The following is a 71607-nucleotide window of genomic DNA, read 5'->3' as shown; positions in this document are numbered from 1 at the left end:
TATATTATGCATTGTCACTACCGAGCTAAGCTCACGAGTATCCACATAAATTTATCTAATAAAAGAGTGAATGCATGTAAACATTTTAAAAAGTATGGTTAAATATGTTTTTGCTCCCTATAAATATATCAATTTTTCGTTTCAGTCCCTCTAAAATTTTCCTTCAACTTTTAGTCCCTCAAAAATTTTCCATCTTCACTTTTGGTCCCTATTTTAAAGTAAACTCATATGTAGAATTCATATTTTTGAATAAAATTTTCATAAAAATTCATAATATTATAATAATCTCTCCCAAAAAAAATTAAATTTTTTTAACAAAACATGAATTTAATATGAATTTTTATATTTTTTACGGTTAAAAATTCATATTAAATTTAGGTTTTGTTAAAAAATTCTAATTTTTTTAGGAAATATTTTATAATATTCTACACATTTCTGCATAATTTCATTAAATAATGCTAAAGTTAACTTAAAAATAGGCATAATTTCATTAAATAATGCTAAAGTTAACTTAAAAATAGGGACCAAAAGTAGCAATTGAAAATTTTATAGGGACTAAAAGTTGAAGGAAAATTTTAGAGAGACTAAAACGAAAAAGTTAGTAACATATTTAACCCTAGAAAGTATTATTGCACTTGCTTTTATCATCACACCACTACCGTCCGGTGTGTGCGGGAGTGAAATGAAATCAATAAAATTGTGTGTTTTATAAGCTATGTTTGATGTTTGATAGATTTGATGATGAGACAGTGCCGTAGAAGGTAATACACCGACAATTGGTACGGTCACCAATATATATTCGCTACTCCCCCTCGAAAGAAAAATATATTGTTACTAACTTACTAACGTGCATATCGCTATAAAAATCCCAATCCAAAACCTTAATTTTGTGACATAATAATAACTAGTTTTTGCTTTAGTTCCACCTAGCTAGCTAGTTTATCCCCTTGCTCTCTCAACAAACAATTCCCAACTCAAAATCATATGGCTAATTCATTGCCTTTCTTGCTTATTATTTTCATGCTTGCATTTTCAGCCAATACCAAAGCTACTTCATCAGTAGCAAAAGACCAAGTCCCATGCACTATGTGTGCTGAGTGTGAGAATCCATGCCAACCTCTACCACCTCCACCTCCAAAAGTGTTAGAGTGTCCACCACCGCCGTCGCCGTCACCGCCTCCACCAACGCCGCCGCCATCACCTCCTCTGCCACCAGCTATCGTCGAATGCCCTCCACCTCCACCAGCTCCAAAGTCACCATGTCCAAATAATTGTGAATCTCCACCAATGACTCCATACCCACCACAAAATTCATATTTTCCACCAGGAACACCATTTCCATACTACGTACCTCCAGATTATTATAACAAGAATAGCGGTGAAACGTTGCTTCCATTTCAAGCAATATTCTTCTCGAACCCGAATTCTCACTTTGTGTACTCCATAATTCAATGTTTGATTAATTTGCTCTTTCTTTGTCTTCCATATTGTATACTTTAGGTGAATTATTAATTTTGGTAATTCACGTCCTTAATTTGTGCTTCCATATTGTATACTTTTAAGTTAACTTTGGTAATTCATCCATGGTCCTTAGTTTGTGCTTTCGAGACCGAGTAGCTCTCTACTAGACTCAAAGATATATTCGCATGACAAATGTTAGAAATCAAACATCTTTGCAAAGTTTGAGAGTTCCCACCGTTAATCAAACAATCGTTTTTTTTTTTTTTTACAATAATCAATCGCTATTTTTTTTAAAGGATCAAACAATCACCTGGTCTTTTGTTAATTGTTAGATTTATTATTTTTCCGTCAAATGGAAATTGTCACATTCAAATCGTGTGTATCCTCTAAAAAAAACCATGTGAATATGTAGCAAACTTTTTGATAAAGAAATCTTTAGTTCACTAACCCCATGTAGCTTATGCAGGAGGATAGTCAATTGAGCCTAACACCAAACCAAAACATGCAAGTTAATAAGACAAAAACTTGTTTGCGGTTCATTCCAGACCTATATAAACATAAGAGAAATTCACACGAGTGCTTATGAAACATTTTTTAAGGATCTTTAATGGTAAGTTTTTTATAATTAAAAAATCGTATTTTCAGTGCATTTGAATATGTAATATTTAACTTTTTGAAGGAATAAAAATTAGAAATAACAATTATATTTAATTTATTTTTATTTAATTGTATACCAAATTAAAACTGTGGGAATTCATTCCACTAAAAATACTATATTGAAACTGTCATCTTAATCTTCATGGTTTCTAACTCATCTTGATCTTCATGGTTTCTAACTCAATCAACCGACAAAATGTTGAAATTGCTTAAATTGCATGATTGTGTTGCGTCATGAGTTCATAAGATTATTGTCATTTTCTTTTTTCTTTTTTCAATTCCATAATGTCACACATTGAACTTGAAACTACTCAAGACCTAGGGCCGTTCCTATGAAATTTGTGGTCCGGTTTTCAAAATAAAGAGATGCCCCTAAGAGAAAAACTAAATTTTTTAAGGAGAAAAAAATGTTTATAACGTTTGTTTTGTTCTAATTTTTTAGGAAAAAAATTATAATTTTGTTGTTAGAGCTTTGTTATTTTATACTATAAGTTTGGGCAAAAAAATAACATGAATAAATGAAAAGAACAAAAAGAAATAAGAACAAAAATAAAGTTCTAATGTGTTTGTTAATAATACATCCAAAAAAAACAAAAAAATAATTAAAAGAAAAAAACATTAATCCTAGGTTGGAGTTGAACCCAAGAACAATGAATGGGTATAATTAAAAGAAAAAAACATTAATCCTAGGTTGGAGTTGAACCCAAGAACAATGAATGGGTGTATCAACACAAATTGCAACTACAAATTGCAACTGCTAGAGTATATTTGCAAGCTTGAAAATGTTTACGCGTTAATAGTATATATTTATTCCAACATGCATTGTAAAAATAAAAAAAAAATATTTGGGTTCCAAATTTTGGAGGCCCGGTTCGGTAGAGTTGTTTGCATCCCAAGGTCCGGCTCTGTCAAGACCAATACTACATTTTCATCATTCTAAACCCTAACACTCACCTTGGACACATACTAACTTCTTAAGCATCAAACTATTTGCATGTATATCTACCGTTGAGGCCGGAGACCAGGGCCGTCCCTGAGAATTCGGAGGCTCGGCTCCGGGAATGAAAAGAGGCCAGTGAACATGAAGATTATCAACAGTAACACGTCTAACATGTTCTTGGACGCAACTCGTACCAATTAGTCATGCCCTTAATGTGTTCCAAGCTTGCCTCATGCTCTTTAAGTCTAACAAAAACATGTGACCAATCACTAAAACCCTCATTTGCTAATTGACCTCTACCAATCCCTCTTTTAAAAACTTTACAACAAAAACAAAATAATCTATCAAGCTCTTTTGAATAAACAAGCCAATCTCTATCACACTTCTCTCCATTTGATAAAGTTCTAGTATACAAATGAGCCGTAAAGCGTCTAGAAGATTTATCTCTAGGACCCTTCACAATACTTAAATCTCTTATAGGGCCTTTTGTAGCTAACAACTCAATCATTTTAGAGTCGAGAGAATCCCAATTTCTTGGATCAAATATATCTACACTAATGTGAATGTCATTAACATTATCAACATTTTGATTATCATCTTCATTATCATTAAGATTTTCAACATCAACATCCACAACAACATTATCATCGATAGGAATAGCATCAACAGGAATGTCATCAATAGGAATAGGCATAACATCAACATCATCAATGGGAATAGCATCAACAGGAATAGCATCAACATGAATAATATCAATAGGACTATCATTTATAGGAATTTGTGTTTCTTTTACAATAAATTTATCAAGAGCTCCTGTTTGGGATTCAATTAACTCAGCAATTTTTTTCTTTTTCCTACGCTTCTCAGCGCCAAACTCAAACTTTCTAATCTTAGGCGGCAATCTAGGAGGAGCCAATTTAAGAGGCATAGAGGAAGATTAAATAAATAAAGAACCTGAAATTCTTCACTGTTCTTTAGCAATTCCGCAATGTTGAAGTTGAACCACATCATTAGACATACAATGTTGAGATTGAACCATAAAATAAAATTAAAACATAATTAGTAATTAGCAACATATATGATATATAAATTCAATTATACAAGAACACTAACAAGAAGTGCATAAAGCCAGTGTTACAAGAAGTGCACAAGAAGTGCATAAAGCCAGTGTTACAAGAAGTGCATAAATTAGACAAAAGGCCTGCACAAGAAGTGCATAAAGCCAGTGTTACAAGAAGTGCATAAAGCTAGATTTTTGAAACAACATATATTAGACAAAAGGCCTGCACAAGAAGTGCATAAAGCCAGTGTTACAAGGAGGCCAATTAGGCGCACAACAACAAGCACCAACAGGTGCTGAAGCCAACCAAACAAAAAGGGGCAAATAACAGCTATTGAAACAAACTAAAAAAGCCAACAGACAACAGGAAAAGGGGCAAATAACAGTGTTGTTTTGGAAAGGGGAAAACCAATTGAAATTTGAAACAGTGTTGTTTTAAACATTCAACAAATCTCTATCAATCTCTATTTTAGCAATTTCAACATTCAAATTAATGAAAGAGAGTTTATTTACTTCCCAAACAATGTTGTTTTGGAAAGGGGAAAACATATTGAAACCTTGAGAGTCTACAATCAGTGATGATTTAGTGAAGAAGGAAGAAGAAGAAGGAAAACCTGATGATGTGAATCAGTTGATGATGGTTGTGAATCGGTGATGGAATGGAAGAAAATCGGTCATGAGATTGAGAGCGACGAGCGTGAGGAATGATTTGGTTTGGTGCAACGCGTTTCAACTTCAACTTGTGAGGAATGATTTTTTTTATTGGAGTATAGTATACTACTGGGTATAAAAAAAAAAAAAATTTGAGGTCCATCCTTGAGGGAGGCCCAGCTCGATTGAGCTGTTTGCACCCCCTCAGGGCCGGGTCTGCCGGAGACGTAAATTACCACAAAACATCAACATCCCAAAGTCCAAACATCTATTTTCGAGTTCTAAACTAGAACACATAACATTTGGAAACATTTTTCTTTTTTAAGAACATTTGGAAACATTTGTTCGGAAACTTTTTTTAATGCACGTATACGCTCATTTTTTATTATTATTTTTGAATTTTTTTTTTTATGAGTTTACACTTAAAAAATGAGATAAATAGTGTTGTTTGACTTGTTTCCATTATCTTTTTCCACCTCCTCAACAACCAACCAAAAGACGGAGGACGCAAACTCCCTTGCAGACTTCATTAATGACCATAGAGACCACAACTGTTTTGTTTTTATTATCCTTCAAAATCGATTTGAAGCCACCCCTTCCCAAGTTAATGTTATATGTTCCCTTCTTCGTACAGTTACGTAGGGTTTTAAAGTTCAGGCGATCAATTCAATCCGGTGATCTAAATAAATTCAATTTGCATTTTATTTGAATCCCTTCAAGTTTGAGTTTGATCCAAATCAATTAATTCGTTTAAACTCAAAATGGTTTTGTTTGAGGGCAAAGGCTACGGTGGGAAACCTTGATAGGTCTCCTACCGGTGAGAGACCTCCTTTTTTTTTCCTTGCAAAATATGAAAAAAATGAAAAAAATGGAAAATTATATAATTTTTTGAAAAATGAAAAAAATAGAATATATAATTTTGAAAATCATTAAAAAATCTGTTTTTTTTTGAAAATATATTATTTCATTTTTTTCGAAAAATCTGGATATATTATTTCATTTTTTAACGAAAATTTCAATTTTAAAAAATTATTTCATTTTTTTTCGAAAAATCTGGATATATTATTTCATTTTTTTACGAAAATTTCAATTTTAAAAAATTATTTCATTTTTTTCGAAAAATCTGGATATATTATTTCATTTTTTTACGAAAATTTCAATTTTAAAAAATTATTCTGGATATATTATTTCATTTTTTTACAAAAATTTCAATTTTAAAAAATTATTTCATTTTTTTCGAAAAATCTGGATATATTATTTCTTTTTTTTACTAAAATTTCAATTTTAAAAAATTATTTCATTTTTTTTCGAAAAATTTCGGTAAATTATTTTAATATTTTAAATTTATTATCTCTTTTACCAAAATACCCCTAATTTAAGAATGAAATAACAAAAGCATCATTTTTGTCCTTTTTTACTCAACCATTGGATTTAATCCAATGGCTCCATTCATTTTGCAAAAAAAAAAAACGAGGTCTCTCACCGGTAGGAGACCTATCAAGGTCTCCCACCGTAGACGGCGCCTTGTTGGAGTAGTGGTTTATGATTTCAAATCCGTAGACCCACAAATTCAATCCCTTGAAAAAATTGTTACATTTTTTTTAACAATATGTTCAAGTATTTTTAGTAAATTCAAATGTTAATAATTTAGATTAAAAAAAGGGTTACAATTTAAAGGGTAAAATTCAAATGTTATATATTTTTTGTTAATTTCTTTCAAAATATTTTGTTAGGGCTGTTGATTCAACCCAAACCAACTCGTTAAAATATTATGTCACGGTCGATGATAAGAAAAAAAAGTTTCTTGCTTAGAGCAAACCAATTAATGCATTGTTTGGATATGCGGCATGTGCAAGATTCTCGCGTCCCTAGACACTTCTGCCGTGAAAATAACAAAGCTACAAAACGTAGCATCTGTGTAAACGTACGTTTTTTCACTTTCCACCGCTACAACAAACACACACTAAGTTTGATTAGGTCGGATAACGAGTTTGATCAAAACCGTTCAACCCAACTCGTCAACACCTCTACAGTTATGCCCTATATTTTTAAAAATTAAATGAAATTGAGGAATGGAATATACTTTTTTATTAATCAAAATGACATTACTAGACATTTAACGACAACCATTTGTAGTATTTCAACTCTGTCCCTTGAGAATACAATGTTAAACTCTTACCTATAAGCTAACACTATATGTACAAATTAACGATGGCACTAATGGTCGTTTTACAATATCTTTGTGAGATGCAAATTGCATCCCTCGAAACATAGAAAGGTATATGCTCATTGCATTGATGCCTCCATTAACTTAATTATTTTGTTACAATGTATTGAATAATTTTTGTTGTTATTAAAAATTAATATTGTACTAGACCAAAACTATTGAATATTTTTATCTGTGAAGAATCAAATAGACAATAATATACATTATTGAATCATTGTTTGGCGCATACACATGAACTGATGTAAACATTTCATTTACTTTAATCATATACTAACTTGAATATCAGATTATTTAGAGGGATACTCCCACCATCAGGTTTCATCTTCTCTATAAATTCCGGTCAAAAACCTCCTTCAATGGAGCAATATTTTTTCCATCATTCTACAATCACTTTGAGATCTTCATTATTGATACCATGAGTTCGGATCACAACACCTAGCCTAACTAATTATTTTTCCTGGCAATACCTAGCCTAACTAACATGTTCTTGTTAAATGCTGACATTTTCCTAGATGAGGCTTTTCCCACAAACTGATACTATGAATAGATGTATTGTTATCAATTGGGTGATGGATTTATGGTACTTGTAACCCGGAAAGGGAAATATACTAACCCAATGGAATACTGCTTCAATCGATCCTACATCGTTCGTTATGGAAAGTGACATTCGTGGGATCAATTAAAAGTATCACACGACTTTTTATCTACCAATAAAATAATACAGAATTAAGCAATACAGATACCGTCCAACACTTAAATACAACTGGTTTTTAGTAAAATAATATTCTCAACTTTAATATATCTTTTTTTACAGATATTAAATTTAATATAGTTTTTTTTTTGTAACCAAAAAAAAATGATTTTTTTTGGTACAAGGGTTAAATATGATTTTAGTATATCAAATTATGTCCTCGTGAGTTTAACTTAGTTGAGACAATACATAAAATATGCAAGGTCTGGGGTTCAAACGCCGACCATTACCAAAAAACAAAAATATATCAAATTTTTGTTCATCTCAAAAAAAAATTGTTTTGATCCCTCTAAAAAAATTGTTTTTTTTGTCAATATTCTGATTTTACTCAATTTTTTTAATCGCGGTTATTTATAAAAGTTCATGTTTCGTGTTTCAAACGACATTTTTTTTTATACACATTATTTATAAGACCATAAAATATAATTAGTTTAATAATTTATATATACCATCAATATAAATATTCTTTACACTCTTGACCAAAAAAATAAATAAATAAAAATATATATTGACACATATGCACACATACCAAACTGACTTGCCTCCCTCATTACTTTCGTACCAACTCTACTCTACCTCCCCTTCTGTTACATATTGTTACCTTCCCTTTCATTTAATTTCCGTGTTTCAGCAAAGAAAGGACACCATCATGGAATGCATCACAACCAGCATGCAAAGGAGTTTGAAAAAGTACTGGAAGAGAAGAAAGGGATATCAAAGAATAAACAAGTCAGGTCGGAAGACGAACACGGTGAAGCTTGGAGGAGGAGCAACCACCAGAACAAAGAAGAAATGGAGGATCAAAATTTCTCCTAAGATAAAATTTCCAACAATTTCTTCTCCTAAGAAATGGATGGTGTGGATGAGAGACTCCTATGTGAGGATGATGCTTGGTTTGGCTAACTCGAAGGTAATGAATTTGACTAGCTTCAATGACCCCACATGTGGATTTGGGAGGGCTCCACAACCTAAGGAATACGATAATAAAATGCTTGTTCATATGTATAACTCGTTGGTTGTGGCTCAGGGACATTTGGTTCCACTCGATAATTTACCATCAAAATTGGGCTCAGAAACAGCTTGAAAAAAGTTTGTTTATAGCCTTTTCCCTTCCATTTTCTTTATCATTTTAACGAGTTCTTGTTTAATTCTGCTTGTTTATAGACATGCTTTGTTTATAGCATGATCTCTTTGTGATTGATAAATGCAATTTTACTTATTTTCCTCACCGTTAGATCGTATCATCCTGTTTATTTATTTTTTTCTCTTCCGGAAGGCCTCAACATAATAATTTAAAAATACTATATTTGTGATAATTATTCTTCTAATATTTTTATGGGTACAATTTCTTCTAAAAAAAATTTTTGAAAGAATTTTCTTCTAATATTATTATCAAGTTGTAAGCGGAAATGCATTTTTTTCTCAGATGTTATGAGGCAGATACGCAAATAGAGGACCACAATTTTATTATATGTAAAAGGAAAACTTTTTTTTTTACAAAAACGAAAAAGAAATCTTGGGAATTAAGTAAGGAAAAATGCTAGAATATGGATTAAGAAAAGAGAAATTCTTACACTCAACCAATTAAAATCAAACATCACATTAAAATAATAAAAATAATTAATATCATAATTTTTTCTCATAATTTTTAATATTTCTCTCTCATTTTTCCACTTTCTTTAACCAACAAAAACCACCCACCACCATTTATTGTTTCCATTTCCTTAATTAAAATCATATTTTTTTTAAAGTTAATAACATGTGTCATATTTTTATTGGTTGAGTGTAAAAATAATCTCTTAGGTAAGAGTTCATGCAAGAATATCTCGAAAAGAAAATGATAACAAGTCAATTACTCGAAGTTTGGGGTGGATAGAGTCTACGTATTTCCCAACGTTACGTATTGATCCAAATCTCGTGTTAGTTTTGTTCTTTTACTAAAAATCTCATATGTTAGTTTGTACAATTTTCAGTAGTTACTCTATCATCAACCCAAGAATGAAGAACCTCCCATTTTTCTGTCTTTTTCTTTCCAAATTAAAATAGAGAGACACAAGCAATTGTTTATTCAATTTCGCTTGTGTTTAAAGTTTATCAAAATTGTGGTGTCTATCTCTTCCATGTAATATAGATGAGGGAGAAATGAGAGGAAAAAAATAAAGATGATCTCCAAATTGAAAGTTTTGCATATGATAATGAGAATTGCTAAATGTAAATATGCTACGGATGAGTCAACACATGAAATTTCAAGAATGTGTGTCATGTTTTTAATTAGGGTTGATTAAATAAATTATCCTTATAAATATTCAGAAATTTATTAAATCACAAAGATCTTATTATTCTCCGATAGAATTTTTGTATGACAATCCGGGTGAGCTAGCTCAGTTGGTAGGAATATATATGCAGGGGGCTGGGGTTCGAACCCCGAACGCCCCACTTCTCCACAATTAAATTGTGTGAGCTCTAGCAATTAGGCTACTTGACAAAAAAAAAGATTTTTTGTATGACAAAGGGGATCTTTTTTTTTGTATGGCAAATGACATCTAATTTTTTTTACAAGGTTAAATCAAAATTCGTTCAAATAACTAGAAGAAACATTATTTATCCCTAATTTCAAACACATCTCACACAACCTACTAAGATATTATCTTACATTATTTTCAATGCTATACATCATTCATTCATGACATTTTCACTCAAAACATACTAAGATCATCCAAAGTCATGTATTCATATGCCAATAACTAACAATCAAACCATTCCTTACAAACACCAAGAAAATCATATATCAATGTAAAAATCAAAACATTATTCATTTTTTTTTAATGAAAGAATATAAATCCAAACCCTATTCATGACTACTTAAAATCACGTATTGGCAATCAAACGTAGCAAAAATTAAACTTTATCCACACTCCCCATGCATCATGTTTTCTTTTTTAAAAGACCCGAATTACTATCACTATTTTATGGCTAAAATATGGTTTTAGTCCCTGCAAATATGTCTCGTTTTGATTTTAGTCCCTGTAAAAGAAAAGATTTTGTTTTTGGTCCCTGCAAAATTTTGTGTTTTTTAAAATAGTCCCTGACCCTACTTTTGTGATGATTTGCATACGTGGCACATGATGACTGAACTTATTTTGTAGTTTTTGGTCCCTGCAAAATATTTTGTTTTTTAAAAAGGTCCCTGCAAAATATTTTGATTTTAAAAATAGTCCCTCCAAGGACTATTTTAAAAAACAAAAAATTTTGCAGAGACCAAAAACAATTTTTTTTTACAGGAACTAAAACCAAAACGAGGTATATTTGCAGAGACTAAAACCATATTTTAGCCCTATTTTATAACACCATTCTAAGGTCTAGTGTGATTGCATGGGAAAAAACCTAAACCCTGGGGCCTGGGCCCTTTACTTATTAGAACAAGGTTCTTTGAGCCCCTTGAAAAACTCACTGAAGAGGAAGATTAAAAAAAGGGTTAATTATGTTTCTAGTCCCTATAAAATAGCGACCTTGTAAGTTTAGTCCCTACTTAATTTTAATAGCATTTTTAGTCCCTAATTTTGTTTTTCTGCACTGAGTATTAGTCCCTACTCAATTCAAATTTGTTTAATTTATGCTTAAACTCTTAAATTTTTGAACAATTTTTTGCAGACATGTTTAGAACATTACTAAAAGTTCGTCCGCAAAAAATTATCGCAAAATTTGATTTCTACATCCAGATTTTATTACTTTTTATCTTTAACTTTTGTCGTTTTAAAAAATTCATATTTAATTCATTTCATGTCAGAAAATTCTAAATTTTAGTAAACGAACCTTTCATAGTGTTCTAATCTTGTCTCAAAAAAATCGTTCAAAAATTTAAGAGTTTAAGGATAATTAATCAAACTTTGTTTTAGCAGGGACTAAAATTATAAGTAAATTTTTTTTATAGGGACTAAAAATGCTATTAAAATTAAGTAGGGACTAAACTTACAAGGTCGCTATTTTATAGGGACTAGAAACATAATTAACCCTTAAAAAATTGATTGGAAAAACACTCTAGAATTCGAGACAACTCAGAGACAAAAATAGTAGATGAGAAAATTGGTGGAAAACCTTACCTTTAGGTCTTGTTTGGGAGTTTGGAAGGGAGGGGGAAGAGGGGACTTTGGAGTGGAAAATAGAGAAATCTTTCACATTTTTTTAAAAGAGTAATTTTTTAGAAAATAATAAATTAATGTTTATGATTCATATATTTTCAATTTAAGAATGTTACAACGACATAGATTAAATTTAAAGAATTCATATAAACACTCTAAAACTCTTAAAAACCCTCCTCCAATACAACATTCTAATTCTCCCAAATGATCAAAAAAAAATTATCATGAAGAAAAATGAATCCCTTAAAGCCATTCTCTCCCAATATCCTCTATTTCTTCCACTTACACTTTCATTTTTTCCAAAACCCTCTCATCCCTTCACCTTCAAACTCGCAAACAAAGGCTTAAGGTCACACAATTTTTTTAAGGAAGAATATATTGCTTATGCACACGTGACTATTCATGTTTTTTTTTGTCAGGTGACTATTCATGAATTTATTTACGAAAAGTAGGAAAATATATTGCTTGAAAATTGAGAATTAAGCTAGCGTGTAAAAATACTTGGATGGGATAAAATATAAATGTTTTGGTCTTAAAATTGTGTAAATGGGAGAATAAAAATAAAGATTTATAAAGAAACAAATCAAATCCTATTCCTTCACAATTTTAAGCACAAAGCAATGTGTGTGAGAACCAAGGTACAAGGGGAAATCCCACTGTGATCTTTTAGAAAATCTTAGGTGTGATCAATAGCAAAGAGGGGAACTGTATATCTGAAACTAGAGACAAGCGAAGCCCTAAATAATCACCAACCCACTTAGCCATATTGTTATTTGCACCACCACAAATAAAAGAAATAATACTAATGTATCACATATGATTTAGGCAAAATTACATTTGCGGTCTTTTAACTTAATTTTAATAATGATTCACTCCTTTATCTTTTTATTTTTTTTTTCATTTTAATCCTCCGTGTTAACTCAATTATCCATTTTTACATCTTTAAACAAAACTTTTTTCATGCACAACATGATCTCACACATAGTAGTAGAAATCGTTTTATTTTTTTTATAATCATAAAAATATAACTATTTTATAAAATATAAAAGAAATAGGTGATTTTGGGTTGAAATTATATATTGTTATATAATTTATGTCATTCTAAACCTTTGTAATTTTGGGCTTCAGCGCTCTTTCTTTCAAAAAAAAAACTGTAATTATATATTTTATATATTATTATTTAAAATTTCAATTTAAAAATTAGTTAAATCTCACTATAATATAACCAATTAAACTACAATAAAAACAATATTAATTACGCATTTATTTAACTGTGGTGCATTGCAAAAAATTTATAAATAAATACGATAAAATATAGATACAATGAAGCAAAACACAAGAAAATAAAGACTTGCATTTCTATATTAATGTTTGTATATGTTAAAGAGAAATAATATTTATACAACAATTTTATGTCAATATTCAGATAACTCTCTCTTGTCCACATTATGTTCTTACTCTTTTTTTTTTTTCTATCTATTGTTCTTGACTAATAAAAAAAAAATATCGTCTTATAAAAGTTTATATTCATTTAAATTCTATTGTTTCACGCATGGAGATATCCAATTTAAAAATAAATTAAAATATATACTCCTTGGGACATTAATTGTGAAATAAAGAGGTTCTCCACTCCTTCCTAATTCATCCAAATCGAAAAAAGAGATATACACACACATATAAACATTAATTTGGCCACCACAATTTAGGGTGTTTTGTTTATAAAGAACACCTGTCATCATGTTTGTAAATGGCGATAATTACAATTAATTAATTAGCAAAATAATAATTGATTAAGTGGAAATAAGTACTATTTGATTTTCGATACTTGATCAGTGGTGGAAAAGGCAATTGCAAAGCTGGAAAGGAAAAGCTGTCTTTCTGCACCACTTCGTCCCACACACACACACACACTGCACTCTCTCATCTCATCTCGTTTCCTAATCCTCCTATTCAATTTAATTTCTCCACCACATATTCATCCTCACATTCAATTTGAATGTCCAAAATATGGTAACAAAAGATTCAGAACAGCAAGATTATTATTAATCTTTATCAATAAACAAGGTGCGCGTACTTTAGCACCTATCATGCTCATGGATTCTTCTCCCTTCTCACGGCATCCTTACTCTCACTGACACTCATACCAACCAAGACAACAAGAGAAAAGAACCAATTCCCTTTTTTTATATTCTTCTTCCCCAATTCACAAAAAGGAAACCCTAGAAATTTTCTCATTCCTATTAATTCCCATTCATTTCTTTCCATATATACAAATCTTCACCCATTACATATACTTTTGGAGTAGGAGGGGGTTTTTGTACAAAAATTTCAATCAAACCCTAGAACACAACACAATGCTGTCGATTATCAAATTTTCACGGTTTTTCTCCGCCGTTATGACCGTAATCATCATCTCCCCCTCCCTCCATTCATCTCATTACCCAGCTTTAGCCATAAGATCTTCCATCATTCATCATATCCCTCACCATGATTACCGATTCTACTTTCACACATCTCCGTTTTTTCGTAATGCCGATCAATGCGAACCGATTTCAAGGGAAATCGGTGCATGTCATCCAAGTTTGGTTCATGTAGCGATTACTCTTGATGTTGAGTATCTTCGTGGTTCAATCGCTGCGGTGCATTCCATTCTTTATCACGCTTCTTGTCCAGAGAATGTTTTTTTTCACTTTCTTGTTACAGATACGGATCTGGAAACATTGGTTCGAACAACGTTTCCGCAGTTGAGATTCAAGGTGTATTATTTCGATCGGAATATTGTTAAGAATTTGATTTCAACTTCTGTGAGACAAGCACTTGAACAGCCTTTGAATTACGCGAGAAATTATCTTGCGGATCTGTTAGAAAGTTGTGTGAAAAGAGTGATTTACTTGGATTCAGATCTTGTTTTACAAGACGATATTGCAAAGCTGTGGAATACTGATTTAGGGTTGAATACAATCGGAGCACCGCAATATTGTCATGCTAATTTCACAAAGTATTTCACGGCGGCGTTTTGGTCGGACCCGCTGTTTTCGACGACGTTTGAGAAGAGAAAAGCTTGTTACTTTAACACTGGGGTGATGGTGATGGATCTAGTGAAGTGGAGGAAGAAAGGGTACACGGAGAGGATTGAACGGTGGATGGAAATTCAGAAGGTAGAAAGGATCTACGAGCTTGGTTCTCTACCACCGTTTCTGTTGGTTTTTGCAGGACACGTGGCGGCAATTGAGCATAGGTGGAATCAACATGGTTTAGGTGGTGACAATGTGAAAGGTAGTTGTAGAGATTTGCATCCTGGTCCTGTTAGTTTGTTGCATTGGTCTGGTAGTGGAAAACCATGGAGGAGACTTGATGAATCAAAACCTTGTCCTCTTGATGCACTTTGGGAACCCTTTGATTTGTATGGACATAGACGCAGATATGAATCATTATAGATAGTTAATTGATTCATTTTTCTGTTAAATGTCTCTACTCTGTACTCTTGATTTGATTATTTTGGTTAATTTTTTTGTTCCACTTGTGAGATTATTAACCAGATACTGATATTTAGTCATTGATTTTCAGTTTTTGTTCATATAAATCTTTAGTCTCTCATTTCTGTATTCTATTTAATTTAATTTGATTTATTTCCTGCTTTGAAAAATTAACTGGATGGAAAAAGATTGTTCTTCTGGATTGTGAATGTGAATTCTACTTGTACCCAAGTTAGATGTGATAATTTAATAGAATTCTGTGGCAATTATATTCTAACCCTTCCGGATCCTGCGTATGCAGAAGCTTTTAGTGCACCGGGTTGTCCTATATTTTAAGTTTGAAACCTTGAATTTCGGTTAAGCTTATCCATAACTTGAAGAAAAGATAGCCCTCTTGATTACTAACCCATTAAATTAAATACTCCTAAATCACTTGAAATGTTGATAAATAAGTTTACTTTAATGTGATGTGATGTGATTTCTTAGTTAGTCTTCTGACTTAGCAGAGACTAGTATAAGCACTGCATTAGATGCCCTATCGGTGCGGTAGAGAAGTTCTGAGATTTTTATGTTTTATCTGTTGAATTTGTGTGTGTTGGGAAGTGGCTTGTTATAGCTACTTGCCAAAGAGGACAAGGAAGGAACAGAAACAGATGCTAAAGCTAAACATTTGTGCATTTGATATTTTAATAGTTTTGATAATAAGGTGGAAGTGGAAGACACGTATGTTATTGATGATGCATGGTGGATAGCTTAGCTGTCCACGTCTGCAATAAGTTAATGAGAGAAGGAATCGAAAGAGGGAGGGGCTGCAGTAATTGGAGTTTTTGAAGACATGATTCACATGAAGTATCTAATTTAGTCGGCATATTTATCCATGAAAACAAATAATCTAACGAGTGAAGCTAAGCTATGGATTGTGTTGGCAGAGATGCTAGGTTTGGTGGCAGTGGCGGAACGGTGCGTTTTTCAGCTTATACACTTTGTATTTTTCTTTGTATTATATGCTATGCTATGATATTCAATTCAATTTTCTTTGTCCGTACGTCACTGTCAATTTGTCCTTTGCTCCGCTTGCATATTAGCTGGCAATACTTTGTTCTGTTCTATTTTCTCTTCCACCGTCAGATTATTTATGCTGCTAAATTTTTGACCCCACACTAGTGTGTCCTTTTCATCAATCCTGACACTGTTGGATTCTTTCTTTTTACTTTTCAAGATAAACTAGAATCATTTAACATGTGGCTTAAGACCATTCACATTAGTCCCTCCCTCGTTTACCTATTTAGTTAGAGCATCCACAATGGTAGTTTTCTAATAAGAACTCCTTAAATGGATCCCACGTGACACATCACTTATTTATAATTTTTTAATAAAAGTATCTATTAAGGACTCAATGACTCCAATGGCAATACACTAATAAGGACTCCAATGAAAAGTACTTAAATATGTCCCACTATCTTTACATATGAAACAAAAATAATTTATCTATTACTCATTTTTACAAGTGGGATCAAGTAGTACACATTTTATTACTTCTTTATGCAAGTGGGACCAAGTAGTACACATTTTATTACTTCTTTATGCAAGTGGGACCAAGTAGTACACATTTTATTACTTCTTTATGCAAGTGGGACCAAATAGTACACGTTTTATTACTTTTTTAAACGTGGGACCCGTTAGTTACCCAGGAGAGAGAGTCCTTATATAGTTGCCCGTTCCTTAACGGGGACTCAATTTTTCTTTCTCCAATGGAGGGTCCTTAACGGGGAGTGGTCCTTGTTAAGTAAGGACCCCCCATTGAAGATGCTCTTAGCACAACTTAAATAGGTGCTTAAAATCATCTACAACGAACAGCAAATAAAGAACCTAGAGTTGGTTTCACCACCATGTTAACATTATATACAATCCAAACCTATTTTTGATCGATGGTAAAAATTAAAACCACCATTAAGGAGTCTACATTTTAATAATTTTTATCTAGTCTAGTATACTTATTTTTAATTGTTATGGAACGATACCTTGCACAAATATATGCAACTCACACTATCATGTAGTTCTCGTGCAAAAAAAAAAAATGTTACGCTATGGTTCCATTGTTTAAAGAAACCGATACCTCGGCTAAAGTGTTCTAAATGATGGGATAAAAAAATTGTAGTCTACTTAAAATGTGATTATGAAAGATCTTTTCTCTATTTATTTTTTGGGCTCGCTTTTTTTTCTTAGAAGTGGTAAAACTGAAATTAAATTCACACGCAACTGTGAGGTCTTTTTGGGCTCGCTTTTTTTTCTTAGAAGTGGTAAAACTGAAATTAAATTCACACGCAACTGTGAGGTCTTGGATTCGAACCTGGGTCACAACGTTCGGCCTTGCAATTTTGATATTTACCAATTGAGCTAGGACTTCTAAGCATTTTTTGCACTCGCTTTATTAAAATGAATTGGACGTGTTAGATGGATGAATTCTATGCTTATTAGGTGTTAATGAATAGTTTGCATAAGTGAGATATACACCCAAATGAGTGCTACATTGTATATGCGTTAGAGAAATTATTTTTTAGCACAAAACTTATCATTAAATGGTATATTTAGGCATTTATTTTTATTTTTATGTATACTGGGATAGAGTGTCAAGATACAATGTCAATTTTGTTAGTTTAAATAATACATCTAGAGAACATTTGTTAGAAAGAAAAATTAAAGTTTTATATTATAATATTAATTTTTAAGCTTTTTAAAAATTGAGTACACTTTCATTAGAATTTCATAGTAAAATATGATGTTGATTTCGATCCATCTGCGATATAATTTTTTAATATATACATCTAATCAAAGCACACCATCATATCCCCTTTTCAAAGTTAATTCTTAAAGGTGTCATTTTATTGAATGTACATGTAAAAATGAATTATATCGTCAATCTATACTAAATTAATTTTTAAACTATCACTATTCTATATGAGATTAATTTTCATAAACTGACGTGTAAATATTTTTACTTTTACATACAATCGAATCACACTATATATATTTATAGAGATATTGTTAGGAACTAACTTGAAGAAAGTGGTATCATGACGCGATATGATTAGATGCGTGTATAGCTATTTTTTTTACTTATTGGTGTATACAAAACTAATTCCTTATAATGTGATGGCTGGGAGTTGAAGAGTGGAACAAATCAAGTAAATGAGATGAGAGTCCTCGGTGCAAGGGATTTTAATAGAGTGAATAGGAGGTCAAATGATCTCAATTCTTGATTCATGATGGGAGAATGGGGGTATTTCTAAGTGATCTCGAAAGATTTTGCGTTCCTCTCCTTTTAAAAATAATTTCTCCCCATTGCTTTATTTTTCTCTCTAATAAAAAACCATGTGAAGTGTTTCTCTTTCTCATTTCTAACCAGGGTTTTCGGGTCAATTCTCTTTACTCTTGGTGTCAACACATGGTGGTACTTATTGAATACTCCAGATTATAAATATACTTATTTAATTTCCTCTAAAAAAATATGTATACATATTTAAAATGTATGTTGTATAATTAGAGAAAACAGCAAAGGAGTAGCAATCGTGCAAAATACATGCGATGGTTGGAAATTGACCGTTCAATTTTTTTGTAAGAAAAAGATTAGAGTAGTGATGGTTTATCCTTATGCAAGGTCAAGAACAATCCTCAACCTCATTAATAATTTGCAACGAAATTATGTATAACCAACCTATCAACTTAGATAGTTTTGGATTTAAAATCAAGTTACACCGGATACAAGCAGAAGCTAAGTATGTGTTTAGTTTGTCAAAAAAAAAAAAAGTATGTGTTTAGTTCAAACACAACATCACTCTCAACTCACTTTTAATCAAAATCAATTTTACATAATCAATTCACTCAAAATCAAATACACGTACTAATTATGCAACCCAAGTTGACTGAGCAATAAAATTCTAAGAGAGAAGAATTTCATAGGAGGAACGAATTCTATATCCAAAAGCATGCATTAGAGTGTCATTGGTTTTAAGCATTGCTAGCTGTTGCTACATGATCGATATTTAAATAATGGAATGATGTGCAATGTTGGGTTTAGGATAATATTTACAAACTAATATTAACGGGCTTGGACGTGGAAAGGAAACTATGGCTGAAGCTGCCAAAGTGAATGAACATTTATTTTGTTATAGTCATCTTTTATACCGTTATTGCAATATCATTATTAAATACAAGTTCTTTTCTTCTTATAAAAAGAAAAAGAATACAAAGCTTTTTGATTTAATGTCTCTATACGTTTTGGACGGATCTAAAACATGGATATTTATAAAAACGTTAAAGGGGACATTATGTGAGGTTGAAAGCAATGCAAACCATTTTTCATAAGGATAGCTAACCGCACTGGATTATTTTTTTGTTGTATTTATTAAATTAGATTTTTTTATTTTAAAATATTAGTGGTTAATTTGTTAGTGAGATTAAACCCTTGACCTTTGTCCTCATGAGCTTAGCTCAATTGGTATGAACAAGGCATAATATATGTAAAATCCGGGGTTCAAACCCCGGCCACCACATAAAAAAAAAACCCTTGACCTTTGACAAAAAAAAAACCCTTGACCTTTGACCAAAAAAAAAAAACCTTGACCTTTTTCATTAGATACCTTTTACGAATTCATACCATTAGGCTACCCATTCAAGGAAGATTCAAATAGTTTTTAGAAGAGTAAATGATGAAATCAATTTTAAGTCATTAGAGTTGTTTTTGACTCTTCCAAACTTGAATCTACGCATGCGAAAAATAAATAATTTTATAAAATAAATCTGGTTGAAATTATGTTCGAAGTACGTGACTTCTTCAACGTTTTCATTCTAAATATTAATTTGTTGTTAAACCAGGTATAAATTATCAACCACGTGATCAGAAGGTCTAACATATGTGTGAATTGAATTTTCACTCAAAAGGAGTTGCTTCGCACCAACATTTAAGTAGGCAAAGTTAGTTCATTCATGTGAATAAAATTGGAACCTGTACTCTTTTATTATAAAGTGATTAAAAGTATATTATATTTTCATAGCTTTGTTGTCAAACAGCATGAAGCTAAATAAAAGGATGAATTGAGCCTCGTATCTTTGATCAATTGGCTGCTATCTCTTTTGAGTGTACATGTAACATGATTTTCGTTCTTTATGGTTCAGGGGTCATATGATACGACCATATTTCCATGCCAAAAGAACATAACAAGGTCCATGACAAATAGGTCTATGTCCCTATCTGACTACGTCGCAATCATTTGCATAATATAAGCACAAAATGGAAATTTATTTAATGCAAATCCAAATGCCAATTTGGTAAGCTCAAGCTGTCGGTGGAATCTTGTTCTTGCATATGAGCTGTCTTTCTTGAGAAATAAAATTGGACAAAAATTAAAATGAATTGTTATCACTCATCAGTCATCACTTATGCGTTTTCGGTGGGCCGGTTAATTTTGCTTCGAGATCGGTAGTCGGCGTCTAGCTGCAATATTGTTTGACTTGATATGGTGTTCTCTGGTGTCCCGGGGACGAGGGGTGTCCTGCCGATTTGGTTCTAAAGTCTGGTGGGCCGATCACTTTTGATTCGAGACCGGAAGTCAGCTTTTTGGCTCAAGTTGGTTTTTGGGCTTTTGTTTTGTGCTCTTTCGGTGGATCGGAGGTCGAGAGGTTGTGGAAGCTGCATGTTCATTCGGTTAGGAGCTTTTCGAATGTGGCTCAGTTTGGGTGTTGAAGTCTAAGAGTTTTTTGAGGGGTGTTCTTTGAGGTGAGTAGTGACGATGGATGGTTGTGGATACTGTGTTTACAGTGTTTGTTTCTGTTAAGGTGTCCGTCTTAGGTGGTGATGTGTTTTGGTGGGTTTATCTTCATGGGTTTTGTTTGGGGTTATGGTGTACCGTCTATATGCGGCACCATTTGTATCTTGTTTCGTCCATACCTTTCTTCTTGCGAGGATGACGTTTAATAATATTTGCTGATTAAAAAAAAAAGTCATCACTTATGCGTATAAACAAATTAACCATCGTAACACCACCATCAACAACAACAAGAGTCACCTATATGAATCAAATTAAACCATAGTATTTTTTTTCATTTGATTAAAAATTCATATCATTTTTAATTTAATTTAACCTTAAGGTTTCTAATGAGGATAACTTATTCTGTTGATAAAACATATCATGTTTGGATGTTATGATTATCGTTGATCAAATGGTTGTTTAGACAAAAAAACATGTAGTCCTCGTGAGCTTAGCTCACTTAACATGAACAAATGCATGATATATGCAAGGTTCGGAGTTCAAACCCCTGCCACCACTAAAAGGACAACCAACATGTATGACATAAATAATAAATACTTGATTTCTTATTCATTTGGTTTAAGATTCTCTTAATTGGTTTATACTTAAAAAAACATTTGTTAGAATGGATCTCAGAGTTTCATTTGGTTTACTAAAAAAATATGTTTGTTTAGACAAAACAAATCTTATTGTAACAAAAAAACAACAACAAATCTTATAACGAAAACTTAAAAAAAAAAAAAAAAAAGGTTTAGTTTCAAGGAGAATAAAAATCATACATTTGTTTCATGTTTTTATATTAATGATTTTCCAATTATTTTGATAGGTTTGGTTTCTCACTTTCTCGTGTCTTCAAACTAGTTTAGGATCTTTCCAACCGAAAACTAAATATGCTATGCCTCATAAGACATTAAATAAAAGAAAAGTGATAAAAAAAAAAAAAAAAAAGACTATAATGACAATCCAGAAATAAAAATGATATGAATAATAGGATGCATTAGACAATAGGAGAAGTGATATTATCTCAGTCATTTGAGACATTAACAAAAGAATTTGACTGATAACTAACTACAGTACCAAGTTTGCAAATTCCTATTTTTCTCTCTCTAATAGTATATGGAGAGTGTCACACAATCAAAATAACAGAAAGTAAAATATACCTAAAATATTACAGCATAGACAAATACATGAAGTAGAGTAGCTTCACTTCTTCAAACTAAGGGAACTGAAAATTCATGTAATCTTGTGGTCTTGCACCAGAAGGAGGGTTAATATAAACCCAAAGCATAGAAATAATGATTGAGAGTAATCCAGACCAAACATAGATAATGGTTGGAACCTTCCCTCTCCTTCCCAGAAGTCCTTTTGCAAACGGATAAAGATGACACAAAACCCAGAAGCTGAAAAACAACCCTCCAACAAGTCTACTCCATTGTGGAAATGGACTATATAGAGTCCTAGCCACTCCCACAGCAATAGCAATGGTGTTCACCATCATAATTGTGATTGGAGGAACCATTAGAAAGCTCCATTTCACCAAATAAAGATCAGCAAACTCATCTTCTCCATCTTCTGGAGTGGCTGATTTTGATGTCAGTGTGAATGAGATGTCTACTCCTGCTATCACCTTCAACAATCCTTGTAAAACAGCTGCAGGATGTGCACTCGTTCCGCCGATTAACCAAAACTGTTCATTTCTCCACCAATCATGTAAAGTGATTCCTGACCATTTGATCTCAAGCAGTGCAAGCAAGCATAGTGTGACTGTGATTCCAAGCAAGAATACTAGAAATGTTACGCTCAAGGATTGGACTATGAACTGTCCTGAGAATAAGGATAATGCAGGTAGGAAGCAGTACACAATCAGAAACATTGAAGTGAAAGGGTACATTCCAACATTGAAGTAAGCCACCCTTTGCAAGAATTTCATTCTAGGACTTGCCAATAACGCGTTGTTCCTTGAGAAGAAGATTTCGACGGACCCTGTTGCCCAACGAAGCACTTGGTGTAGCCTATCTGTTAAATTGATTGGAGCTGTTCCTCTAAAAGCATCTCTTTTGGTCACACAGTAAACTGACCTCCACCCTCTATTGTGCATTCTGTAACCGGTAACAACATCTTCTGTAACTGAACCATATATCCATCCAACTCTTTTCCCCCACTCAGTTTTATCCTCATAGTAACAAGATATGACACTAATTGCCTCAGCAACCGTAGCAGCATCTAACGGTTCGCGAGGTCCGGCAAGAGAACCTGCAGGCCTTCCTTGTGTTCCATTTCCTTTGGAATCTTGTAGCAATCTTCCTTGGAATTCTGCAACTGGAATGGATGCAGCTAGATAGGAAGAATTTCCAAATCTTTTGGGAAGAAGCAAGGATTCAATATCTGCATCGTCGTCATTGTGATCATTGATTGGCACAGAAACTTCGTCTTCTTCCTTTTTTGACACCTTTGATTTTCTCAGAAACAACTTAATCTTCCTCCGACCAAACCACCCATGATGTTCAGAAGCTCTAGGAGGACTAAAACCATAAAGAGCTGTTCTTCTGAATATGCAGCCAGTTCCAACATACATTGGACCTTGTAAACCATCAAGAGCTCTCATGCTCACATCAAAGAACACGGTGTTGTGGTTTGCATATCGATCACTGGGGTCAATACCTTCAAACCTTTGAGGGAATTGAACATAACATATCCTGTCACCACCTCTGTCAAGCATAAAGCACATACCTTCCCTCAAGGCCAAGGAGTTGTAGATGTAATGATCACAGTCAAGATTGAGAACGAATGGTCCATTGGACATGACAGCACTAGTTCGAACAAGAGCATTCATGGCGCCAGCTTTCTTGTTGTGATCATATCCCGGCCTCTTCTCACGAGACACATAAACAAGCATTGGCAACCTAACATCAACATCTGTTGTGTCAATCAAGTTCTCTCCATCAGCTTCTGAACCATATTTTGGTTCTACATTTGGTGGAGCCAACATTGCCTGGAAAAACAGATTAATTAAGCATATAGTTAGTGATGGTGATCTAATATTTCATATCTATCATTCAAACACTACATTAGCACACATAAAACACAATGTTAGGATTATTACGCACAAGACACAGCACCAAGTAATTGATAATGCTGAAGAAGTTACCCGAATCTAAGATTCAAAGACTTCATTCAAAAAAAAAAAAAAAAGATTCAAACACTATAGTCAGTGATAGTGATCTATCTAATATCTATGATTCAAACACTACATACATTAGTACACATGAAACACAACATTATTACACACAAGACATAACACCAAGTATTTGATAATGCTGAATTGAAGAAGTTGCCTGAGTCTATGATTCAAACACTATAGTCAGTGATAGTGATCTATCTAATATCTATGATTCAAACACTACATTAGTACACATGAAACACAAAATTATTTAGACACAAGACGCGCAACACCTTGTAATTGATGATGTTGAAGAAGTTAACACAACACTATAGTTATCGATAGTGATCTATCTCTCTAATATCTTATATCCATATTCAAAAACACTACATTATTACATACAAGACACAACACCAAGAAATTGATAATGTTGAAGAAGTTACCTGAATTATACCAGCATGGTCACCTCTGGAGTGGTCAGGTTCTGCTGATGACCATGTTCCAGGCCAAAGAGAACCATCAGACATCCAAGTTGCTTTAGGAACCTTGAGTTCTGATACATCTGAACCAGTTTCCATCTGTTTCTTCTTGGCTCTCAACTCCTCATGAGCATTGTAAGCATCTGATCTTCTCCTTATTGATTCAGGTAAGGAATTGATCCTCACTTTGAATTCATCATATTCCCTCTTCACCCTTCTTCTCTCCCTAACAAAGTCCAACCGAACCTTGTTCTTGAGAAAATCGCGCTTCTGACCAAAATAAGCTTCAGGATTTCTTGGCTCAATTTGGTGTTTTCTACAGAAAGGAACCCAAAATCTTGCAAAACTAGCAGTCTCAGCAAGAGCTTCAAATGTCAAAAGAGCTCCACCATCATCAGACAAATAACAAGCAACTTTTTCCACAGGGTAATCAACTGCAAGGATAGATAAAATGGTGTTTGCAGTTACAAGAGGTGGCTCCTTTTCTGGATCTGCAGTTGAAACAAATACATCGATTCCAGGGAGATCAGACCTCCCTTTCGGGTTTCGCAGATTTGGAGACTCGAACCGTTCTTTCAAAACAGACAAATCAGTAACTCTGTTCACAGGACACAGCTTTGGAAGCTGATCAAGAAGCCATGAAAATGCAAACCAAAGCTCACAAGTCACTGACATTGCCCACAACCACATTGCCTCGTGGTTTGGGTGTCGAATCCTCCATGTAAGAAATAAACCAAGTGCAGCAAGACGCATCAGAATAAGCAACCTTAATCAACAAACAAACCAAACGAATACATTAGAAATTCAACACTTAAATTCACTCAATCAAGTTGTTTTCTTATTTTGGTTCTAAATTGAATATTACATTACATAACCAATTCTAACATGAACATATTTAGCAAGTATTAAAACAAAACATCAAGAACCAAGAACAAAAAATGATATATTTAAAAAGAATAAAAAAAAATTAATCAACTAAAAGCAAAAGGTTGTATATTTCAAAATAATATTCAAATTTCAAACAAAAAGAAAAGCTTGGATTTTGAAAAGACTCACCTATAAGGACTGAGAATAGCAGCAGAAACACCAACTTTTCTTGTCAAGGGTCTTCTAGATTTCTTTCCAAAATCAGGAGGAGGTTCATAACCATTGGAACCAAATCCATCTTTAGGCCAAACAGCATTTCCATAACCATAAGTTCCTTTAGTTTCAAATAACCAACGAGTATGATCAAAATCAGGTGGATGATTCTGATTCTGAGCTTTAAACGATTTCACAACAGAAAGCCTCTTATCCAACTTGAATTCCGCCATAGAAGGTAACGGTTGAGCTTGATCTTCGCACTCAGAAACCTCTTCCTCTTCCTCTTCTTCATCATCACTAACATTGTTGTAAGAATCTTTGCAACCTGGACATTTACTACCACCTCCATTTCCACAAATCTCCTTGTAACAATCCCTACAAATCTTAAATCCGCATTCACAGGTACAACCCTTGATCGCTTCTTCATCACAGCCTTTCATTCCACACATCAGTTTAGATTTCAACGGTAGATCATTGCTTTCATTGGAGCATTCGATGACATGGCCTCGTGTAACGGAATTAAAACCTCCGGTAAAAATCGTACCAGAGATGAAACTGTTGTTTTTGTTGTTTTCTTCAGGGAGGCTTGTTTGTGAAGATGACAGTGGCATGCGATCTGGTGTTGGAGGAATATGAACTGTGTATGAAACATATTCCGATGTTGTTGTGTCTTCTGTAACATCATCTTTGGACATGGATGAATAGTTACCTCCACCACCTGATAACCTTCTTATGGCGGCTCCGCCGCCGGAAAGCCGGTTTGAACGGTTGCTGAGAGGTGAATTGTTGTTGTTAGAGACTGAAGAACGTGGTAGTGGACTTGTTAAACCCATGTTTCTGCTTCCTCCAGTTTTGCCTCCAGAAGACACAGTGATTTTCACAGGAGAGGAAGAAGATGTTGTGTTCACCATGTTTATTAGAATTTTGAAAGAACAAAGAAAGAATCAGAAAGTAAGAATAGGAAAAAAAAAATTAGATTTTTCAGTGACCCATTAGGAAAGTGAAGTTGAAGTGTGAAGAAGTGAGAGAGATGAAGTAGAAGGAGATGAAGTAGGGTTCGTAAATGGACAACGGTCGAATTTGAATAAGAAGGAAAAAGAGGGTTGAGTTGGGATTTAAATGCAACGGTCGATAGATCTGGACCGTTGATCTATGCTTTCGTTTTTTGCTTTTTGCTTTCTAATATAAGAAACGGTTCATTTCGTTTGAGAGTTTAGTCAACTAAAGGAGTTTCAACTTTTTGAACTGAAACGGTCCAATAACATGACATGGAATGTGAACAAGATGTGTGTTTGTGTAATGTGTATCACTTTTCGAATAATAGCTTTAGCTTTTCAAATTACAAATTACTAGTACTACGTAAAAATTAAATTTTGCTGATTAGTAGTACTCCCTCCGTTCCATTTACCTAATTTAAAAAAGTGTATTATTCATATAACATGCATTGACCCACTTTTCTACTAATATATAAATACAAAATATAGCATATAAGATCTTGTTGGATTCGTTATGATAAATATTTTCAAAATATTAAATTTTCATAATTTTTTTTAATAGATTATTAAAGATATTTAAGTTCAAAATTGTGCATTGGCATACGTGACAGAGTCAACTAGGTCATGTAATATGGGACGGAGGGAGTAGTATGTTAACGGCAGCTCTCATAGGGTCATGTTAACTTGTGCCCGTTAAGGAGCTTAAAATGGAAATTAAAAATAAATTTTACATTGAAAGTATAACTTTTGCAACTTTTAAGATATTGAATGCACAAGTTCCAATAAAAACTTTCTACATTTGTCTTCTTAACTTATGCTTCAAGGACACAAGTTAACATTTCCCATCAAGTATTACTTCAGTTCTTGCCAATCACTGACACTTTCATCCTAAGAAATCTTGTGTAGTGTGGTTAAATATTACTACTAGTAAATCTATCAACAAGCTTTAGCAACAGGGCTAGAAGTTCAACCAACCCACATGTCTCCTCTGTCATTTAATTAGTTTTTTTTGTTGGATATTTATTATTCTAGATCACAGAAATTTTGAATTTCACAAGCATATAAATTTATGAAAGATTTCCTGAATTCCGATATTTAAATTTGAATAAATATATTTATGGTCAAGACAACTTGCAAGGAAACATGTGGGACCAAGCAAGGAGAGGACGAAATGCAGGTCTTGTCCGTGAATGCATTAAAATTTAAAACCAGGAAACCTCACAAATGCCAGGATCCAACAACAAGGCCAAATCCCTTGCAAGTAATTTTTTGTGCTGGCATAGTATTAAATAGAAAATTATCTTTCAAAAGGGAAAAAAATGAAAATTGTAGTTTGGTGAGGTGGTAAACGTAGAAATATATGTAAATTAACACGTTTGATGACTTAGATGTATTTGTAGTTTGCCCTACTACTTGGTTTAATTCAATATCTGTTCTTGAATAAGACTAAATTGACAGCAAAGAGGTTGCTGAAAATCACTCACTATTTACTTGATACAGTCGGTTAAATCATGTACAAATCTTCTTTCTAAATTAATCTCAAGCACCTACAACTACAATGCAACAAACTATTTTGTGGGCAGCATCCCCCTATTGCCATTCAAATTCAATGATATGGCTGATTTTGTAAACTCAATGCCCTTTGAGAAACCAAACTCCAGTACCTGAAGTGCCGATTATAACCGTCTTCAAACAAAATCCAATTGGATTCAAATAGACTCGAAGAAAGTGAATTAGCTCTCGAGTTAGATGGTATGTAATGCAGGTAAAATTAATGTGGCTAAAATATTATCTCCTTGAGAATCAACAAAACTAGCATGACAAAGCACATGATAACAAGCACTGTTGCACATGTAATCATCCCTCCTTTTTTCTGTGTTCTTTCTGCCTGTAAGTAAAATGTTTTAATAGATTTATAACATGCTTATAGCAGCTACAAAATTAAAAAAAAAAAAAAAAAAAAAGGTCGATAAATGCACCGACTCGCAAAGACCGAGCAAAATCTTACAGAAGTAGTAATTTAAGAAGGTAAGAGAAAACAGAACCTTTTGCAACTGCTTCAAGCCCTCCTCAACGGTTGTAGCAACACTCTGAATGTTGTAGTCAATTCTATCCACAATTGTTCCCTGCAGAAGCATCAACTTTTGAATCACTTTTCATTCCATAATAATAAATCCATTTTGCCAAAAAAATAAATAAATCTATTTTGTTTTATAATAAAAAGGGTACGGCACTTACCTGGTCTATCACAAGAACGGAGAGATCCTTCATGATCTGAGCAAGTTCGTGGACTGATTTAGCAACCTACAGTAAATTTCACACTGTCAGACAAGATACATAAAGTGATTTGTCTACAAGCGAAACACCAAATGCCTTCAAAGTACCTGATCAATTTCTCTCTCTCTTTCTGCTGAGATGTGTTCATTTTTCTTTAGCTTTGTCATTTGCTCTTCACTAAAACCCTGAAATCAATCAAAATATCATCATCTCTTTCTTAGGATACAACTGCATCAGGATATGAAATTTGAGAATGAAAAATATATAATTCACTGTGCGATTCTTTTTTGATTAATCCATGATGTGAGATAAGTGATGAACTATCATATTTTAGATAGTTCAATAAAACCAAGTGTGCTGAAAACAAGAAAAGGGATCACTTTTCCATTTTTCCTTTTATATTAAAAATATATTGGATTTATTTACAAAATTTAGATCGTATTGCAGCAACCTTTTTCTTTTCTTTTCTTGGAATAGAAAAATCAAGAGGAAGTGTTACAAACACACAAATCAGAACTTAAGAATGAAATAATAATTAATGACTAATCTGTTGCTGAAGAATGAAAATCTGAACAACGAAGGAGAAATAATTATCCTACGAGGGTTTCTCCTTTCACACAAACTGTATAATCTTCTGAATTAATCCTTTCAAGTTTCATTCTGTATAATTATCCCACTTGGGTTGGCCTGGTGTTGTTAGCTTGGGACCTTGGAGTGTGCTCCTCCTCAAAGTCTCAAGTTTGATTCCCTCAATGTCAATTTTGGTGGGCTAATTTAGCTTCTTAAAAAAAAAAAATTAAATCCTTTCAAGTTTCAACTATTTTCCCCTATCTGTTGACCATTTCCTTGTTCATGAACAGTAGAAAGAAATATGTCAAGTGAAGCCCGGAACAGTAAAGAAAGAAGGGTGTAAAAAGAGAAATGAGATTGCAGGTTTCAGCTGAAAAGGATATGAGTCGAAGCTTGTACGTTTCAAGCGCAAACTTGACTAGAACGTTGTGCACGAACAAGCAACTACTAATAGATAAAAAGCGAGGGAAAGATAAGGCCTTGTGTCTTCCTTTCTAAAATAAATGATGAATGTCAAAATATGTTTTTCTGATTGTCTCAACTCTCAATGTGAATTTCGTAAAACAAATTCAGTATTTTTGAAAATGTTAAAAAGACACCTTTATTGTTTCTGAAAACCTCATTGTCCCTCACCAACTGCATATGGTGGTCAAAATGAAAATTGAGCATATGGTAATATCGGTGATCATAAGAAGAAAGTTGTTCCTCTCAAAAAAAAAAAAAAAAGAAGAAAGTTGTTGTTACACATATAAAATCAAAAGTGAAAATTGAAAACATTATGAAGAAGTAAACAACCCCTGAATGTCTTTGAATCGATGATCTAAAACCTACAACAAAGCAAGTAAAAACTCATGGATAGGAGGTTCTTAAGGATCCCTAATCCTCCTAACCAAAGGAAACAGCAACAGGGAAAAAAAGAGAGGAAAATAAATGTCTTTGAATCCGTGATCTAAAACCCACAGCAAAGCAAGAAAAAATTCATGACACAAAAAGAAAAATATGCATCTAACATGTTGACTAACAATTATTAAAAAAAATATAATTATATGAGGATGCTCTATATATAATGATATAACTGAATCTAATATTTCAGAACCGTTATTTTAAAATCAGACATAACATTAATTGAGCCCAGAAATAAATATTAATTTGAAATTTCTCTTTTTCTTTAGTCCTATGACTATCCCATTCCCCAGCACACACCCACACAATTTTTGCAATTAGAGGATTGTAAGAGGTCAGAACACATCACTGTCAAGTTTGAACCGAAATCATGGAATTTCACCATTACGACTTGCCTTTGGTTGGGAAGAGAAATCATCAAAAGTTACTTGTTTAGGGGGGACTATAATTCTTCCTTTAATTACACTACACGAGGTTTTTTAAAATAATATTGTCCAGCTAGAGAGATTAGTTACAATAAAACACATACCACATCCTCGAATTCATCATCCTGAAATCCAGAGCTACTCCCTTTAAAGTTCATTTCCAAGTCAATCCCGTCGTAACCCTGTGTAATTACACCCAAATATAGATGTCAGCGACACAATATAAAATACAAACAGGTGTAGTTCCAATCACAGAAACTCGAGGGTCAGAAATGTGGCTAGTGATAATAAGTTCAATCAATTGAATACCAAAAGAAAAAAAAGAATAATAGATTAATTTCTACGCACTGACAGTGTATTTTTTTTTACACAAACATCCAATCAAATCACACAACAGTGCCACTTTCTTAGGTTAATTCCTGAAGCATCGCCACAAATATCTAAATGGAGTGATTTGATTGGATGCACGTGTAAAAAAGTTTTATATTGCCGGTGTATGTATACAATTAAATCCAAAGAAAAAAAGATAAAAAAACGGCAACATTTCTACAAATGTAAATTCGTGAACAAATAAAGAAAAAGGAATAGTAAAAATGTAGGAGGATAATATGAAAGAATCAGCAATTGAAAAACCGGCTAGACATGAAAATTTGTAACCTCTTGTTGCTGTTGTAAACGTTTCAAATATGTTGACTGCTTCCGCCGGAGGTCCATTGACAGGTTCTGAAGGTCTGTAGCAAGTGAACGCTGCCAAAGGTAGATACAAAAGCCGGTCATACAAATTCCAGGACGTCGGACTCGTACAAACAAAAATTTGCACACAATAAATTGCCTAAAATATGCAAGCACTCAAGATAGAGGTAAATTCTTGTATATTTAAAAAAGCCAAATTTACGAATAAACCATTTTCAAAGTGAACAGTAGAAAATCAGTCAAGTAAAAGTAAAAGAGCAGCAAAATTCAGATGAAGTAGGATATAAGTTAATGTAGAATAATACATGAAAAACAAGGAGGAGCAAGATAAGGCAGGATGGGCTATTGAAGGGTGGGGAGAGGCAAAAGCTATAATTGACCAATAACACCAGTTATTCATAGTTGACTTAAATATAACATTTCCTCAATAGCTTATATGCATTCAGGACAATCTCCTAAGTCCTGACTAAGAGCAGTCAAAACCTGGATTGTTCGGTAACCTGAAATGTATCTATCTGTTTTGCTTCCAAAATAAATATTAATCAGAGTCGACATCTACCTTCCTTAAGAACTATAAAGTCAACCTCAACTGATAAAAAATAGCAGAGTTGAACAAAATAGAGTGCACTATATATGATTGTATAGAATTTTTCTACATCAAAATTACCTGCACATTTTTTCTGACATTAGAATCCTCAGAAGACCCTCTACCAGCAGAAAGTCTTTTTAGCCTCACTTCAGACTTTCTGAGGAGAGCCGTAATTTCCCGGGTGAGAGTCTCAATCTGACGTTGATCATCTTTACCATCGCCAAACGAAGGCATCAAAGCCTTTGCATGAGCTTTTGTTAACTCAGACATTTTAACCTTTGCACTTTGTATATTTGTAGCTATTTCTTCAGAATCATCCACCCAAGATGGCGGCAAACCCACAGTAAATGCATCACTAACACGCCAAAATACAGTATTTTACGATTAATTGCAATGACTTTCAAGTACACATTTTGAATGTATCAAGCCCAACAAGTTTGTAAACAGAAATTTTAGTTGAACATCAATCTAGGACAACAAAATTCGACAACCTTTTGAATTGTTAACAAAGTTCAATGAGTGGTAAACGGGTATATCAAAATTCGACAACTCGTTAACTATCAATTGAACTTAATTAACCACGGATTTGAACATTATTAACCACAATTTTAGGTGTTTTTCAACTACATGTAGATTTTTGAACACTTGAAAATCAAGGTTAATCACATTTAAACTTGTGCAAACAAAATTCGGTAGATGATTAATAAGTTGCAACACATGTTAACCAAATCTAACACTTCATTAACCACTTAAGTGGAAACATTAACAATTTTAATCAAAAACTAAACTTTTATCCTCACAAAGGGCCTCAGGGAACTGCCCACAAATCAAAAACTAAACTTTTACAATCACAAAGGTCCATAGGGATAAAAGGATTGAAATTTAACTACTGGGTCAAATTCTAATACTAATATATCACAATCACCGCTATAATGTATGGAATTGAAAAATAAGCATAGAAAGGAGAAAAGAAAAACCTTGAGGAAGAAGGACCAGGATCATGGGTACTGAGAGGAGTATAAGAAGATCCATTATTGGTACGAAGAAGCGAAGTGTTGACCATTTCAATGACAGGACCGCCACCGGAAGAAGCAGAAGCTGATGAAGAAAGAGGAGTGCGTAAGCTTTTGACGCTGTCTCTGTACTTTCTGAACTCTACTGTTCGATTTCGCGTTGCCATTGAATGATCGAAAATGGTTTGGTTCTTCGATTTCTGAAAGTGGGTTGGTCATCAGAAACGTTTTGGAAATGGAAAGTGGAAATCGATGAATTCAACTACACCATAGGCGTAAAGGCTCTGTTTTGGGTTTAGGAATCGTGGAAGGGTTTGTTTCGTAAATTTACCTCGTCCATCCCTTCTCTTCTCTTACTCAAGAAGTAAGACTATCGGGTCAAATGACGGATTAATCCATTTCATTTGCTGAATCTAGTGATGACCAGCACAGTTGATTTAAAGTCAGAGTAAAACTTGTATAGACCGATTCAAATTCAAGTCTAAAATCTTTTGAAGATTATACGTCAATATCTCAAGTCTACATCACTATGTAAACTCAGGTGTTTAACAATTTATGTAAACATTTGATCAAATCTTATCATATCTCATTTGGTTCATTGCTGAAATTTATTGATCCAACGATAAAAGCTAACATACATAAGATTTATCTTCTTTCTGCACCATAGAACTAGTTATATTGGTTTGATCATAAGCTTTATAAAAATTTAGGGTTATAAGACTATACAAACAACATTTACTCGTTTAAATTGACAGAAATCACATTGATCAAGAACACTACATATATCAAAGTTGTTAAAAGCGAAATGAATGAATATGTGAATAAACCCACATTACTTAGGTTTATAGCATAAAACTGCAAAATGCCTCCAAATGTGATAAAATGCAAATGTCCAAAATACTAACGCCTCCGTATCTTTAACGTTTAAGACATCGAAGTTGTCGTTTGAATTTGTAATGGACATCAATGAAGAAATAGGCCAATCTAAATTGACCAAACATTGTACCAACAAACAAAATATAAATGAAAAAAAAATATCAAAACCGATCCAAGGAAAAGAGCAAATGATTTAGAGAGTGATTTTCGAATGAAAAAATGACCCTTAAGCACTCCTTTCTTTAGCATATGTTTTTTAATTCCCCTCTTTTATATTCACTTCAAATCCTTTTTTTTTTTAAAAAATAAAAAACACTTTAAATCTCTTTATTGATAATTGAAATGAACGCTAGTTTGTTTTTCTTATTATTAATAAAAATGAATTTGCTTCAACATAATTTATATTTAGGTTTAGGTAACTTCTCTCTAAACTTTCTTTCTCTTTCGTTCATCGAGGAGGGGTGGTTTTAGGTCATTTTTTGACCTAGAATCACCCCTCGACATCTTTTTCCCCTTTTCTTTCACTCTAAATATGTGGTTTTCACATATATCAAGTTTTTTTTTTGTGATTTTGTCGTCTAAGTGCAGCGTTGTTTTGTTCGTCGTCTTGTGCGACGTTTGATTTCGCGTCTTATCGCGATGTTCGTTTATTTCCTATTGAAAGATCGACATCAGTCAATTACAAATCCAACCAATAATTTGGGCGTCAACGTTGAAGATCTAGAAGCATGTGAATTTCAGTGACTTAAATTTTATCATATTATTTGTAGGCATTTTGCCGTTTTATGCTATTAACTTGGGTGCTGTGAGTTTGTTCGCAGATTCACCCTTTACGTTTTTAGCGATATTTGTATCTGATGTAATCTATCGATTTGAATGAATGAATATCGTTTTATTTTTGTCAAAAAATAATAATTTATCTAAAATCTGGAAAGTTGAATTTTTTTTCCTTCCACGGATTCCTTCACTTTAACTAGCCATATTTGAATTCTCTTCTTCACTTAAGGTAAACATATTTAATGAGTGTCTAACACTAAATATACCTCACAACCGAAATTTAAACTTTGATTTATTGTGTTGTGGGAGTATGACATTTTTGTTAGACTCAACTTCCTATTGTTGAAAAGATATAACTTGTCAATCTTACAAAATTGACTTGTAATGTAAGGACCGCCACCACTTAAGTGGAAGTCTTATCCCATCTAACGTGTGGCTCGTAACATATCCCTCACATTAATGACTGAACATCTAAAACATGTTCTAAAATGTTTGATATCACACAACCCGACATATCTTAGATAGACTTTGATATTGTCTTGAAACTTAGGTTAATCATAACATGATCATAAAAAACAACTTGTAAGGTGAGATTTTTCACAACTTATAAAACTATGTTCAAAATTTATTTCATCCAATCTAATGTGGACGAATGAAAAAGTTCCAAAACTTTGTCTCCATGCAAGTAACATTTTAGAAGCCAGACAATAATATTTTTACGGCTTTGCTAACAAGTGACACCGAAGCACTCTTTAGAGATTTTAAATTAAGAAATTATTACTTAAAAAAGTGAAATACTTTATTTTTCAATGAATTTAATACACAAATTTTTGTAAAAATTTACATTTTAAGATTTTTAAAGAATACATCGGAGACACACGTTAACATTATTGTTTTTTTACTCAAAGCCAAACAAGGGTTGAAATTGAAATGAAAATAATAAGAACCCATTATACCATCCACGATGGGAGTATCATGACTCCATAAATCAATATCTAACGGACACTCCCATTGTGGAAAAAAGAAGATGTGTATCTAATGAGAAGAGTGTCTCAAGTATGTGCCTCCCTCTATGGGTCCCACTCATTTTAAAGATTATAATATTAAAATGTATTGTTATAAAATTATTGATAAATGATTAATGAGTCCCGTTTTAAAAAATTGCGTGAAGTATTGAGTTGGATGGATTAAATGCTCATTAATTTTTTTTGACAAAAGGAAAACAATATTCATTTGTTTTAAATTGATAGAATACATAAAATACAATGACATGATCAACATTGCTAAAAGCGTAATTGGTGAATCTGCGAACAAACTCATGACACCCAATTTAACAACATACAATGGCAAAATGTCTATAAATAATATGATAAAATATAAATCACCAAAATACTCATGTTTTCGGATCTGCAACGTTGACGCTCAAATCTTTGATTGATTATGTGATTGACCGAAATTGATATTTCAATAAGACACGAAATCAAACAATGTCGCACAAGACGATGAACAACACAAAGTCGCACTCAGGCAACAAAATCAATAAAAACACAAAAGGAAAACTTTATATATATATATATATATATATATATATATATATATATATATGAAAATCACTTATTTAGATTAAAAAAAAGGAAAAAGGATGCAAAGAGTGATTTTAGATCAAAAAATGACTAAACTCCTCCTTCTTGACAAGTGAAAGAGAACTTAAGAACATGATGAAGTTTCTCTCACTAAAAAAATCAAGGCTAACTAAATGCTCATTAGATATTACTATAAATAAATAATATATACACGTAAAATCTATTTAAATATTCAAAAATGAATTTCTTCTCCGGTGGTTGCTCTTGGTCTAGGAAGCTTTGCCAACTTGGCATCTTCAAAAACAAAAGATACAAAGAGAAAGAGTGGCATGAAGGGCGTTTTGGTAAATGTAGAATTCGTGCTTGCTAAGGATTCAATGTCCAACGCAACAACCACGCACGCACACTCGGAAACCGAAATTCCTCGGTACTTTCCTCCTTCTCTTTTCCTTAGCCTTTGCCTCTAACATGTTACACGTATGTACTTTGAATTCCTTCCTTCTATCTATTTCTATCTCTATATAGCAACACAACATAACACTTTCAACCCATAAATAACAACAAACACGATAAAAAATTTCTGTCGGACACAACACAATTTTCATCGTATTTGTGAAAACAACCCCAGTACTTCACATAAGTCAATGGAAGACCAGACTTCTAAAAGCTACCAATCAAGGCTCAAATCCCACTTAGGTGATTCAATACATTCTTGTTTAAACTGTTTTTATGGATTTTTATTTGTGTTCTGTCTTACACTTAGCTGAATGTTTTTTACATGTTTATTTGGAACAGAGGAGCTCTTAATCGATTTTGAAGAGGTGAACGGAGATGAAGAGTTGATGACGATTTATCCATGTCCATTTTGTGAGGAGGATTTTGATCTTCTAGAACTATGTTGCCATATTGATTTGGACCATCCAATAGAAGCCGAATCTGGGGTATTTTACTTATCTCACACCTTAATCAGCTTTCTACTCTTATTAACTTTTAGACTTAAAATATTAATAATTTATGTACCTTTGTATTAAGAATCACACATTTAATCAGTGAGATGCTATGCCTGAAAACATAGGAGGCGGCACTCCCAAGACCCTCGCTTACAAGCCGGTTTTGTAAGGTTTAATTAGACTTAGCTCAAATTTTATGACCGGAGTATAACTTATCCAGTTTGGAACTTTTCAAATCCATAATTTTGATGAGCTGGAATCAAACTCAAATACCCGGGACATACACACACTGCGGACCAACCACTTGTGGTAGTCTGGTAGATTCAGGTGGTTTTTCAAATCCATCTGAAGCCTTGGTATAATTTGCAATTACTAGCATGTCAATAAGACCTCATTGAGAACTCCCAGATAGTTGTTTTCCGCTTGACAAAGAAAGCTCATTGGTTTTCAGTTTTCATTTGTTCTCCCTCTTTTAGAATCAACATGCTTATTCATGATCTTCAAATTCACAAAGAAGCATGTGTTAGTAATTGCATTTGAGATTCAGTGCATTCAACAGTTGCTATTTATTTTGAAAAAAAAAAACAAACATAAAAAGAACCTTTGTGAATCACTGTGGACCGTGGTTATCAACTTATCTGGCGATGCTTGTAATTTGAGTTGAATGTAGTTTCTTTCAAATATGGATTGGTTCAATGTAATTGCTTCTCACTTTTCCAAGGCCTTAGTAAATTGCTGTCTCCTTCTTCCAAAGACAATGATTTTTCCTACAAGTCAAAAATGAATTCCAAGATGTAGCATTTTATGATACACTTAATTTAGAAGTTTGCAAATTTGAATTGCCTTTCAGGAGAAATGTTGCATTTGGTTATTGGTCTAGATCTTACTAATACTTTCCATTAATCATCTGACTGATAACATATTTGTAATTGCATGAGTTTTCTTTAATATATATGATGATAAATATCAAAATTTGAATACTTTATTAAATTTTACTTCAATATGGATTATAAGAAGTGATAATATTAGTAAGATACTCCATATTATCACAAGTTTGCTAAATGACCTATTATTAATAATGTTCCTCTTGATTTGAGGGTTCAATTAGCAGACTTAGAAGTTGGTGATGATGACTACCTGCAATAGCCCATGAAATCAAAAGTGTGTATAATTTCTTTTATACCATAAAAATAGATTTCTCTACTAGCTTATCATTTGCAGTGCTATTTATACTCAGGTTCGTCGAATTACCCTCATTTATATCCATCTTTGTTTGTTCATGCAGATTTGTCCAGTTTGTGCCATGTGGGTTGGAACAAATATTGTTGATCACATAACAGCACAACATGGAGACTTATTTAAGATATCCTTTCTGATTTTCATCATAGAAATGCTTTTACTTCATCAAAATAAATACCATTAATTTTGTTTTTGTCTCCTTTTACTTATTGTCGTTGTTTTTTCATTTGTCTTTCATTCAACCGTGTGTTTCCTTTACTGGAGATTACAGTCATCTCAAATCAAAATCCCATAAACATGATTCCTACCAAACCCTTTCCTTTTCAAGAAAGGGTCGACGGGATGGACACTGGAAATCTTGCTCTGATGAGTTGCCGCCTGTGATGCCTACCTCCAAAACGACTTGTGATCCATTTCTGTCATTTTTATGTGGTGCAACTGCTTCCAGTGAACATGAAAATGTGCAGCATGATTCATCAAGTGAAGCAAGCATTGAAGAAATACACTCACATGATACAGTGTTAGAAAGGTAAGATATAGTATCACTCTTTCAGCTTCTCTTTTTTTCAATATCGCCATAGACATAACTATGAGACTAATCTTCAAATTAAAAGTGTTGGTTAAAGTCTTTTTAAAAGTAGCGACTATAAGACTCGAGACCCTAATATTGCTTGTAAAGTTTGCCCAGGTCATAGTTCATTTTAATTCCAACAATTTACTTTTGATTATGAATATACCACATTACTCTTGTATTATAAACATTAACTTAGAAATCATAAATTTATTGTCCATACAAGCTGCTTGATCCTATCATAATTAGCTGGTGGATCATTGATTGTTCCAAAAATTTACCTCTAGATATTCTTAACAGGCATTTTACATTAAATCACTAGAAGCATCCCTCTAATACAATTGGATTTGATTTATATTTTGTAATATTTGTAATTATTAATACTTTTCAACTTTGTAACATTCACTGCAAAGTTGATAATATACTTGAGGAGGCAATTTAAGTCTATTCTTTTTTTGGACCTGTGCTACATCTTGTAATAGTATAGGTTATGCTATGAGGCAATGAATGGTGATATGAGATAAAAACCTGGTTGTGTGTGCAAAAAAACACAGATTCATGAATTATTTTTGTTTCTTTCTCGCACTTTTTTAGATAAAAAAGATTAGAGGAAATGGTTACGTGATATATGTTTCTTAGTGCGGCCTTCATTAACTCCCTGTTGATTTGTTCTTGTTCAAAACTGTACTAGTAAAATACTCGTGTATACACATGGATCACACAATATTGATTATCATACTAAGGTAGACAATAGAGAATTGAAATATTTAGAACTTTTTTAATAAAATATAGTTAAGCATTGAAAAAGGCATAAAGGTGGAACATGTCTAACAATATAATTGTCGCCTACCAAATACTATGATCATTACTCGGTATATTGTCCCGCTCAGGTTTCAAACAAAACTTTCTCACTTTATGAAACTGTATTCTTCATTAAGATATTTGATTAACTTATCTACTTTTATCTCTATCTTTGTTGGATATGTAATCTAATTCTTCTATACTATTGCAGAGATGTTCCGCCATCTTTATCTGACAAAGACCAAGTAGAGAAAGCAAGGCGTAGTGAGTTTGTACAGGGGCTTTTGCTGTCTACTATTCTTGATCCCGACCTTTGACCCAGACAAATAAGAATCAGTTTTTATCAATTTGATGGAATAAAAAAAGGAGAGTTAAAGAAGTTGATGTCCATCATGAAGAGGATACATAATATATGTAGGAATTATTTGTATTCGCTGTGATCTATGTAGTATAGAGAGCTAAGCTATATGTAGGAATTATATTTATTTGTATGAAATGTACATTCGGGGCTATGAAATTACATTAGTTCACGAAACATGGCATATACCCTTGTCTAATATCTCACAGGAATTATACCTTCTAACAGTTCTGCTTTGCTGTAAGAGTGTGAGTGAGAGGTAAAGTGAGGCCTAATGTCAGAAGTTGCAAGACAATATTAGGCTTTTAAGTTGTAAAAATTGTGCACAGTGAGTGGGTCTATAATCATAATTGCTTATACCTAAAACAAGAGTTTTAGCAGCCTCCTTATGGATTTGGATTCAATGCTGTAAAAAACTACACAGTTGTTATTTCAACCATTGGATTGGCTTGACAAAAATATAATAGTACCATCCAATAAGATCCAATGGCTATTATTGAAAACTGCGTGAAACTGTGTTGTTTCACTACGCAGGAAATTCTAGTCCGTCTCCTCACAGGGAAAGTGTGGTGAGAGCCTGAGAGGTTGTTATCAATTTTCAATATGAAAAAAAGGAGAAAATAATTAAAAGTGAGATATGAAATTAATTAAAAAGACGAGACAAACAAATTGAGAGATTTTATTTCCGATTTCTCCGATTTAGAAATGGGTTTCAAGTGCACAGCTCATTTGATAAGCTTTATGGACATTGACATGCAAGGGTCGGAGTTCTAATTTCATATTTTCCACTTGAAACTCTAATTTCATATTTTCCACTTTTTGATACTTTCAATGTGTGGTCAACACTTATGAGTATGATTTAAACTAGTAATAGTCTAATGAACATATCTTAATAAAACAATGGCTTATATACGGTTTTAGTCTTAGTTTTAATTGCGAAATTTTGGTTTTCAAATTCAATTTGTTTTGTTAATCCATAATTTTAACGATCCAATTTGATAACATCACAATATTATTTTGGGTCTGTTTGCTTTGTCACGACTCAATTTAACATCATATACTTTCAACAATTAGATTATTTATTTTCATGTCAGATCACTTAATAATATTGTTACGTCGTCAAATTGGATTGTCAAAATCATGTACCATCAATTTTTTTGAGAAGGGACCGAAGCTGTGCAATCTATATCTACTGAAGTATCATAAATTAAGAAGGATAATACTAACCGATACCCAGCTAAAAATAGAAAATTTTCATTGAAAACAATATAAATGGTTGATTTTATTTATATTTAAAAAAGTAAAATTAAAATTTGTTTATTTTTTTTTAACTAGTGTCATAGGACATTGAAGTTAGTTGATGGGGGGACCTATTGAGGAAGGGTAATTGTGGATTGGTGACGGAGAAGCAGAGAAAAAGGAATGGTTATTTGTGGTGAGGTGACAAATTTGACTGACTCTCGCGCGTTGACGACGTTGATAGATAGAACCCTAATCTAATTCGTCTCAAATCGATCGATCCATCCATCCATCATCGAAACAGAGACTCTGTCTCTCAATCTCTTTCCCAGTTTCAGGCCATGCGACCTTGTTCCTCCGTCATAGCCCTCTCCAGAGAGGACTCTTTTTCTATTGATTTCACCAGCCATGTCTTCTTCCGATGCCCATGCCGCACCCACTAATATCAACCCCAAATGTATCCTCTTCAATGCTGCATCCGGTGCTTCCGCCGGTATACATACATACCTTCTTTTATCAGCTCCCCAATTTTTTTTTATTAATTCAATTCATTTCTTTATATTTCTTCTTCCAATTCCTTGTGTTTTAATTTGATTTGATTTGTAGGAGTTATTGCTGCTACGTTTGTGTGTCCTTTAGATGTTATCAAAACTAGGTTTCAGGTTGGTCTGCCTCAGCTCGCTAATGGAACTGTTAAAGGTATGAGCTTTTTAGTATTATTACATGAAGGATCAAATAACAATATGAAACTTAGTCAACAGTTGAACTACTGAAACTGAATACTGCAATTTTCGTGGATTGGGTGCTTTTGTTCTCAGGTAGTGTGATAGTTGCTAGTTTGCAACAAATATTCCACAAGGAGGGGTTACGTGGCATGTACCGTGGGCTGGCTCCCACTGTGTTAGCTTTGCTTCCAAATTGGGCGGTGAGTCCTTGTTTTCCTTATCCATATTTTGTCTGCGACTCTGCGTGTATTATGCTCTTAATAAGTATATGACAAATAGAATCTCGACAGAGTTATTACATTCCCGTCTAGTATTTGTGGTAACCTTGGCAATTCTAGCCTCAAATTGGCAATGAAATATATCTATAATAATAATAATTAATGAATGCATTGGGAAAAAGATGACATTTCCAAAACTGTTTTGTTTTGGATACTTGTTTAAACATTGAAGTCATTGGATTGATGTTGCTCTGAAATGCCAGGGTATGAAGTCAGTTACTTGCAACTCTACCACTTTTAGCCGAGGATAGATTTTGAGTGTTTTATGATTTCTTGACAAAGATTCTTTTCAGATGCTGCTTCTTGAAATACTAGATCACACGATCGCTGTGAGCTAGATTGTTTTCAGACGTTTCTTCTTGAAATACTAGAGCACACGATCACTGTGAGCTTGATCTTAATTCAACCGGCCTTTTATATTTTAAGGCTGGTTCTAAGTGATTAAGTTATTGGGGCTTTACTATACATATTATACAACAATAACCAAAAGCTTTTTCTCGCTAAATGGGATCAGCTGTGTGGATTAGACAATACCATAATGTCCTGTCACGAGCCATAGCCTAAGATTAATCATTTAAATTTGAATTGCTTTTGACCTATAGTTTTCCTTGATCTCTACTTATTGCTAATTATTGGGCCACCTTCCATCTTGTCTATCTTATTTATTGATGCTTCCACGAGTTTTCTTTGCACATGTTCAAATTACTTAAAATAAGACAATCATATTTTCTACTATGAGAGCTACCTCAAGTATCTTTTGAAAGCTATATCACTATTACCTGACATTCTATTCAGCATAACATTGCAGGTCTTATAGTTGTGTGATAAAAATTTCGTTTTCGTTTGACTGTTATTTTTCTATCTCAAATTACACTCGAGACTTCTTCCATTTCATCAACGCTATTTGATTCCTATGGTTGACATCTTCTATCTCTCCGTCATTTTCCATAATAAATCCAAGTTGCTAATAAATGTAGACTATGCTCTGTGATGAAGATGACAAATAGAACGAGTGTGCTAGAATCTTGTTAAAGAAGGAAATGAAGGTACAAAGATAGAAGACACGAAAATTTCTCCAATTAAGTCACAATAAGGGGAGAAAGTGAAGATGTATAAAGTATATATATGCGTTGGCTTAGAATAATTGAAATTTCGATAGTTGTGATGCAGTTTAATAGGACTAGTCAGAGCCTGGGAACCAATTGTCTATGACTCATGACTCAAGGCCCATGTTAAACTAATTATTACCGATTACTAAGATACAGAGTGCACAGACCATTTAAGTCAAATAAATTATGGAATAACTTACACATGTAGCAGATTCTTGGAGAAGACCAAGTGTTGGACTCTAAGACACCAATTGAAATTGCTAAAATAAGTCAAGACAAAAACCAAAGCAAAACTAATAGCCCACATACTGCTGACCCCAGTAATTCTTGATAGTTGTGAGTCAAGCAAAGCTATCAGCATTCCAATGAGACTTAATAGTATTTTTAGGCCAAGCTAGTAAGGTCCTTTGATCCTTAAGCTTATGCCTTTTTTTGGTCCTTTCTTGTTGCCTAATCAATTTAGCTTACTATTAGATGGTTTATTTCTTAGGCCGTACAAATCTCAAGATTTAATCTGTCTACATGCTTTTCAAAAGCATAACACTGATATCTTATGTTATAATTAAGTGTTCTAAATGTATTGTAAACTTGCAGGTTTATTTTACTATGTATGAGCAGCTCAAAAGCCTTCTTCATTCCGATGGTTAGTCCATTGCTTACTTTCATATTGAACCAAATTAGGGGGAGTTGTTGACATAATTCTTTTTGTGATGTAAATAGTCCACTTATTGATTTTTAATTTTGGAGCTGCCAACTTGCTTTGTTTTATCCTATGAAGCCAAGATAGTTTGAAAATTGAAAAGTATTGGTGTCTAACACATGCCTAGGAAGTACATAATAGTTTTCTATTCTTTTTAAAAATATTACGCCCAATACTTATCAGCTACATCTTACCAAAGGAAGACACGTTTGTCATTTGGATACGATACATTTTATATATGTCTTACTAACTATAGACACAAAATTGTATGTTTTTCTTTGACATATTCATAGTAGAAATAATATGTTTTGATATGCGTCGGTGAAAGATATATAACTGTTGAGAGTCCCACATTTGTGAGACATGGCCTGAAAATGAGTTTATAAGTGGGAGGCATTCTTCACCTTAAAAGCCAGTTTTGAAGGGTTGAGTTAGGTCTAACCCAAATTTTAAGAATAAAAAATGCCTACTTAAGTAAATTTTTTTTGGGGGTGATCATCATATATTGCATAATGACAATTGATATTTTATGTATTAACGAACAATTAGTAATGTGCATGCCTCCTAATAAACATTGTGCATTTTAATGTTACATAAACACTTACGTATCATGATCACTAGAGATATGTAATTATGCTTACTTATTACAATCACTAAGTATATCTTTTTAATAAATTGTGATCATTATATATTGACTATTGATATGTTTATATATTAATGAGCAGTTAGTAATGTGAATGCCCTTTAACAAACACTGTGCATTTATGTTGCACAACACAACACTGTGAATTGTGTCATATCTTGCTTTTTAAAATTTCATGGTGTCCCCGTATTTGTGTCGTACTATGTGTGGGATTCATAGGTTCTCGCAGCGAGTTATAAAAATGTACAAATTATATATAACCCCTATGATATTTATGCAGATGAAAGCCATCACCTTTCAGTTGGATCTAATATGGCAGCTGCTGCTGGTGCTGGAGCTGCAACTACCTTGTTTACAAATCCACTTTGGGTTGTCAAGACTAGACTTCAAGTGCGTTTCTTCAATTCATGCCGAATGTTCTGCTAATTATTTGATTATGTTAGCAGTCATTCTTATATAATTGGCGTAATGCATGAGCTACCTATATTCTTAGTAAAATTCAATTTTTCTATTCTTAATAGCATACGGTTTCTAGGATTGTGTGGTAATCAAATGAAGAGGCAATGAAGTCCTTGTGCATTTGACATTGTTTGGAAGCTCTATGTATCACATCCATGGAAGATAATAAAACCTCTATTTAGTGGGTTGAACAAAAGATCGAGCACATAAAACAGCTAGTGTATATTTTTTTTGTCTTGGTCAGATCATATTATCTATTATTCGGCACATAAAACTCCACAACAACAACAACCAAGCCTTATCCCACTAAGTGGGGCCGGCTACATGAATCAAACGAAGCCATAGTGTTCTAACAAAACTATACTTTTATCCAACTCATTAATCTTAAGACCCTTCTTGATAGTTTCTCTTATAGTTTTCTAGGTCTTCCCCTACCTCTAGTGATTTGACTCCCCTCCATATGACATTATTTATTATTAGGCACATAAAACTCCATCTTACACGCATTATTACGTATTGAAATCATAGAGTAGACACAATAAAAGAACTAGTCTAGCTTATAATCAGTGCACGTTTGTATATTCTGCAATGTAAGCTTGCTGCCTTTTTAATGCAGACCCAGGGAATGAGATCTGGTGTTGTGCCATATAGGAGCACACTATCTGCATTGAGGAGAATTGCAAGCGAGGAGGGCATACGGGGGCTGTACAGGTTGGTGTTTTTTAATCACGAAAAAGCAACTGGATGGTCAATGGACATGACATTATGATTAATAATTAACACTTTAATGACGGTTGGTATATTCTTTACCATAAACAGTGGTCTTGTACCTGCCCTAGCTGGTATCAGTCATGTTGCCATTCAATTCCCGATGTATGAAACAATAAAATTTTATTTAGCAAATCAAGGTAATTTCATGCCTGTTCTCTTCTCTGTATACTCTTGAAATTTTGGCAGTCACTTAGTTTGATCGTTGTTTTGTATTAGATGACGCAGCAGTCGATAAACTTGGTGCACGCGATGTTGCTATTGCTTCATCTGTCTCCAAAATTTTTGCATCCACATTGACATATCCCCATGAGGTATGTTGCTGAATAACACTTAATTTAGTTAAAGATTGCACAATTGTAGGTAGTCATACCTCTTGATGCCTGGTCTTGCGAATGAAATAACTTTGCCAATCATTTGATGGAAAAATAGTTTATAGTCCTTCAATGTTTAAAGAACCCTAGAATAATACTTACTTCTTTGCAATTAGCTTTTTCTTGAATATTCCACTTTTTTCATCCTTTCCTCTCTTTAACTGCCCCAACTTAGAGAGCCATATCCCTCTGAATTGAGCCGGGATTCTTAAATTTAATGTTACTAAATTTAATGTTACTCATTTTCATTCTTTGGGCACATTAAAAAGTAACATTTTTTAATTATGTTTGCAGGTAGTACGTTCCAGATTGCAAGAACAAGGGCATCACTCTGAGAAACGATACTCTGGTATGATTGACTGTATAAGAAAGGTTTTTCAACAAGAAGGTGTACCTGGCTTTTACCGAGGATGTGCCACCAACCTTTTGAGGACAACACCAGCTGCCGTAATCACATTCACCAGCTTTGAAATGATACACCGTTTTCTTGTTTCACATTTTCCTTCTGATCCACATCCTCATATTTTGTGATATAATTGATTATGGACATGATCATCTATCATCTATAACAGTAGATCAAAAACATTAGCTAGTCCAGCTGATAAATGATTCTCCTGGCGATGCATATACCATTCTTTATATTTTTAGGTAGAGCAACACATTATTTAAGCAACAATTGAGACTGTTTTCCCTGGTCAAACGTCTGCAAGGTCATTGTTTGTACTTTGTAGAGAGACCAATGGATAATTATAGATTTGAGAATGATGATGACGATAAAGACATTAGTAGTATGATGATACTGTGAGGATGTCATTTATTTTATTTGGAAACTACTGAATACTCGTATCATATCATATTCTTTTAAAACTCAAAAACTAAAGCTGTTTCACATCTCTTACACCTAGCATCTTGGAATCTAGATTCAGTGTACAAATACTTTATGGACAGGCCAGTGTTCAAACACTCACCACATAATAAGCTAGATTCACAGGTCAAGTTATTTCGATATGGTAGTATGGTAAAAGGATGTAAATAATCTATTGTTTTCTTCTACTACTAATACTAATTTAAATAATTATGAAAAAAAACGAGACAGGCCCCCCCATTTGTGCTAATATGAGACATGCTCCTACCAAATCATGTTATTTATTGTGATAAATGGCCAATCAATAAATAACATGATTTGGTTGTGTAAAACCATTTACTCGTACAGTGTCATGTGTTTGGCTTGCATGAGAATATAGCGAGTCAGTTTATCATTAAACTTCACTTTAGGAGAGTTATGCTGTCAAAATCTTGACTTAAGTGGGTTTTCGAACACCATACAAAACGTTCAACAGCAGGAAGGAAGGAATAGGTTGCGTTTCTACAAAATTTCTTGCCAAACATGTAACTTTCAACTACGGATGGGTGTTTTTCACCTCATTCATTATTAGATGGTTGTTGGATTACGCTATTTTTAAAAGCAGGACACGTGTTGTCCAATATAAAATTTTGTAATAATAAATTTATTTTGTTAACTTGTGTCATAAGGGAGCGTTAAAAAATTCAAAAGCAGTTTTCTTTTTTAAAAAACACAAAATTTTAACTTTAAAATATTATTTCTATTACGAGTTCGCCATTTGTCTATTAAAAAAGGTTTTGAGACATACCTGAACGGCTCGACAAGACATATTGAATTGGATTCGTTTGTCCATTTCTACGACAACTAGAAGAAAACAACTCTTTGCATTGATTTCAGCTCCTCTCAATCGGAGTTCTATCAACATGATTTAATACTATTATTTTGAGCTATAAGACAAGGTAGATAAAGACAATCAAGAGACTAGACGATACTGCCTGAGATTTACTAGTAGATGGCAAGGAGTGGCGTTATTGGTGTCGTGACGTCATATATGAAACACTCTTTGGCCAGCAGTTAGTGAGGATAGATTGACTCTTAACATTTAGGCTTAATTGCATGTTTGGTCCCTTATGTTTATTTTAGTTTTTAAGTTGGTCCCTTACGTTTTGAAAGTTTCAAGTTAGTCCCTTACGTTTTAAAAGTTTTCAAGTTGGTCCCTTACGTTTTGAAAGTTTCAAGTTGGTCCCTTATGTTTATTTTAGTTTTCAAGTTGGTCCCTTATGTTTATTTTAGTTTTCAAGTCGGTCCAAAACATAAGGGACCAACTTGAAAACTAAAATAAACATAAGGGACCAACTTGAAAACTAAAATAAACATAAGGGACCAACTTGAAAACTAAAATAAACATAAGGGACTAACTTGAAACTTTCAAAACGTAAGGGACCAACTTGAAAACTAAAATAAACGTATGGGACCAACTTGAAACTTTCAAAACATAAGGGACCAACTTAAAAACTAAAATAAACATAAGGGACCAAACATGCAATTAAACCTAACATTTATTTCAGTGGCTCGCAAGTACGACTATCTATCGGGTAGCAAAAGCTACCTTTTTATTTTTGGTATGAGTAACTAACTATATTCTATGTTTACTTTAGCTATCCAATAAAATATATGTAGATACTTTAAATAATTTTTTTTGGTAAAAGTTACGATAAATATCATATTTAAGATAATCATTTGCTTGATAGATTTATTTCGTCTTATTTTAAAACTTTCAATTTTAACTGATTACAAAAAGAACTTTGTTAACAATGAAATAGTAAAAACAAAACCAAAATAAATAAAAAGTAAAATTAAATATGAATTTCTTGCAATTAGCAAATGACTTGGTTGTTCTGATTTTTTTATGGGATATCAGAAGTATTTTCTTTATGAAATAAATTTAGGACGTAAGGATGATATCATATTTCTTCTAGATGGAAAGTTTAAAGAGCACTTGCAAAGTATTTATATTTACCTATCTTCAAATACAATAATTCAAATTTAAAATTTGAGAATCATATAAGGATGTAAGTCTTCTTTATAGCAAAAAATTTGCCATGTCGTTCAAATTCACGGTTTCCTCTCACTTTAAACAAACCAAATTGTATGATGCCAAAAAAAAATGTAATAAAAATGTAATAATGTTGACACACAAGTATGTTTGTCTTCTTTCAACCATGCATGTCAAATAAATTGTCATAGTATTAGTCTAATCTACTAGTACCTATTTTTGACAAAAGGATATATACAAATACAATGATGTTGTCAAATAGGTGAGGCTTAGGTTACATTTAAGAATGTGGATAAATTAGCCATCAATCAATGAAGATTAGTCAAATGTGTAAATGTACATAGAAAAAACCTTTGAAATATCTCAATATTAATGTGTATAACTTATAAGGTAAAAAAAAATATCCACTTGAGCTTTCCCCGCCTTTATATATTGAATGATCAGGTTTGTATAGCAACAATTTGTTGATGGAAAAGATTATATAGAAAAAGGTATACATATTATATATATATATATATATATATATATATATATATATATATATATATATATATATATATATATATATATATACACACACATACATACATATAGGGATTTGCTAGAACACACCCACTAGTTTTTATGTGGGAGTGTTTTAGCAAAGCTACACCTTAGGGTGTATTTAATCACTTTTTAGTTATTCACTTGCTAAAATACTCCTTCTAAAAAGTAAGTGGGTGTATCCTAGCAAACCCCTATAGGATTTGCTAGAACACACCCACTTGTTTTTGTTAGAAGGTGTGTTATAGCAACATACACCTTAAGGTGTATTTATTAACTTTTTAGTTATAACTTGCTAAAACACTCCCACATAAAAACTAATGGGTGTGTTCTAGCAAACCCCATATATATATATATATATATATATATATATATATATATATATATATATATATATATATATATGTATGTAGAAAGTATGTTCGAATTAAAATTTGGGGGAAGGGTATGTATTAATGAAAGGTGCATTACGTAATGGATCCAGAGATTGAGTACTGTTTTCCAAAAAATGAAGTATGCATGTGCTTCCATTGTATGATGTGGCTGGCTACCTTCATGAATCTGCATATTTCTACACCGGAAAGTGATGTTAACCTCACAAAGAGGCTTCAGGAATATAATGATATATTGAAGCTGGGCTCCCCTCAACATGTGAAAGTCATAAAGATAAAGCAATAACACCTAACTTTAACCTTTCAATAATAACTAATAATAATTAAGTTGTATTAGATTAGTTTGTATATTCAAATAATAATTGAAAATTAATGGTTAACTTTAACAATGATCAACAATTATGGTCCCATATGCGTGTATAATGTTCAGTATTAGCATTTTTCTGAGAGAAAAAGAAACAAAAAGGTAGCCATCTGATTGCATGGTGCTGTATTTTATTTTATGGGTTGCCAACTAGTTAGGGATGACATGCCAACAATCTCTTCCTTCAATTCTGTGTTCACCCATTCATCTGACTATACTCCTCCTTAAATTGAAACTTTTTTACTCCTGATAGAGTAGAATATTTTGTCATAATTTGCTATAATTATTTTCCTGTAATTATTGTATCATAATTAGATAGTTGACCAAACGTTACACAATAGTTGTATATATTCTATTCAGATGAATGAGAAACACAAGCATTCTATTGTCTTACATGGTATCAGAGCTTCGCCAAGATCCATTGGGTCATCTGCTATCAGGTTTCCGCTATCGGACCACCCATCATTTATGTCCACGAACCAAGCCCAATAGTGCTGGTTGTGAGGGGGTGTGTTAAGAGTCCCACATCGGATAGGTGATGGCCTGACAATGTGTTTATAAGTGGGGGCAATCCTCACCTCACAAGCCGGTTTTGTGGGGTTGTGTTAGGCCCAACCACCTTTTCTAAGATGGTGTCAGAGTTGTGTTGGTGACTGATTTTGATGTGTTTTACAGGGAAGAATGTTTAAATAAGTTGCCATATGGAGAGCATGATGCCAAAATGATGGTGGAACAAAAAAATGAGCTAGCATAGTGCGTATCATCTGCCACCCCTGTCGACACCAAGTAGAAACTCAGCACGGTTTAAGTCAGCTATAAAATCAGGCCCAATAGTGCTGAGTTTCAGAAGAATGATAGAATAGAATATTTTGTCATAATTTGCTATAAAATCTTTTCAATGTGATAATGGAGGTGAATATAATAATGAGCTATTTCAACAATATTGCACTAATCATGGTCTTGTTTTTTTCGCTTCTCTTGCCCTCACACATCGTCACAAAATGGGAAAGCGGAACGAAAAAAAAAGAACCATTAACAATATGATACAACATAATTAAAGGAAAATAATTATATAAACTATGACAAAATATTATATTCTATCATATACATTTACACCGTCGTTGTTTCACATGCATCAACATGCATGACACATCGCATGACTATCATTGTCATAAAGGATTTCGGTACAAGGAGTCAATCATCTATATTTAAACCATATACTATCACTATTGGGTCATGAAAGACCTCTAATCACACATCTACTTTTTTATTCAATGAAAGACCTCTAATCACACATGACAAACACAAATTTGCATTAAGATACCTGTATCCACATTCAAATTTGTTCATCTCTATGGAAAATTATCCATATTCATAATACAAGCAATTTTTACAATATCCATTATAATACCTTTAGCAGATACCTAATGCATATGTATCCTGATACCTTCTCTTTAGTGCATATTTTTGTGTATATTTTGATATCCCTACCATTCAAAAGTTTTCCAAGGTCATCTTTAGTTTCTCTTTTCTTATTTATTAATGTAAACACCAAATAGCATGGATCAGTATACAACTTTGTAAGTTTGATTGACTTAATAAATATTTTTAATTTTAATGATTAAATATTTTTAATTTTAATGATTAAACATATTAATTTTTTTATCATATTCATGAAATTACTACTTTCTCTAGTCACTGTTATAAAAAAAAAATTGTTAGTGACCAGAAAGTATGCGTTAATATGTAAACTTTGACAAATGATAAAAATATATATTATACCCCAACTCTTAAAATTGAATATAATTAAATAAAGTTTGTGATTAATTTATGGTAAATACCAATAAACATTGATTAAATAAAAAAAATTCTTTACATGGATGATGATAGATAGATCACGCGCTTAGATGGAAGTGATTAATATTTTTTGGTTATACGATGAAGCAAGGGATTTTGAGCCATTGGATTGTTGGATGTAGCATAAGGTGCGTCGTCAGATCCTTTTCTTTTCTTGTAGACGCTCCCGTGGGCTTCCCGAACCTAATTCCGAACCACCAATTTGAATTTTGTTGAACATTACGGGGATGCTTGGCTCTTTCTCTTTGTTTAACTCAATATGGTTCTTAGCAATTTGTTCCCGGTTCACTTCAATAAAAAAAGTCATTCAACCGGTTTTCAGTTTTTTTTATCAAGTAGTCTAGTGACTAGATTTACCCACATTATATATAGAGCAGTGGTAAATCTGAGGTTTGAATCTCGATCCATACACATAATGTCTATGATAATTACCAATTGAGCTACACTCCGACTATTTTATTCAGACGTAAATTAGTCTATTTGTTAATTTTGATTCATATTGACTTGGTTCTACTTAAAGGAATGATGTATCAACTACACATGTAACATTAGTATATATATCTTACCAATAAAAATTCGTAAAAAATAAATAAATATCTTACCAATGAAAATGTTATGAATTAATTTTAGCAGTGTTTATTTGTCAAAACATTGAATGGGGTCGCGAGCAAATAGTAGATGACTAAATTGACTCCTTTTTCTTTCACGACACAGTCTTTGTATAATGAGGTGTTTTCCGATTTACGTTTTTAGTTTATGTATACGTATAGTTAAGTATTATATGCGGTCTTTTAACTTAGATATTCATAACCAGTCAATATTTTTTTTTAAATTATTACAAAATCGTCCTTTAAGTAAGAAAATATTTGTACCGTGTTCCTATTTTCATCGTGCTTTATTAAAAAGTGATTATGTTGATATTTAATGTTAAGTTGGTGTGTCAAAATTCACCTTTATCAAAATTAATGTTTACAAGTGTATAATTCAGTCTTAATTTGAAACAAAATTGATCGATTTATTAATTTTAATATTGTTTATGAAATATTTATTTGTAAAATTCGGTTTGAATTCAAAAACAAGAAGAAAATGTGCGTAAGAAATCATGTTTTGAAATATCTAATGACATAATTGTTTTAATGTTAAAATTATATGTTTGGTACTTTCCTTAACTTTCAGGCTATCCTGACTATGATAGCTCATTATTTGTTCACAATCGCAAACTGGAAATGATGGTTACCTTTAATGAGGTATATTAATTATTATAGCAATATTTCTTCATAGAAAACTGGTAATGTTGGATGAAAATCTGATTATTGAAGTCCTTTCAGGTTAACTCTGTTATCGATGCCATTATCAAATCATCTCATGTCGATAACCCAATTGGTGACTATAGGAGCTTATGTAAGGTAAAAATGCTTTTTTTATTTTTGTATATTATGAGCATATATCATATCCTTTTCTAAAAACAAACTATTAATGTGCAGACGTGATCCCGATTTTTGCTGACTTCTCCAATGGTGTAACTATCTTAGCAATGAACCTGACTTCTTCTTTTTTTTTTTTTATAATGAAAACCCATCTGTCTAATGAAAATTCATATGTTATTGATGTCATTAGCAAACCGTCTTGATACTTCCAGACCTTGTCTCTGTTTACAAGCTGGAGACCACATTGAGGTTATTACACTTATCCTTTGATTTATGTTTAGTAAGTTGTATATGTTTTCATTATTATATATTTATTTGTTGTCTTATAAATGAACAGGCCTATGCCAATGCCAGAGCTTCATTACGGTTTGGTAAGACATGTGTAATTTGTGAATGTTCCACAATTAAATTGATTGCAATGCATTTGAAATGTTCGCCAATTATTTATTTTGTAACGTTTTGTCGTAATTTTGTTATCTTAGATGTTGTATGGGTTGGCGGCTTTTCATGGTGCTTATGTTTCGAAAGCTAATGATTGGACTGATTTTTTATCCAAGGCTACTGTTGGCTATGCCTTCAGTGTTGATGAGATAGGTAAGCACATCACTTCTTCTGGTATTGGTTTTTATGTGTAGTCACATGCTCTCACGTATCTAGTGTTTAGAGATTTTTTTTGTGGTAAGTCATCACCTTTTAATAGAAAATGCTAACATTGTATCTTTTCTTTATTAACAATATACGAGATAGCTTCTGATTGGAATTTTCACATGCCAATAAGAATTGAATGCGTTGTTCCAACAAGCTAGGTTTATAATGACCAATAGTATTTTATGTGATTAAATAATATATTAAGCAAAATAGTTTCATCATCTATGTTATAACCTATAAGTGTTTACAGCTTGACTTTGCAATAAAGAAGTGTAGAATACTTGGGGCTGAAGATATCACTTGTAAGGCCTAATCCTATTTGATTATAGAAAAACTTTTTCTTTGATTTGATTCTTAATATTTTGTAACTGTATAAATTGTGCAGTGACGCCAGTTTCTGATGCACTAGTAATCCGGAGAGGTAATATTTCCATAATTTTATAGACTAAAAGAATATACACCCCTAAACCTAACTAGTAAATTTTATAATTTTATTGTGTAGAATTTGATCATGGGGTTTTGGATGTGAAATTCGCTCCTGCAGGTAGGTTTAATTTGGAGTACAAGGAGCAGTCTCCAGAGTCTCCATTGTTGAAGCTTTCAAAGCTGTCATAAAGTCAGCTTGGAATGAAGCTTCCATGTGACTTGGTGTGTCCTGCTAACCTTACCTTGTATATACTTGTTTAGTTGTTCATTGCAGTTCGCTGTTAATATTTGATTCTAAGATTTATGTTAGTGATATAGGTACATTTTCCTTAGCTCCAAACTGGTTATCATGGTTATTAATATGAACAGTTCATAGGATTTATTGAGTTTATCGTTGGAGATAACACCCTTAATGGTTGATTTGTATTTTAGATTGTAGGATTTTACGGGGAATATGAATGTTTCATCAAAATACATTGAACTTGTCTATTTTTTTTGTTTAGCCCGTCGCTTTTGGCACCTTGTAGTAGAATACCAACTGGGAAATCATATTATTTATGGATTTCATAGACTGATTATGTTGAATTATCGTTTTGATTAATGCATGTGAAAGTGTTAAGTAAACTAGAATAGGAAGAAATATGATTGAAGACTTCATCAACTTTACGGTTGTTAAGTCTGTTTGATGCATGTAATCGTAGACTATAGTTATAGCCATTCACTTCAGCACTTAACTTTTTTTTTTCCTGATAAAAAAAGGGTGGCTTTTGACTATTTCGACTCGTAAGTTTTTGTCCAAGTATGGTGATTGGTGAGGATATTCTAACAACTAGATCTTCGTTGCACGGGTCAGTTTGACAATAATAAATACAAATAAAGTATATAACATTATATATTTGATGTTAAATAAGTCATATAATACTTTTTTTTGTTACATTTGTATAATACAATTGATATTACATTAACATATTTTATAGACCACATTTGAAGTTATATTAGGCTATGTTTGGTAATGAAAATAAGCTAGTTTATAGCTTATCTATATCTATATCTATATCTATATTTATATACAATTGAGAATGATTTACAATAACCAAAATTAAATGTTTCTCTTCCCTTGACCATTCACATGAGCATTTTGCCACTTGGCAATCAAGAATGATTTTACTTATTCAATTTTTTATGGCAACCGAGAATGATTTTACTTATTCAATTTCTTATGCATTTTGCCACTTGAAAAAAAATGTAATAATGACATTTTAAATGCATTTTTCATTGTAACTTAAAACTGCCTGAATTTCTGCACTATTTTGTAATGGTTAGGTGCGCCATATTGATTGTTTTGCCATATAAATATCTAGCATGCAAATGTGAGAAAACATACAATCTTACATTTCATATTCTCGATAGAAAATACACCCTCCGGTCACTAATATAAGCAAAAATTGACATTTTGCATTCATTCAATTAATGATGTATATAGTCTTTATTATAGACCACATACATCATTTAATAAATGAATCTAAAATGTTAACTTTTGCTTATATTAGTGACCAGAGGGTGTAATTTTTTTTAATTAGCATATTGTTGCGTATGTTATTTTCCTATCTTTTTTAGTTACATTTTTTTATGATATTACGATCATGGTTACCAAACGAATTTGAAGTTATTTTTTTAGTGAACGAATTTTGAAGTTGTTTTGTAGAAACATTGTTTTTGATTCATAAGTTATCAATATTTTCACTGGGCTAAATAAGATCTTTTTTCATTTATATATTTTTTTTATCATGATAATGGTTTCTAACCATAGATGTCAAACCAAATAAACAAATGAAAGAAAATCAAAAGAATTTTTTACGACATAAGCGCCCTCATATGAAAAATCAGGAATCTTAGATATATACTTATTTTCAATATATGGATACATGTGTACAATATTGATTATGCCAATTTCATTTAAGTATAAACCAATCATTTGAGTATTAACCAAATAAGCATGTCTTGAAACTATCTTATTCACATATTTCTTACGCATAATATCTCTAAAAGAACATGTGAAAATAATTATCTCCACCCTTCAAAAAAAATAATTTTCATAATTATGACATAAATGTTATTTTTGCATTTAACTTGCAATATGCAACAACTGAAATTTTTTATTCCCAACGATATGCATAAAATGAGCCCAAAGAAATGGCAACTGCTTTTATATTATACCAATCTACATTCTATTTTACTTTGAATGACAAATTGTTTTTTTTTTTTGAAAGAAACCTTCATTTTAGTCCTCCATAATTTGGTGCACCAATCAAAGTATGCTCGGGTATGATTTTCATTATGTAATTATTTGTGCTTCATGAAGTTCTAATATAAATATTAACTTTTTATACATTTTGGTGAAATAAGAGGATAAGTTGTTTGAGAATGAAACTTTATCATGTGTATCATTTTGATCTTGAATAGGGAAATAAATGGATGAGTGATCAAATAATCTAATATTATAACAAATGATGTATGTTTTTAACATCCCCTCCACGTTGATATTTTATGTCTGGTGAATAATTGATTTATTTTTGTCATGACATTGTTTTAAAATGTCTTGAAATTTATGCAAAGGAGTATCTCTAACTCGAACTCATCTCTAGGGTTATCATCATTGATAATTTTTTATTTGAATCAATTCTTTGTGGGAAAATTTTCCTAACAATTTATATGTAAGTCAAATATCTGGTATACGTTATTATTAGTTCTGTTTGATAGTGTAAGGGTTGATTTACAATACAATACCACTACGATACGAAAGTAGTTTTTTGCAAGTGAATCTACCATTTAAGAGTTTGAAATATGTTTTTACCATGTATTTGGTATAATTTTTCTACCTTTGTTTAGTGGTGAAAAATCAATCTCTACCAAGTAATTAGTTGGGAACACAAGGTGGATTCTTACCTCCCAATTAAATTTTATCCATATGCAAAAGCTAGAGATCATACACTAATCACTTGTTTATTTCAAATCTCTTACTACTTGCACCAATCTATTGTGTGTAGTTTCCATAGTTTATCTTGAATTGAAAAGAATAGACTATTGGTGCTTTTGTATATTTAAACTTTGTTAATGAAAATAAAATATTCGTTGTGAAATGTACGGGTCGATTTATTTATATGTTAATTTTTGAGATTTTCAACATTGCAAATATGGTATTCTCTGTTTTTTTTTTAAATAATCTATGACCTTTTATAAGTACAAGTGCAAAAAGAAAAAAAAATCATTTGTTGGTTCCCAATATGTTAGTAAAATTGCAAGAAAACAAAATGTTTGAACTAACTCCATATGTCTATAACCAAAAATAATGGAACAAATTATTAATTTGATTGTCTCATAATGACTTGATTCTCCATTTAACCATAATATTATTTTGCCGGTGTTTGTTTATTTTAAAATATTATTTTTTTTTGTATTGTTGAAATGGAAAAGGCCCGAACAAACAACCTCTAACAAAAGTGGTAAGGTAGTCTATATGAAAAAAATATTATCAAACAATGCTATGAAATTCCCCTTTTCTATATTATATTTTGTAATATATGTGTCTACAAATACATGTAACTATTTTCAAATTTAAAATAGTTGCAAATTTTCCACATAAGTTTCAGTCCAACGAATGAATTAGGAAAATTAAAAAAATAAGCCTCTTTAAAAAATGAATTGAGGGAAATAATATAATAATTATCGTCCAATAAATTATTATAATGACAAATATTACGTCATAATTGAGTTGGTGTGAAAATAGAAAATCAATATACATGAGTTATACCAATTTCAAATGTAAGATTTAATGGTAATAAGTCTAATTTTATTCTTTGCTAAAAAAAAACATTCTAATTTCATCCAAAACATTTAGATCAGAGCTCTACTATAAATATGATAACAAATTTAATCTTGCTTCATTCACAACGTTCAACCCATAACTATACGTACTATATATTTTGAGCAATTTCACATTTCTTTCTTCATGTTATGAATTTCTTATTCTCTTTTTAATCGATAATATTTATTTCTTTGTAATATTATGTAACAATTAAAGGAATGATGTGTCAACAACACCTGTAACATTAGTATATATATCTTACCAATAAAAATTAGTAAAAAAATAAATAAATATCTTACCAATGAAAATGTTATGAATTAATTTTAGCAGTGTTTTTTGTCAAAACATTGAATGGGGTCACGAGCAAATAGTTGATGACTAAATTGACTCATTTTTCTATTACGACATAGTCTTTGTATAATGAGGTGTTTTCCAATTTACGTTTTTAGTTTATGTATACGTATAGTTAAGTATTATATGCGGTCTTTTAACTTAGATATTTATAACCAATCAATAGTTTTTAAAAAATTATTAGAAAATCGTCCTTTAAGTAAGAAAATATTTGCACCGTGTTCCTATTTTCTTCATGCTTTGTTAAAAAGTGATTAGGTTGATATTTAACGTTAAGTTGGTATGTCAAAATTCACCTTTATCAAAATTAATGTTTACAAGTGTATAATTCAGTCTTGATTTGAAACGAAATTGATTGATTTATTAATTTTAATATTGTTGATGAAATATTTATTTGTAAAATTTGGTTTAGAAGAAGAAAATGTGCGTAAGAAATCATGTTTGATGTCATGGGCACTTTTGGACCTACCACCGCAATGTCAAACAGTTCTTAAGCACTTTTAACGAAGTTGGCTGAAATGAGTAACAATTAAATATTATATGACTTAAAGAACCAATGAATTATTTTGAGAGTTTTTTTTTTATAGAACAACAAATTAATGCTTATGATGAATATGTTTTTTATTTTAAAAATATTGTAACAACATTGGTTGAACTCGAATAATTCATATAAGCCCTACAAGTCCTCCTCCAATACAATTTTTGAGTTTTTTAAATCAGGAAAATATTGTATTATAAAGAGAAATGAACGCTTCAAAACTCACCCCACTCAAAGTCGCCTTTTTATTCTATTTACTCCTTCATTTTTTAAAGTCCTTTACTCATCTCGAAACTCACAGACAAAATCTTAAGTTGGACAAGAGAGAAACTTCGTATTTCCATTTATTCATGCTTACTCCCGTTTTTTTTTTTCATTCTTATTATGTGATAGAATATCACATTATAGTTTTTTAAGAAGCACTCCCTCTTTTTCATTCCTCTCTTCAGAGTCGTCACCAAAATCCTAGTTTCATCTCCTTCATCCACCAGAGAGGGTGATTTAGGGTTAACTTTTGACCCAAAATCACCCCTCTAACTCGTTTTTCTCTTTCCCTTTTATTGAAATAAGTGATTTTTACATCTATTTAGTTTTTTTTATTCTGTGCTTTCGTCGTCTTTGTGCGACGTTGGTTTGTTCTTTGTCTTTGTGCGGCATTGTTTGTCTTTCTTGTTTCGTTGAGGTATTTGTTCGGTTCAGATTGTCAGAACAGTTTCGATTCAGTGCAGATCCAATCAATGCCCTTGGTGTCGTCCACATTGCAAATCCGGAGACATGAGTATTATGAAGACTTGAATATAGTCATATGTGTAAGCTTTTGTACTTTGCTGTTTTATGCTATTAATGTAGATGTTGTGAGTTTGTTCGCAAATTCATCTTTTTTGTTTTTAATAAATTTGCGTTGTATCAATGTGCTCTATCAATTTTCTTCTCAAGAAGCAAAATTATATTAAAATAAAAAAAGAGATTCACCCCGCTGGTGGCCTGAGGTGACTTGTGAAATTATTGGCTGTAATCATGTCTCACTTGAATCATACACTTTGAATTTGTTTAAAAATAAAAGGCTACGTCAACCGCCAGTATAACCTAAGTATTTATTTATTTTTTTGAAATTTAGTACCCAATACACCAATTACCAATTAATTTAAGGGATCAAATTTTACTGTTCACTTGTAAAAGTTCAATTTAAAGTCAAAGTCAAACTCTATACGGATGAATCGAACCTTAAACTTTAAGAGAAATATACTTCGAGATCTCAAGTCAATACCTTCGAATAATTTTTTTTTAAACAACATTGGAGTAAACCTTAATTGGTTAATATATCGTAACTATGAGGGTGTAAAAATTTAGTTAACATCTTTTCCATTTTGGATTTTCTTCTATTTAGAGAGATAAAAAGAGTAAGAAAGTTTGAAAAAGAAAGTAAAAAATAATAAATAGTGGTAGGACCCACCTAATGGTAAGATCGGCCATTTTTTTACGTGTATCTCGATGTAGGAAAATTCTACTATGGACACAAATATAAATAAATAGTGTTTAGGCACACATACATTAAAATATTTTTTTTAATAACAAAAAACAAATTGATAATAAAGTGATTTAGTAGTTTGAGGAAAAGAGTTGTGATGTGTGTGTGACTAAACACTATACATTTATGTTTGTGTCCATGTAAGAATGTCTCCTCTATGTAAATGCCAAAAACTAGTTCATGCTCGAAAATACATTGTTTATTAGTACGTGCAACATTCATATCTTCCATATTTTATTTATCCTTAAACTAAAATCTTGGAATAAAAGAGAAGAAAATAATCCGTGAGAGAGAAGAATGGCAAGCAAGCAAGCTTTCATGCGACGAAGCAGTTGTTGATAAGTTGGCCTCAATGGCACAGCAAAACTCATGACCATATTAATGTCTTAAGATCAAAGCAGAATCATTAACTGTCGCTGGTTGGTCAGATAATTAAAAAGTGATATCGAGATGAAAACTCTCTAAATTATTTTTTTCTTTAATAACCAAACCGAGTTTTACAATTTTTCTAAAAGAAATCTTTTCAAAATAAAAATTAACATTTTTTAAAACAAAGCTAAATACTATGATTTTCAGTGCACTAAGTACACAAATTTGAATGAAAAATTGTCTTTTTGAAATTCATGTAAAGCAATTATGAAGAGAAGAGAAAGAGTAGCTAAGTGGGTTTTAAGTACACGCGCCATGAATACAGAGAGGTGTGGAGCTAGGTTCGGGACCGAAAAAGGAAACCCAACGGTGACAGTATAAAACCATTTTTTTTATACAGAAGAAGCAGAGAGAGAGAGAGCGAGAAGTATAATCATACTAATAACTCTTGTGTAGAGAGTAAAAAAAAGGTGATGAATTTTGGAAACAACTAAACTAACTAACAAGGAAAGGAAAGGAAAGGAAAGGAAAGAAATCTCAACAACAACAACATTCATTCAATGCAATACAGTACAGAGTACAGAAACAAAAACGAAATAACTATCACACTCACACGCTTTCTTCTTCTTCTTCTTCTTCTTCTTTGTTTCCTTCACCTCGGATACTTTCTTCTCTCTCTCTGCAAAATTCTCATTCTATCCTCCATGTATGAGACTCTGCAGCATTATTGACAATAGTGACTTCTAGTTAATGGCATCAGAGGCATCCTTTTCCTTTTCAGTTGCATCTGTTGTTCAACATGTGCTTCAACAACATGGTCATCGTCTCCAAGATCTTGATTTAGAATCTAGGAAAGCTGAACAAGCTGGTAATTATGCTTCATCATAATCATAATCATATTCTTTTATTATTATTCTGAATGAAATGGTTGTTGATTTGATTTGATATGTAGCATCTAGAAGATATGAAGCGGCAGGGTGGTTGAGAAAAATGGTTGGAGTTGTTGCAGCCAAAGATTTACCAGCAGAGCCATCTGAGGAAGAATTTAGGCTTGGTTTGAGAAGTGGGATTATTCTTTGTAATGTTATTAATAAGTTTCAATCTGGAGCTGTTCCTAAGGTCATTCCAGCTAGATCCTATTTCATTTAATTGAGTGAACTCAACTGGTTCATGAACTTCACTTATAGTCGAATTGATCAGGAGAACCCGAGTTTGTTCCCTGATAGATTAGAAATATTGATCATACATTACTCATCTTCTGACGGACAATTTTGAACTATTAGAGTCTCTTTCCCTTAGGAACCTAGAGTTTAGACAAAAAAATAATTATTATTTTTGTTTTAGGTTGTGGAGAGTCCCGTTGATTCTGCACTGATCCCTGATGGAGCACCATTATCAGCATATCAGTATTTTGAAAATGTGAGGAATTTTCTGGTGGCTGTACAAGAAATTGGACTTCCTACCTTTGAGGCATCTGATCTGGAACAAGTATGTAATTTTATGAATTAGATACTTATTACTATGCATGCAACTGTTAATAATTACAAATGTGTATCATTGTGAATTCAGTTGTTATTTGTTGATAACTCCAGGTATACTTTTAGAACTTCATAGTTGCAAACTTATGTAATTTATTATGCTGCTGATTTTTAGGGAGGGAAATCATCCAGGATTGTGAATTGCGTCTTGGCCCTTAAATCCTATGGTGAATGGAAACAAAATGGGGCAAATGGTGTGTGGAAATTTGGTGGAAATCTCAAACCTACTATTTCTGCAAAATCTCTTGTGAGAAAAAACTCGGAACCATTTACTAATTCCTTGTCAAGGACCTCATCAATCAATGAAAAAACTCTGGCTACTCTTAATTCTGATGTTGAGTCTAATAAAATGGTAGGTAAGCTTGATGTTTTGATATTATACCAGCTATCAATTCACCTTGTTGAACGGAAAGAATAAGTAATGAAATTTTTACATTTCTATTTTTGCAGTCTGGTTCCCATTCTTTGAGTATGCTTATTCGTTCTATTCTGTCAGATAAGAAGCAAGATGAAATTCCAATGGTAAGCTGATGTATGGTTTTAGTCTGTGTTTCACAATCACCACTGAATTTCATCAGAACTTCACCAATCAAGTTCATCATAACTTTACCAATCAAGTTGAAATTAGCTTCCACATTTTAATTTTTTCAGAAACTGTCATTTAACATTTTCATAAAAACCTATTAACTTATAATAACTTTATGTAAGTGAAGAACTTGATTTATCGAAAAAATCCAAAAGCTAAAAACTAATCCAATCTAGGCCTAAGTCTCTTTCCTTGAAACTGCTAGTTTTTAAGTAATACTTTTCTTCTTCTGCATGGAACAGTTGGTTGAATCTGTTTTGAATAAGGTTGTAGAAGAGTTTGAACATCGTATCGCAAGCCAAGGTGAACAGGTATGACTCTTTTCTCCTTCTAGTAATGTCATTAGTTTAAGGGGATCGTCCGGTCAATATTCTGTTCTATTTGTTTACCTCATTCTTGAGAATAATTTTCCTTAAATTTATTTTCACGACAAGCTGTTCTTGTTTACTTCCTTATCTTGTAACTTACAGACAAAAGTTACTTTAAGAGATCATGTTTCTGAAAGAAATGGATCTGCATCAAAGTTTATGGTGGCAGATAAAAAGGTAAAACAAATCTGCCTTGAGATTAACATATTCCAGAACCTCAATTAAGCTTGAAAATTCTTTATTTCTTTAAGTACTCATTGATATTATGATTGATTAGGTGGAGAACAAGATTCATATGGTAGCAAAGAAACAGGATCACATTGAAAAGAATCGTGTGGCCGCTGAGGAATTGCAAAGCCAACACCTGAAGCAACAAATGCTCTTTGACCAACAACAAAGAGACATTCAAGTATAGAATCTGAGATAATGAATAGCATTTTATACTATGCAGATTTTCCCGTGCGAGTTAAAATTTTCGCTTTTCATATTTTGTAGGAGCTAAAGCTTACTCTTCACACCGCAAAAGCTGGAATGCAGTTCATGCAAATGAAATTTCGTGACGAGTTTTCCAATCTTGGTAAGGATTTATGATAAAATCATTCTACCTTTCTTGCTTTTGTTCCCCTACTTCTCTTGGTGTCTTCTGACGGATGGATGAGATGCTGAATCTTACATGACTTTTTTTTTTGTTTTGTTGCAGGAACGCACATTCGTGGCTTAGCTCACGCTGCTTCTGGATATCATAGAGTTCTTGAAGAAAATCGTAAACTATACAATGAAGTTCAAGATCTTAAGGGTAAATAAGACTATGACTGGCTGGTAGCTTTAGGCCCAGCTTCCATTCATATCTTTGTAAGGTTTTCTTTGCATCCAATAATTGTATCAAGGTGGGTGATTTTGTTTGTTAGGAAGTATTAGGGTATACTGTCGAGTAAGACCCTTCTTTCCTGGACAACCAAACCAATTGAGCGCAATAGAAAATATAGAAGATGGAACTATCACAGTTAGTATTCCGTCAAGGAATGGGAAGGGACAAAGATCCTTCAACTTTAACAAAGTCTTTGGACCATCTGCTACCCAAGGTTGGTTTGGGACTGTGTGTCAGATTCATTTTTCTCCAGGATTTGTATTTTTGTGTGATTGAAATTTAATCTCGTATTGCAGCGGAGGTCTTCCTTGATATGCAACCACTTATTAGATCTGTTCTTGATGGCTATAATGTGTGCATATTTGCATATGGCCAAACAGGATCAGGAAAAACTTACACAATGGTAAGGTCTAGTAGAAGTTTTTTGTGAGCAATAAACTTGGAAACTTTTATTTGATGATCTTTTTCTGATTTATGTTTTTCACATGTAGACTGGACCAAAAGAGATCACAGAGAAAAGCCAAGGTGTAAATTATAGGGCTCTAAGTGATTTGTTTAAGATAGCAGATCAAAGAAAGGACACTTTCCACTATGATGTTTATGTTCAAATGATTGAGATTTATAATGAGCAAGTCAGGGATCTATTGGTCACTGATGGAACAAACAGAAGATATCCTTTCATCAGTTATTTGATTTTCTTTTGAAAAAAAGATTATATATACCTTCAGGTCTTGTATAACCTTAAAAATTACTAGAACATAAGAAATTGGTAAAGTTCTTCTCACAATGAAAAAAAAAAAACCTTTCATCACGATTCATGATGTTTCCCTTAACCATTAACACATTAGAAATTCGTAGTAGCTCTCAAAAAGGGCTCAGTGTGCCAGATGCAAGCCTTGTCTCTGTGTCATCAACCTTTGATGTTATCGACCTAATGGACCTTGGGCACAAGAACCGTGTAGTTGGAGCAACCGCCCTTAACGACCGCAGTAGTCGATCTCATAGGTATACTCTATTCATTTCCCTGTTATTCTCTCCTATTTTGGTGATGGTATTTCATGGAAAAAGGTTAACTATTGTTCTCTTAAATTTTTTAATATTGCAGTTGCTTGACTGTTCATGTTCAAGGAAGAGATTTGACATCTGGAGCTACCACCCGCGGATGCATGCATTTGGTTGACTTAGCAGGAAGTGAGAGGGTAGATAAGTCGGAGGCCACCGGAGATAGACTGAAAGAGGCACAACATATTAACAAATCTCTATCAGCTTTGGGTGATGTCATTGCGTCCCTTGCTCATAAAAACTCACATGTACCTTATAGAAATAGTAAGCTCACACAATTGCTCCAAGATTCACTAGGTAAGTTTTAAGAAGTTGGTTGTTCTCTTTGGTTCCTGGTATGATACAATTCATTTTAATTCTCATAATGTTGGTGGGTTTATTTCAGGAGGACAGGCTAAGACACTGATGTTTGTTCACATAAGTCCAGAAAGTGATGCTATTGGAGAAACAATTAGTACTTTAAAATTTGCAGAAAGAGTTGCTACAGTTGAACTTGGTGCTGCTCGAGTAAACAAAGATGGTGCAAATGTTAAAGAGCTCAAAGAACAGGTTGATATTCAAATCTATCCTCTCTAGTTCTTTATCATAATTTTTTCACTTCAATTATATTTAGGTCTAACTATTTAGCCACGTTTCAGATTGCCAGTCTTAAGGCAGCATTGGCAAGAAAAGAAGGTGAATCGGAACATTCTTTTTCCGGAAGCTCTGAAAAATATAGGACAAAGGCTAGTGAGCCATCCCCTTTTCACATAAACCAGCGAGTTGCAGACACTGGTGATCAGCTTGGATGCCGGCGACCAATGGTTGAAGTTGGCAACATTGAGGTATGCATGTTTAATTTCTCCAATGTGCAAAATGATTTGATGAATGAAGTAATGCAGTAATCCCTCTATTTTTAGTGTAGAGAACAAACACATGGTTACTGAAGTTTCTCGAGAAGTCATGATACAATTTTACGTAATAAACTCAACTACCTTAAATTGTCTAGGAACAAACACTTAAACTACTATTATAAATTGAAAACTTGTGGACCAAGCAATACATGAAATGTTCTGCGAAAGTTCTATTGCAAGGATTTTACTTGATATTGTATTGCGAGAATGATTTCATAGAGTAAAACTATTTTGGTTATTGCTATTCCGTGTTGAACTCATTGGATTTAAACTATTGTTCCTACAGCTTCAAAGTAAAACCATAATAAGGCAGAAAACTCAAAGCTTTGATTTTGATGAGATATCAACAAATTCACCGCCATGGCCCCCGGTAAATAGTCTTGAACAAAACGACGGGCAGGATGACAAAGAAACAGGTTCGGGAGAATGGGTTGATAAGGTAATGGTAAACAAGCTAGAAGCAAACAAAACTGAGAACCTCTTGGGGTGTTGGCAAGAAAGCAATGGGAACTTATCCGAGTCATTTCATCAAACATATCTCCAAGATTCTTCCAAAATGTACTCGGAACAGTCCTATAATATGTTCATGGGAGGTAACCAGTTTAATAGCATTAATATGGGTTCAGATGATAATATGGATGAGGTTGATGCTATAACCAGTGATTCCTCAGAACCTGACTTGCTGTGGCAATTTAATCATTCTAAGCTTACCAGTTTGACCAATGGAATTGGAACAAAGGCTATGAGATCTGTCTCAAAGGCAACAAAAAGCCAAGAATTGAGGTAATATAAAAATGGTATTCTAGTTAAATGTTATTTTTTCAGATTTTCTTTTTCTTTGCCTAACTATTTATTGGATATTAATAATGTTTTTGCTATTTTTTCAGCAAGAGTTTTTTTCATTCTTCTCTTGGTCCTTCACCTTCGTTGAAACAATCAAAAGTTGTCTCACATAGGACAGGAAGGAGTCCAGCTCCTGTTGACATGAAACGTAAAATTGGTAGAAAGTAAAACATGTTATTGAATATGTAAAGAGCTATGTCACTTTGCTCTTGGCTTATCAAAAAAAAAAAATATGTAAAGAGTGAATATATATTTTTTGCTATAATTTCTCTATCTTTGGTTTGTTATTTTTGTAATATGTAATTACACAGATAATGGAGCAATAATGCCCGTTGCTTTGCTTATATCATGATTTTTTATTTTTTATACTGTAGCATTTAAAGGATGTAAAAAAACCCACTGTAATGATTTTTCATTGACAACTTATATCAACTTTTTTTTTTAATCTCTGTTATCAAGTAACTTAAATGATCTTTCTATTTATTTGCAACTTATATCAAGACAGATGAGTCACATGTTGGTTCTTGAATTGTACCTTTGGGTTTTAGTTTAGTCCTTTAAGTCTGTATCTTTATCCTTGTTTAAACTAACCATCAAATTCAGAGAGTCAAATCATATACAAAGAAATTATATAGGTACGAAGAAATTATATATCATGATATGTTTCTAAGCATTTTTATAATATGATATGTTTTTTTTGGTTACTAATATATGATATGATAATATAATATAATGTTTCTAAGCATTTTTTTAAATCGTATTTTTTATCAATATATAACATGATATGTAGATTACATTCCTCAATAGTAAATTTCAAGCATATTTGTTCCCTAAAACAAAATTCCAACATATACAATGCAGCTTCAACAATACAACCATTTAGTTTATAACAATCAAAAGAATTCTGCTCGGTTTCACTCATTCCCAAAGTAAAAGTCCAAAATGCCTCTACGCAACTTAACATGCGTAGCGTGAGTTAACATACGCTAGTTATAATATAAACGTAACTTAAGTCACGCAGTGTGACTTAAGTCACGCAGTGTGACTTAAGTCACGCTACGTGCTGTAATTAGCCAAGATAGAACCTCATTCTGCCTCATTTTCAAACAACACACACATAAACCTCATTCCACCTTGTGACCTTTCGTCTTCCAGGATAAAAACTCTATTTAAACAATATTTTAGTCAAGTTACTTGTTCATTGGTTATATATTCAAGTAACCTGACTAAAATAATGTTTAAATTGAGTTATCATCCTGGAAGACGAAAGGTCACACCTTGTGACCTTTCGTCTTCCAGGATAAAAACTCTATTTAAACAATATTTTAGTCAAGTTCCTTGTTCATTGGTTATATATTCAAGTAACCTGACTAAAGGGTCAACTGAATGAATTCAACCAAGGAGTCAACCCCAGAGACACAGGGAGGGTGGAATACGTCCGGTATAAACGTCCAACGCTCGACGAGGGGAGGGTATCATTCACTTGGGTGGAGTTAAAGAACGACGAAAACGTGACGAGCATGTTTTGGGAGCACAACATGTTCCAGTGGATCGATATGCGGGTGACGTTGCTGAGATCAACTGAAGATATTATCAAGAGTCTGATTCCGCCAGAAGATCGTCATTAGTTAGGGTAAGGTGCATTCCAACTACAACAATTGTCTTACCTCTGAAATGGGGTAATTCAAACTTGCCAAACAGCGAGGACTCAAGCATTTCACCCGACATTCATGTTTTCCTTTGAAAAGAATAAATTTTTGTTAGGCTGGTTTAGATGAAGGTATTAAGTGTCAAGGAATGGACCTCATTTCGTTGGCACTTGAATACCATCATCTAAAGCAAGCCTAACAAAAATTTATTCTTTTCAAAGGAAAACATGAATGCCGGGTGAAATGCTTGAGTCCTATTGTTTGGCGAGTTTGAATTTACCCCATTTCAGGGGCAAGACAATGTTGTAGTTGGAAGGTGCATGTAATGTAATGTAATTGTTGACATACATGTCGTTTATGTAATGTAACGAAACCTTAATTCGAATTTTTATTCGAATTCACGCTATCGCAATTTTTATTCAAATTCACGCTATCACAATATTTATTCGAATTCACGCTATCGCAATATTTATTCGAATTCACGCTATCGCAATTTTTATTCGAATTCACGCTATCGCAATATTTATTCGAATTCACGCTGAATTTATTCTAATTCAATACGCAATCAAATAAAATGCAAAAAATTAACAAAAACGTTACATGAGTCACGCCCAGGTTAACAAAAAGGTTTAACACTAGGTTAACACTAGCGTGACTTAAGTCACGCCCAGGTTTAACACTAGCGTGACTTAAGTCACGCCTGTTTGGCAGGTGGTCAGAAGTGAAGAACACGTTTTTTGGATTTTGGTCGGTTATTCAACCATGATTTTATTGAGTTTTACACGTTTTTTTACTGTTTTTTGACTGCATTTAGTGCATATAAAACTTATGCACTAAATTATTTTCAATTAGTTCTTTTTAATCTTTTTTATTCTAATTTATTTTATTTACTTTATTGTAATTTATGTTATTTACTATATTCCAAATTATGTTATTTACTTTATTCCAAATTATGTTATTAACTTTATTCTAATTTTTTTTATTTGCTTTATTCTAAATTATTTTGTTTACTTTATTCTAATTTATTTATGCACTTGAAATAAATTCGAAATTATAAAATAAATTCGATTTTATACTAATTCAATTTTTATTCTAATTTATTTATTCATTCAATACAAAATTAGAAAATATATTTGATTTTATTTATTCAATATTTATTTATTCAATACATAAGCATAAACATAAAATAAATGCAAAAATAAATACAAATAGAAAACAAAATTAATAAAAATAACTCTCATTTTATTAATATCATTCAAAGATTACAATAAGCAATACATATATTTTATTCCAATTCACTAATCTACTTAATATCTTTTTACCCTCTTGAGGTAAAAACTTATTTTTACCCTCTTCGGTATATGCCAATAGCTCTTGGGGAAAATAGTGATCCGTCCTGTTGAGGAAAACGACATCAAGATCCCTTGAGTTAAATTTAAATTTGGTTCCTTTTATACCCCCATGATGATTCTTTTTACCCACGGTAAAAAGATTTTGGGAGTAAAAGGAACCAAACTTAATTTTACCTCAAGGGATGATGTATTTTTCCCCAACCTAACGGAACCTAACGGACCACTATTTCCCCCAAAAGCTACTGGTATTTACCTAAAGGGGTATAAGGAGCCTAGAGACTAAAGAAGCAAAGAAGAAGACGAGAAAGAGGGGGAGAGAGTGGGAGGAGATAATGTGAGGAATATAGGAAGTATGTGAGGGTATTTATAGGTAGAAATGGGAACCTAGGTTGTATCTAACATAAATGTGGTAAAAAAAAACGTGTGAAAGTGGT

At 32.6% G+C, this 71607-nt stretch overlaps 8 protein-coding genes across 8 annotated transcripts; 5 read left to right on the top strand and 3 right to left on the bottom strand.

The window, feature by feature from the left end:
* Positions 1-1305: 1305 nt before the first annotated feature.
* Positions 1306-5203, bottom strand: LOC146911079 (uncharacterized). Its single transcript, XM_085727314.1, has 2 exons — positions 4733-5203; positions 1306-4025 (listed from the first exon to the last, which is right to left on the bottom strand). The coding sequence occupies exon 2, from the start codon at positions 3984-3986 to the stop codon at positions 3225-3227; it is 762 nt and encodes a 253-aa protein (XP_085583440.1). The 5' UTR covers positions 3987-4025; positions 4733-5203; the 3' UTR covers positions 1306-3224.
* Positions 5204-8276: 3073 nt separating this feature from the next.
* LOC146911078 (uncharacterized) lies at positions 8277-8981 on the top strand. Its single transcript, XM_085728012.1, has one exon. The coding sequence runs from the start codon at positions 8397-8399 to the stop codon at positions 8829-8831; it is 435 nt and encodes a 144-aa protein (XP_085584138.1). The 5' UTR covers positions 8277-8396; the 3' UTR covers positions 8832-8981.
* A 4563-nt stretch (positions 8982-13544) lies between these two features.
* GATL7 (galacturonosyltransferase-like 7) lies at positions 13545-15469 on the top strand. The gene has a single exon (XM_085723880.1). The coding sequence runs from the start codon at positions 14241-14243 to the stop codon at positions 15321-15323; it is 1083 nt and encodes a 360-aa protein (XP_085580006.1). The 5' UTR covers positions 13545-14240; the 3' UTR covers positions 15324-15469.
* Positions 15470-22145: 6676 nt separating this feature from the next.
* Positions 22146-26914, bottom strand: CSLD5 (cellulose synthase-like D5). Its single transcript, XM_085729924.1, has 3 exons — positions 25865-26914; positions 24773-25574; positions 22146-24161 (listed from the first exon to the last, which is right to left on the bottom strand). Exons 1-3 carry the CDS (start codon positions 26800-26802, stop codon positions 22386-22388), a joined length of 3516 nt encoding a protein of 1171 aa, XP_085586050.1. The 5' UTR covers positions 26803-26914; the 3' UTR covers positions 22146-22385.
* A 1304-nt stretch (positions 26915-28218) lies between these two features.
* Positions 28219-33622, bottom strand: LOC146911075 (syntaxin-43-like). The gene is made up of 8 exons (XM_085729925.1): positions 33321-33622; positions 32422-32698; positions 31719-31808; positions 31166-31243; positions 29271-29348; positions 29125-29190; positions 28932-29012; positions 28219-28774 (listed from the first exon to the last, which is right to left on the bottom strand). Exons 1-8 carry the CDS (start codon positions 33521-33523, stop codon positions 28667-28669), a joined length of 981 nt encoding a protein of 326 aa, XP_085586051.1. The 5' UTR covers positions 33524-33622; the 3' UTR covers positions 28219-28666.
* Positions 33623-36971: 3349 nt separating this feature from the next.
* Positions 36972-40688, top strand: LOC146911074 (Drought-responsive family protein). Its single transcript, XM_085729923.1, has 5 exons — positions 36972-37288; positions 37388-37533; positions 38828-38905; positions 39051-39310; positions 40365-40688. The coding sequence occupies exons 1-5, from the start codon at positions 37237-37239 to the stop codon at positions 40468-40470; spliced, it is 642 nt and encodes a 213-aa protein (XP_085586049.1). The 5' UTR covers positions 36972-37236; the 3' UTR covers positions 40471-40688.
* A 1202-nt stretch (positions 40689-41890) lies between these two features.
* On the top strand, positions 41891-47597 carry LOC146911073 (nicotinamide adenine dinucleotide transporter 1, chloroplastic-like). The gene is made up of 9 exons (XM_085729922.1): positions 41891-42243; positions 42357-42449; positions 42569-42675; positions 44457-44505; positions 45486-45595; positions 46281-46375; positions 46484-46572; positions 46652-46746; positions 47101-47597. The coding sequence occupies exons 1-9, from the start codon at positions 42159-42161 to the stop codon at positions 47335-47337; spliced, it is 960 nt and encodes a 319-aa protein (XP_085586048.1). The 5' UTR covers positions 41891-42158; the 3' UTR covers positions 47338-47597.
* A 14824-nt stretch (positions 47598-62421) lies between these two features.
* Positions 62422-68516, top strand: LOC146911072 (kinesin-like protein KIN-14I). The gene is made up of 19 exons (XM_085722422.1): positions 62422-62882; positions 62967-63133; positions 63359-63502; positions 63668-63904; positions 64003-64074; positions 64381-64449; positions 64609-64683; positions 64784-64915; positions 65002-65083; positions 65207-65302; positions 65415-65588; positions 65671-65777; positions 65866-66046; positions 66220-66379; positions 66480-66733; positions 66822-66985; positions 67075-67260; positions 67616-68112; positions 68217-68516. Exons 1-19 carry the CDS (start codon positions 62765-62767, stop codon positions 68338-68340), a joined length of 3039 nt encoding a protein of 1012 aa, XP_085578548.1. The 5' UTR covers positions 62422-62764; the 3' UTR covers positions 68341-68516.
* The last annotated feature ends 3091 nt before the right edge of the window (positions 68517-71607 follow it).

Source organism: Medicago sativa, chromosome 7 (genome assembly GCF_051527215.1).
Source record: "Medicago sativa cultivar Bolivia chromosome 7, Bolivia_mono, whole genome shotgun sequence".
Taxonomy (NCBI): domain Eukaryota; kingdom Viridiplantae; phylum Streptophyta; class Magnoliopsida; order Fabales; family Fabaceae; genus Medicago; species Medicago sativa.
Note: the sequence above shows the minus strand (reverse complement) of the source record. Positions and strands in the feature narration are given on the sequence as shown.

Excerpts from the sequence above, each read along its gene's own strand:
- LOC146911079 (XM_085727314.1), bottom strand. The coding sequence starts at position 3,986 with ATGCCTCTTAAATTGGCTCCTCCTAGATTGCCGCCTAAGATTAGAAAG.
- LOC146911078 (XM_085728012.1), top strand. The coding sequence starts at position 8,397 with ATGGAATGCATCACAACCAGCATGCAAAGGAGTTTGAAAAAGTACTGG.
- GATL7 (XM_085723880.1), top strand. The coding sequence starts at position 14,241 with ATGCTGTCGATTATCAAATTTTCACGGTTTTTCTCCGCCGTTATGACC.
- CSLD5 (XM_085729924.1), bottom strand. The coding sequence starts at position 26,802 with ATGGTGAACACAACATCTTCTTCCTCTCCTGTGAAAATCACTGTGTCT. Across the intron at positions 25,575-25,864 it reads GCTATTCTCAGTCCTTATAG|GTTGCTTATTCTGATGCGTC; the intron begins GTGAGTCTTTTC and ends TTGTTGATTAAG. Across the intron at positions 24,162-24,772 it reads ACCATGCTGGTATAATTCAG|GCAATGTTGGCTCCACCAAA; the intron begins GTAACTTCTTCA and ends CTGTTTTTCCAG.
- LOC146911075 (XM_085729925.1), bottom strand. The coding sequence starts at position 33,523 with ATGGCAACGCGAAATCGAACAGTAGAGTTCAGAAAGTACAGAGACAGC. Across the intron at positions 31,244-31,718 it reads GTTTACAACAGCAACAAGAG|GGTTACGACGGGATTGACTT; the intron begins GTTACAAATTTT and ends GTAATTACACAG. Across the intron at positions 28,775-28,931 it reads GCTTGAAGCAGTTGCAAAAG|GCAGAAAGAACACAGAAAAA; the intron begins GTTCTGTTTTCT and ends TTTTACTTACAG.
- LOC146911074 (XM_085729923.1), top strand. The coding sequence starts at position 37,237 with ATGGAAGACCAGACTTCTAAAAGCTACCAATCAAGGCTCAAATCCCAC. Across the intron at positions 37,289-37,387 it reads AAGGCTCAAATCCCACTTAG|AGGAGCTCTTAATCGATTTT; the intron begins GTGATTCAATAC and ends TATTTGGAACAG. Across the intron at positions 38,906-39,050 it reads AACATGGAGACTTATTTAAG|AGTCATCTCAAATCAAAATC; the intron begins ATATCCTTTCTG and ends ACTGGAGATTAC.
- LOC146911073 (XM_085729922.1), top strand. The coding sequence starts at position 42,159 with ATGTCTTCTTCCGATGCCCATGCCGCACCCACTAATATCAACCCCAAA. Across the intron at positions 42,450-42,568 it reads CGCTAATGGAACTGTTAAAG|GTAGTGTGATAGTTGCTAGT; the intron begins GTATGAGCTTTT and ends TTTTGTTCTCAG. Across the intron at positions 45,596-46,280 it reads TTGTCAAGACTAGACTTCAA|ACCCAGGGAATGAGATCTGG; the intron begins GTGCGTTTCTTC and ends TTTTTAATGCAG.
- LOC146911072 (XM_085722422.1), top strand. The coding sequence starts at position 62,765 with ATGGCATCAGAGGCATCCTTTTCCTTTTCAGTTGCATCTGTTGTTCAA. Across the intron at positions 63,134-63,358 it reads AATCTGGAGCTGTTCCTAAG|GTTGTGGAGAGTCCCGTTGA; the intron begins GTCATTCCAGCT and ends TTTTTGTTTTAG. Across the intron at positions 65,589-65,670 it reads TGGACCATCTGCTACCCAAG|CGGAGGTCTTCCTTGATATG; the intron begins GTTGGTTTGGGA and ends CTCGTATTGCAG.